We start from the raw sequence: 72,089 nt of genomic DNA on the forward strand, positions 1-72,089 counted from the left end.
GTCAAGTCCTGATTGTCTTGCCCCCAGATAGGAGAGATGCAAAGCTGTCCCACTTCCAGCTCTCCATGGGGTTGGCTGAAAACTTCCTTGGAATTGCCTCACTGCTCTATTCTTCCTCTTGCCCAGTCCTGCTTCCCACCTTTCCCATCCATATTCCCTAAAGCACTCTTTTGTAAATGTCCTCCACACTCACCCTATCTCAGTCGGCTTCTCATGGGATGCCATATGCAAGAAGGGGTTTGGGAAATTTGGTCATCTTAGCAACCTCTCAGAAATAGATGGGCATCCACTTGACTTATGCCAATGATGCTGCTACACTTCTCACTCAGCACTTCTCATTGCCTCCTTCAGTCTCTACTTCGCACTCCACTCTAAGCATTTTCCAGCTGTCCTCTCTTATTAATTTCTAGTATAATTTCATCATTGACTAACTTTCCTCCATAGGAAATGGTTACCATCACCACCTCAGCTGCTCTCAAGATTATGTTCTTTGACCTAGGTTTTCTACAGTTGGAATATGATATGCTTACATGTGACTTTCTTTAATAGTTATACTTTTGGGTGTTCCTTAAGCTTCTAGGATCTTTGGTTTGGTTTCTGTAATTATTTTGTTCAGCCATTAATAGTTCAAAGATTTTTTGGTTTCCATCCTCTGTGTATTCTCCTTGTGGTATTTCAATAAGATTATGTTATATCTTTTGATATTTTCTCACAGTTCTTGATCGCCTGGGTTGTTCTTTTTTTCTTTGCTTACAGTTTGTGATATTTCTATTAACGCATCTTCAAGGTCAGTAATCCTTTTTTTAACCATTGTCCACCCTACTAATGAGCCAATTAAAGGTATTCTTCATCTATTTTATAGTCATTTTTTATTTGTATCATTTCCTTTGATACTTTTTAGAGTTTCTGTCATTCTGCTTATGAAAGGGGGCAGAAATAGAATGTTGGGGAACCAGCTAGTATTGTAAGAAACACTAATCATGCTCTATAAATATTTCTCTCTTTTCCGCATCCAGTGCTGCTGCTAGAGAGTGGTCTGGTTCCTAAGTAGGGGCAGCTGGGAATTGAGAAAATGAAAGAAAGAGACAGACATATAGATAGAAGGAAAAAGCTGGGGCCGATACAGCACATTTGTTTTATACAGCAAAATACTAGGAAGTTTTACCAAAGCCCAAGACAAAGGAGATTATGTGCATTCTTATGACTTCTTTGTAATCATCACTTCGGGGTGGGCCCAGATAATTATATTTGTTCCTGGTGCTTGATTGGATTTAGATAATGAAACCCACCCCCTGGAGCCTGAGCTGAAGGTCAGGCTGACAACACACAGGGCTCTGGCAAGGAAAGTTTCCAGGGCGTGACTCTGCCTGGCATGGCTGGATTCAGATGACAATCAGTTCAGGGGCCTTTCCCAGGTGCTCTCTACAATGCTCCAATAACTGTGATTGTTCATTCTGATGAAATAATGCACATTCTACCCTGCCTGCTGCTGACCTGGAGATGCAGCCATTGCTCCTCATTTGGAGCTGCGTACCATGTTTCCCCGAAAATAAGACATCCTCCGAAAATAAGACCTACTTACAGGTTTTCTTCTAAGGGAAATATAAGGCATCCCCCCCAAAATAAGCCCTCTCCCCCTCCAGGCTAAACATGAGAGATTTGGTCCACTGATTCTGAAAGAAATGGAGTCACAAGAAATTCACCAGGAAATTCAGGAATTGGATTGTTATGATGATGTTCCAGAAGATGATGACATGATTGTCATTGAATAAATGAGTAAATTCTTGATACTGTAGAATTCACAGTTTGTCTGGTTTGTGTTGACAACTACCGTACTACCATACCGTATACAGGTAATAAATTTCCTTTATTTTCATTTAACAATAAATGTGTACCGTATTCTTCTTCATGGAAAAATAAGACATCCTCTGAAAATAAGACCTAGCGCATCTTTGGGAGCAAAAATTAATAAAAGACACTGTTTAATTTTCGGGGAAACGGGGTATTATCATGGAAAGATTAACAACAATTTGCTGCAGAAACCAGAATCGCCAGCCCTTTGAAGATCCCCCAGTCCTTTTTCCATACTTGCAAGCCTTGCAAACGTCCAGCCTGCTTACCTGCTCTGGCCAGAGCGAAGGCAGTGGCGGCAGCCAGGGGAAGGAAGGCCCATTCTTACATGAATCTTCATGTATTGGGCCTCTAGTTATTTTATATTCCCTGTTTCTAAACATCTGTGTCTGGTTCTGATGCTTGTTTTGTCCCTTTAGACTATATTTTAAGTTGTCTTTTGTCATGTCTTGCAATTTGTTATTGTTGCTGCTGAAAATTATACATGTTGCATTGAATAATAGGACCTGAGTTAAACAGGACTCCAGTGTGAGGCTTTATGGTAATCTGGCTAGGCGTTGTGCTGTGTTTAATGTTTACTATGCCTGCAGGTGCTAGAGTCTTCAAATTCCTCTAATATCCTTGTTTTTGTCTCCTCTCTTGACTTTGATAAGTCCTTCTCCTTGGGGATAGTCTGTGTCTTTCAGCTCTTTTAGTGATTATCGCTGTTGTTGTTATGCTGGAACACTGTTGGTGTGGAGATACTCTGCTAATTTGCTGATTAAATAGCAGTCTTGTTGAGAGTGTGTCCTAGAGCTCTGGCCAGCCCGGTGTTTCTCCAGAGGTGCAGCTATTCCCTGCCCCAACTCTCTTCTCCAGCGACCCTGTTCCTGGCTATTTCCTGAATCCCTAACTAACTCCTGGTGACTGTGTGTGTGTGTGTGTGTGTGTGTGTGTGTGTGTGTGTGTGTGAGTGTTTTTCTTTTTTCCTCTCCTCAGTGAAGAAGGACAGCTAAAAGTAGATAAAATGAGAAGAATCCCCTTCCCTGAGTTAGGATAAATCTCTGACAATCATTTTCCCTAAAGAGTGGATGTTTGTCACGAAGAAGGCTCAGAGTACATTTCACAAAAAGTATTCTTTCTTAACTCCTGCCAAAGCTAAAGGGTCTCTTTTTCTATCAATCATGAACCTGGTGTGGTTCTAAAAGAAGAATCAGAGAGGATTTTGAAATAAATTTGCCATTTAAAAGGCTATGAAAATGTGATATAGGGGAAGTTAGATTATGGTAAGGTAGTAGCTATGGTTCAGTTTTCTTTAAATACCCAATTGCATCCTAACTCACAAAACTTAATGCCATATTATTCTGTGATATATATATATATATATATATATATATATATATATATATATATATATTTAAAGGAATTTTGGGTTTTACTTTTTTTTAGAAATCTTGGAGAGTGTATCTTATTTATAATAAAACATTACCTATCTTATTTATAATAAAACGTTACCACCTGGTGGCATTAATTTCAAACTGCAGGCAAAAGTTCCTTTGGGTCTTACATTAAACAGCCATTTCCTCTACAACTTCTGCTTTCTCTCCTACAGACACTGTGCAAAGAACCATTAGACTGCTGTAAAAATAAAAGTCTCTTATACTGAGTAATTTACACTCTAAAAATGAGACCTATGAAACCATTATGGCAGAAAAAATCATTCTGATATACTTAATAAAGAGAAAATAGGAGATAAATGCTATCATAGAAGTTGGTAATATAACCTACTCATTCATGGTTCCATTGATATTTGTTAACACATGCTATGTACTAGTCACTGTTGTAGAAATTGGAAACACATCATTTAATTAGTGAAGCAAAAGCCCTGTCTTCAGGAAATGTATGTTCCAGTGTAGAGAAGGTACAAAATGAATAAATGATAGCATAGTGTGTCATGTGGTAATAAGTGGTCTAGAGAAAAATGAATCAGGAAAAAAGGATAGAGAGTGCTAGAAATAAAAGTGAAAAGGTTAACTAGACTAATCAGGGAAAGGATATGTTGATATAATAGCTTGGCTGACATCTGAGCAAGCACCTGAAGGACATGAGAAAGTGAGCACTGTAGCTCCCTGGAAGAAGGCAGAGGGAAGAGAAAGTGCAAAGGCCTCTAAGGAGGATTTTCTCTTGCATGCTTGAGGAATTAGAGGCCCACTTGGCTGTAATGGAGTGAGCAAGGCGGAAAGAGAAAGAAGTTCAGGAGAACACAGAATCTATAAAGCCACAAAGACCATTTAAAGCCTAGAATTCAAGTGAGATGTGAAGCCCTGGTGAGCATTAATATGACCTCTCTTGAGTTTTTTAAATGACTGCTTTGGCCATGTGATAATAAAATACAAGATATAAAAGGCCATAAACAGAAAGACTTTTAGGATGTTGATACTCAAAATGTCAGTTCACAACTAGATATGAAATTTGAGCCAACATATAAGTAAATGCACTTATTACATTAAAAAGGTCTTACCAAGAAAAAAAATGCTAGCTGAATTGCATATAAAGTAATATAATTTATTTATATTATGACATAAGCCCTTTATTTTCTTGTGGACCAATGGGCCATTCAAAGGACCATACTTTAGGAAACCCTGCTTTAGGACATTATTGCAATAAGCCAAGTAAGAGATGATGGTGTTTTAGACCATGGTAGTGGAATGGGTAAAGAGAAATGGCCCATTTACATATAGATAGAGATATATATATCAATATGCCAACACCCTTATAGGATTTGCTGATAGATTATCTAAGAAAAAAAGTCAAAGAGAAGACCAATTACGGATCATGAGAAGCTAGAACTCTGTATTTACAGAAATGGGGAGTATAGAAGGTGGGGCCTGTTAAGTATGACTATCCAAATGGAGATAACAAGTAGGAAGTTAAATATGTAATTCTAGCTAAGCATATACCTATTTTATACCAGCAGCATTTATAAGGTATTTAAAGCCTTAAGATAAGGTGAGATCTCAAAGTGAATGAGTGATCTGTATCCTATTTATATAGATGGCAGACTTGATCCAAGGACTGAGCTCTATGACTTCAAAATAGAAAGGTCTAGAACAGGGGTGGTAAACCATGGCCAGTGGGTCAAATCTGCCTGCAGCTTATTTTCATACAGCCCACAAGCTAAGAATGGTTTTTAAATACTTCAAGGGTTAAAAAAGAAAAGAAACAGAATATGCAACAGAGAACAGATATGGCCACAAAGCCTAATCTATTTCCTATGAGACCATTTTCAGAAGCACAGTTGTCTGACCACTTGTCTAGAAGATATAAGGTGTGGTCAGCGAGAGAAAACCAGGGAAGGGTAGGATTGAGTGGAGGCAGTATTATATATAATAGACGAGGGAAAACCACCTGTGCCAAATGCTGATGGTAGGTCAAGAAAGAGGGAAACTCAGAATTGTCTATTGGGTTTTGCAACATCTATATTGGATATTGGAGACCTTAACAAGAGTAGTGTTTTAGGAATCATGTGAATCACATCCTGACTAAGATGTGAGGGGTTGGAACAGCAAATAGAGATCAACTTTCCAAAGAGTTTTTCAGTAAACGAACGTGGCAAATAAGGCAGTGACTAGAGGGGTAAGTGGGTTTAATATATATTATTATATGTTATGTTATATATTATATATTAAAATATATATCTATTTTTAAGATGGAAGCAATGACAACTTTTTTTTATGCCTATAAGAACACAAAATCAATGGAAGTTTTGACACGGTGGAAAAGGGACGTTATTGTAGAGATAATGTGATATAGTGATAAAGAGAGACATTAGATAAGAGCATGGGCAGTCCCACCACAGTAACAGGAAGAAAGGGAGAGAACTATCTATGGGCAAGCATGCTGCCAAGTGAGAAAAGGTTGTGGCAGAAGTTTGCAAAAATTATATTCTGATGGATTCTATTTTCTTAGCAAAAGGAAGAAGGATCAGCAGCAGGAAATAAAATTGTTAGACATTTTAAAGACAGATGAAAATATTTGTTCTCAAGACTAAGAAAGTGAATGACTAGAAAATATAATATAATATATTTGCCTTCCAGTATAGCTCAGTGGTGAATCAATGATCCATGAACCAAGAGGTCATGGGTTCAATTCCCAGTCAGGGCACATGCCTGATTGCAGGCTTGAATCCCAGTAGGGAGCATGGAGGAGGCAGCAGATCCATGACGTTTCTCTCTCAAATGCAATAATGAATAAATGAATATTTAATCTGATAAACTGTAGAGAAATTTTAAAAAATAAAGTAGCTGGTCACAAATTGAAAGTAAGATAGTCACGGTGGTTTACTGCACAGGAGGAAGAACTGAATTGCAGAGAGCTTAATTTAACCAGGGTTTGAGTTCTGTGAATTGCATAGAATAAATCAAGAGGGCACACATTAGTTAAATGGGTTGAAGGAGAGTGATTGCAATAATGGACCATGGAATCTAAGCTGAGTAAAAAAGAACCATAGGCATGGGTGGAATACATAAAAATTCATTGAGTTGTACAAATGATTTATGCATTTTCTCTATATATGTTATACTTCAGTAGAAAGGTTACCTAAATCTTAAAAAGAAAAGAAAAGGAAGAGGACTTAAATAGAATAAAATATTACTACAAATGAGAAAACATGGAATGTAGCATGCTAGCTGAGAGATTATTAAAACAGACCAAGTGAGTACATGGGGCAATATGAATGAGGAATAGGTTCTAAGGAAGAATCTTAAAACATAAGACTAGAAGATAAGTTTCAGAAAGAGATTTAATAAAGAATGACTCCATTGATTATAGAAATTTTATATATAATATGGTCACCAAAGGTGTTCTATTCATATTACAATTCACTTCAATGACTAAACTAATGTAATGGAAACCAATCATACTTTTTAAGTTCGCAGAAAATAATGCAAAGAATAAGAGTTCAAAATAATCATAGTAAGATAGTGGCAAATAAAAAAAAAAAACACTCAATAAATTCAACTTATTACCATTGGGAAGAAAATCCAAAATGGTCCTTAGGCCTAAAGCAGATGAAAGTTGAGTCTTACCTCATATGTGAAATGTCCCTGCACCAAGTAGCATATACATTTAGAAATGCTCATATAAAATCCAGAGAAAATTTATATCAACTAATTTAGTGCTGTCTCATGATCAATATGTGGTGGTAAAATTGGAAGGAATGGGTAAGCCATATTTGCCATGCACACAGAGTGTACAGACCATGATAAGGATACAGGCCTTTTTTTAAAAAAAAAATAAATACATATTTTATTGATTTTTTTACAGAGAGGAAGGGAGAGGGAGAGAGAGTTAGAAACATCGATGAGAAAGAAACATCGATCAGCTGCCTCTTGCACACCCACTACTGGGGATGTGCCCACAACCAACATTATGTGTGCATACCCTTGACCGGAATCCAACCCAGAACCCTTCAGTCCGCAGGCCGACGCTCTATCCACTGAGCCAAACCGGTTTTGGCATTGGACCACACCAAACGATATGGAGGGAACATTTATAACCAAAATCGGCCTCATGACTATAAGATAGGGGTCATGGGCAAAAATGAAAGAAGCTGATTTATTCTTCTAGGAGATAAAAAAGTAAGTATTACTGAATATTGGTTATTAAATACAGGACAGGATGTTTTTAGCCTGCCTAGATGTGATTATGTTTGCCACTTCTAAAGATAGGAGAAGAAGTGAATTTGAGCTTCAGTTTGCAGAATTCATTATGAATGTCAGGATAGGAAAGGAGACAAAGAGCAGCAGCATCCTGGTGGAACAAGAGCTGCCTCGCCCTTCTTTCTCTCTACTCCAACTCCTAACAGGTATCGTTTCCTGTGCCTAGAAATGAAAATGGAGAGCACATTGTGCCACCAGCAAGCCGGAAAGCAATTGCACCCACACTAGTCCGGTTCACAGTCTGTTCCAGAGGCAATGGCTGCAGCTGCTATCTACAGTTTTAGTGTGTGGGGCCTCATTTCCTTGCCTTCTAGGCAATGCTGAGCTTCTCCTGCTGCTATTTCTCCGCTGTGAGTATTATCATAGTTTTACATCCTGCTTTCTCATGGATTTGCAGCTTCTCTTCTTCCTGTTCCCTATGGCTTGCTGGGCCTTCACACATATCATTGGACACTCAGGCCACAAGCAACACCACAGACCAGAGCGTGATGAATCTGTCTAGAGAAGATCTACAGTCTGGCACCTGCGATGTGCAACACTTCACCCTGAGGAGCACTGAGAAGTAAACCATGAGTTCATAAATCTTTGCTAGGATTAATCAAATAAAATTTGAAGAAGATGCAATAACTCATCTTGAAAACCAGAAAAACAGCAATCTGAATTTCATGAAGGTAAAGATGTCACCTGGACTCATGCTAGACTGAAGTTGGAAATCAAGTTAAACAGGCAATTGTCTCACTTCCACTTGCTTTTCTCCTAGTTTGAGTCATTCTGCACAATAGGTTCACTGGAGTACTCAGAGCTGGTCAATATCCCTTCTCCTGTAAGCATATCTTTGTGACAGAGGCTAAAGGGAAACCCGTGGGACATTATGATCTTTGTATTCCTGTATGTTATTCCGAAAGGTCAAAGATTCTCCTTTGCAATACACTCTGATTAAGCACCAATCTATATAAAATCTAACTCCCAAATAGTTCCAGAAGGGAATATCTATTCTGACTCACCAATAGTTTCCTAAGTTTTCATCACTCTCCATCCCTGCAACCATCTCCCTAGTCAATCCCCTGGCTTTTTACAGTATATACGTCCAAACTGACAAAATATATATTTGTTGAATACATGTGGTTTGTCAGATTCCATGATAGCAATTCCCTGTACATTATTTTATTTTATCCTTAAAATAAACCTATAAAAAAGAACACATTCTTCTAATAACCCCATTTTCAGATGAAAAAAATATGAGCCCTTCAGAATGAATAAGTGATTTTTCAAAGGACCCACAAGTACCAAAACCTGAGTCATTTCATCAAGACACTCCTCTCAGCTGTACATTTATCTGAAAAACTTTATCGATATATTTAAAAATTCTGCATGCATGCTGTGTTTTTTGTTCCTTTTTATATTAAAAAAAATCCCTTTGTTTATATCTTGCCACATTTAAGAATCTATTGGGTTTTTGTGAGTTTTTTAGATTTTTTAATTGAATTTTAGAGAGAGAAGAAATGCAGGGGAGAGAGAGAGAGAGAAACATCCACCCGAGAGTAAAACATCGATTGGCTGTCTCCCACACACCCCACACCAGGGAATCAACCTGGGAACCTGTCCTAATAGGAAACGAACCAGCAATTCTCCATGCACGGGGACATGTCTGACCAACTGAGCCACACCGGCCAGGGCAAGAATCTACTGTTTTAGCAAAATTTTCATTTAAACTGTGCCATTGTTTATAATGTCATCGAAGTCACAAGTGCCACTAACCACAATCTTCAATTGCTAGGAGATACCAATCTTTTGGCCTCCTAAGGTCAAAGCCAAATAAGCAAAATAACTCTTTCAAAGAATACAGTACAAAGAACTGAGCACACTACTCAATAAGAGGAAAATATTTTATAATGATTTTAAAAACAAGGGCTAGTCAATTCAAAGAGGACTATATAGTAAATTTAATTTGAATTATATTTACCTTTGGCCTGTATGATTTCTAAAAATTTTAAAGGAGTACTTTGAGAATTAAAGGTCCAATGGGATAATGTATTATCTCCATATTATAAATAAACTAATTTAAAGGTCTAAAAGTAATAAACAAAATCATGTGTGTGTTTTTTTTTAAAAAAAGAATGTGCCATTTATTTAACTTCTCCAATTAGAAATGGATAAACTATTTCTTAACAATATGCAGTGGGCTCTAACTATTACTAAAAAAGATCCCTTCATTTCTTAAAATAGTCTAAATATAGCCAAAACTAAAAAATGGGCTATTCAATCTAAAGTAGAATCATGTTTAGCAAGTGAAAACTATTCTCTGAAGCAAATATATTTATTATAGTTAAAAATAACTTTCCAATGAAAAAATTATGAAATGTAACCTTTTACATGTAGAGAGCCTTCATTGCCCTAGACAGTGTTGCAAAGTGATTAGAGCCTTGGTTCACAAACTGAAGGGTTGCTGGTTCAATTCCTAGGGCACATACCTGGGTTGCAGGTTCAATCCCAAGTCCCAGTCAGGGTGCATGTAGGAGGAAAGCAATACCTGTGTCTCTCTCACATTGATATTTTTTTTTCTCTCTCTCTCTCCCTCTCCCTCCTGTTTACTCTCTCTAAAAATCAATGGGAAAAATATCCTCCGATGAAGATTAACAAAAAAACATTTCACTAATCTGTCTAGATACTCCAACAGAATTCTAGTATCCCTACCACTTTGCCAACAATTGGTATTACCGGTACTTTTAATTTCAGCCATGCTGGAAAGTATATAGAGGTATCTCATTGTGGTTTTAATTTCATTTGGTAGGAGACTAAAGAGATTGAGCAACTTTTTAGATATTTATTGAAATTTAAACTAACCCTCACAAAAAAGGTTAATTGAATTAAAAATAGTCCATGAAAATAAAATAAAAATTGAAAATAATATTCATAAAACATGACAAAAAACTAAGAAAATGATAAAAATAAATAAAGCTCGTCATCAGCTACACTTCAAAAGGAAAAAAAAGATTTCATTCTATGACAAGAACTTTGCAAAAAAAATCAAATCATCAAGAAGATTATCTGAAATAGTGATTTACTTACTATATTGTAATGATGACCCTACTTTTAGGGTATGGTGTGTCATTAGATATTAATTAATTCTTACTGCATAAATTAAATCATATGGGACTCAGTTGGGTTTTTTGCCTTTACTATTAGAGGTAACATTTAAAGAGTTAGAGATCTTTGCATTCTGGTCCTGTTGAACGCTGTAGGAAATAGATGGAGCTACCTCTGTTAACAGACTTCTTTGATGCTGATCAGAATGCTGTCTGGTTCCACCTTTGACTATTTCTTGCTTCCAGGCTCCTTGGTGTAATGCTTGGTGTAATCCCTTGACAACCTCCCCTTCTTTTTTACTTTTAAAAAATACTATATCTTATTGATTTTTTACAGAGAAGAAGGGAGAGGGATAGAGAGTTAGAAACATTGATCAGCTGCCTCTTGCACACCTCCCACTGGGGATGTGAACACAACCAAGGTACATGTCCTTGACTAGAATTGAACCTGGGACCTTTCAATCCGCAGGCCAACGCTCTATCCACTGAGACAAACCGGTTAGGGCCAACCTTCCCTTCTTGTTAGACTCTGCCACATCTGTTAAGGCTACCAATCCCTTCTAGACCTCTAGTGTTTGCACTGCCCTGGTATCACTGAAAGTCAACCCCAAACTTGCCTAGGACTTTGCCCCCACCATCTACATCTCTCACACGGACATGACAAATTTCCCAGGTTGCTGTTCTCTAGTCTAGCTTAACTAAATTCCTCAAGCTCCTGTTCCAACAGCCTATACTTTAGTTGATTCGTACAAAACATAGTGGAAATAGCTTATTGACTGACAGATGATAAAGAACATGCCCATTTAAAATGTCTAGCTTTTTAATTTAACTTCAACTAAAATACTTATAAAACATGCTTCAAGGTTAATATTGATTTTTTTTTTTTAGACGACTGAATTTGAAATTAGCATTGGTCAGCAGTGGGGATATTCTTTGCATTTTCATGGGAAAGCACAGCAATAAAATAGAGTATAAATACACTCATCTAGATCTGTGAATAATGTAGTAATTTTCCTGTTTTATGCGATACGCCAACTAGATGCATTTAATTTGCAACTTTGATTCACAATCATGGAAAACTTTTCTCCAACATTATTCTTTTCCTCAAGTAGTTCTGGTTGTATTAGGGGAAAACTATGATGAATTTTAAATAACTCACTCCTAAAATTTTAAGGAATATACATTCAGATCTTTCTGAAATGTGTCTTTAGAAAATCTTGCTGAAGTCTTTTTTTCTTTATAAATAAGAGATGAATGAGAGATTTTTTTTCTTTTATGAATTTCAAAAATATGCTGCAATTCACTAAATACATTTATAATATCTTCTTACAGGCACTAAAAAGCTGAGATGTGCAGAGCTTAACTCCCTCCCTAGTCCATTATCCACAAATGACAGGATTGTTGAATTATGTTCCCTTTTTTGGCATAAACTCTTAGTTTTCAATTTGGGCACAATTAGGAGTGTTATAAAAAAAAAAATTTTATGATCTTTTCCTCCAGTCTCAGAGCCAATTACTGTGCTCTTAGTATAGGCAGCAAATTATTCACGTATTAGTCACTTTCCTTGTTTTTTTGCTTCTTGCTTAAATTGTATTACAATAAATTGTGGTTGCATTAGCAGTTAGAGTATTTAAATTCATTTTCCAAAATGCAACTATAAGTAGTCAAGCTAAATTGCTTAATTGGTGGCAGTATAAGGGTGGAGTATTATTCCTGAGAGAGGAGGGGTTCTTTTGACATCTTTTTTATGTCAAAAGTAATCATAGTCAGGCCTGAATGTGGCAAAACATTGCTTTGGAGCAAGAACAGAAGACACAAAGAGTAAGTTGTGAAATTAGATTTTTGACAATCTTAAATTCCAAAGACATAAATACCAAAGGGCTTAGGGTTACTAAAGTTGTCCCATAGTTGCAGACTAGGGGGTAGGTGAGCATGTGCAATGTAGGAAGGCCGAGTCCAATTCTGAATCTCTTTCAATTTTCTGGGTTTAAAATATAAGTACCTAGATTTGGGTACCAGGAGTTCAAATAGAAAGGAATAGATGTGAGAAATGTATTTTTAAAAATTGTAACTTAAATTTATTAGAAACAATGGTGACATGTGGCTCCCAGTTTTGGCGGTAGGGCCTGAAAAGGTATGACATTGTAAAATAAATGTCAGAGGGATTTAGTAGGGTGGGGGATGGTAAATCTGCTTTCAAAGGTATTATTTACAGTGTCAATGAGATTTGCAAGTAGGGATATCAAACGGGCACTACGGGAGGTGGATAGGACAAAGAAATATTAATAGCTGAGACAATTTTCTTTTCCATTTTAATATTCAGTATAAAAAGAACAAAACTATAAAGTAGGAATATGTGCTTGCACACAGTTCAATTCTTTCTTCAATGCCTGAAATAGAGGCCCAACATTCTCTAATTTCATTCACTCTTCAATTAAAGAAGCTTTTATTCATCTCATATTATATACCAGGAAAGGAATAGTAAAGAAGAAACATATTTAAGAAATATTTCAGAGGTAAAATCAATAGAATTTTGTTCTAAAACTAGATTGTAGGAAAACGTTTTCAGATTAAAATGTTTCTGAGATTAAAAACCTCAGGCATCCTAATGTATAGATAAAAATAACTCTAGCCCTGGCCCATCTCACTCATTGGCCCAGGCACTAAAAAGTAGAGTGTTATTCCAGTCAAGGGAGCATAACTGGGTTGCAGATTCAATCCCAAGCCCTACTCAGGATTTGTGTGGGAGGCAACTAATCCATATGTCTCTTCCCCCTTTCCTCCTCCCTCTCTTCCTTCCACTCTCTCTAAAAATCAGTGGGAAAATATCCTCGGGTAAGGATTAACAAACAAAATAAATCAATTAATTTTCATAGGTGACAGGCAAAATACATAGAGAAATTAGCATTCAAGTTCTTGGGGACAAACTGCCCAGAGTTATTGTGCCATCACTATGATACCCTGAGCAGGGCTGTTATCTATGATAGTCCCGTGCTTACTCTGGAGACTAGGGAATTTCATCAGGTCAAAATAAAAGGACTCCACTCCAGGTCATTCACTCACTTATCCATTTATCCAAATATTTATTTCATGACCACTTGTGCCAGGTAATGTGCTAGGTGCTATGTGTTGATTGGTAGATCAGCAGATGGGGTCTCTCCTCAGTAGTGTCTACAATTTTGTATATCCACCTGTAACAGAGAAAACTCTCTTCTCTCTCAAGAGTACTTCCACTTTGGCTCAATGGATAGAGTGTCAGCCTGGGGACTGAAAGGTCACAGGTTCGATTCCGGTCAAGAGCTTTTACCTTGGTTGTGTTCACTGGGGGTGAGCAGGAGGCAACTGGTGGACGTTTCCTTCTCATCAATGTTTCCAGCTCTCTATCCCTCACCCTTCCTATCTAAAAAATCAATAAAAATATATGTAAAAAAAAGAAAGAGTACTTCCAAACACAGCTAGTCACTGCACACTGCCTGTTACTCTTTCTGACTCCCTGTTTTCATCACATTACCATAACAATTATTTAGATATTTATAGATATATCAACATCCTATTATTTGATAATGTTTAAGTTCTCCTAGGGCTGGGAATTCAAAATACCCACTTAAAGTACTGGATATGGACTAATATACTCTGCTGGAGTTTCTTAGAAATGGAAAAACACTGTTTTATATTGCTTATTTTTTTTCTCAATAGTCCATTAGACACAGTTGCTATGACCTGAAAATTTTTTGATTAAAGCAGATATAATCTCTAACATTTAAAAGTATTAAGAAGGTAAAGATATTGCAAAACATGCAATTTCATAGAAGGGAGCTTTGCTGCCTACCAACATTGCTCAGGATGTGTATTCAAACTTCAAAATAAAACTATCTTAGAAGGGGGCTTTTTCCTTCCAGAAAACTTATGTATCGGTACAATTTGAAGGCACATGACCACTGGCATTTTGGACAATAACTCTTCTGCTTTGAGACTAGACTTAAAAATAACCAAAGACCCCTAGCTGATTTTGCTCAGTGGATAGAGTGTTGGCCTACATACTGCAGGGTCAAGGGTCTGATTCCAGTAAAGGGCACATGGCAGGGTTGTGGACTCAATCCCCAGTGGTGGGCCTGCAAGAGGCAGCCAATCAATGATTCTCTCTCATCATTGATGTTTCTATCTCTCTCTCCCTCTCCCTTCCTCTCTGAAATCAATAAAAATATGTTTAAAAAAAAGATAGAAAGGAAGGAAAAGAGGGAGGGAAGGAGGGAGGGAGGGAAGAAGAAAGGAAGATAATAAAATAATTTTCGCATGCCTATAGGAAAAAGATCTTTCTGTTCAAAGAAAAGCAACACTGAGTAAGTCTTTATCTTTTAATTGATTAAAATCCCAGCTGTTTTGATATGGTGCACCCTTTATAAAAGTTAGAACCTCCATCTGCCTACCCTTTCATTTGAGACATAAGGAAGTCTCAGCTGCAGATGTGGCAGGCCCAGGGCAAAAGGAAGGCAAGCTAAAGTTCTTCCTTTCCAGTCAAAGAAGGTAGAATTTTCTTTACAAAAGCATTTTTCCCCCAGCCATTCTCTCTCACAAGCAGCTCCCTGGTTCCATAAATAAAGACCAGCACCCTCTATGGACTGGTCTTTCCCGTAGGTGACCTTGTAAAAAGCCCTCACAACAACCCATCCTGTGATTTGTGTATCTCTTAGGACCAATGACGAACCCTTCTCTTTCCCTTCAGTTTCTGTTTTAACAAAATTTAAAAATGAAGAAATAATTCCTAGATGACATCTGGATCATATCCATGAAATATGTCTCTATTACTTCATTCTCTAACTTTAGAAACTGAGGAAGTTAATCCCAAGTCTGAAATTACAGAAAGCATAACTTCTAAATTCCAACGGGAGAGAAATGCATGACTAAGTCGAGTTGTGGCATGACTAAACCAGACCAGGTGGCTCACAAATCTAGTTTAGATTTCCTCTTTGCTGATCCTGATCTCAGGGTTGATCCTGAGAAAAAACTAATCATCATTTTAAATTTAGGAAGAAAATATATAAATGATTTCTATTAAAAACTTATAAGGATGATAGTAATAGGAACTGCAGTAGTTGTGGCATAATAAATATTAGTGAAACAGCACAAGAAACAGGAGGGAAAGGAATTATAATTTATCTTGTAATCTGGTGGAAATAATGGACACCACCAGCTAAAGGACCATAGGTAATTGTGTAACAATCTCATCATTGATGTTTCTATCTCTCTCCTCCTCTACTTTTCTCTCTGAAATCAATTAAAATATATATTTTAATTTTTTATTGTTTAAAGTATTACAAATAGTAGTACATATGTCTCCTTTTCCCCCTCTCCCACCTTGCACATGCTCTCATCCCTGCAGTGTCTGTGTCCATTAGTTATGCGAATATGCATGCATACAAGTCCTTCAGTGGATCTCTTACCATCTTCAAACCTCCCCTGCCTTCCTGCTGTAGTTTGAAGTTTGTTCCATGCTTCTCTATCTCTGTATCTATTTTTGTTCATCAGTTTATGATGTTCATATTCCACAAATGAGTGAGATCATGTGATATTTATCTTTCTCTGAGTGGCTTATTTTGCTTAGCATAATGCTCTCCAGTTCTATCCGTGCTGCTGCAAATGGTAAGAATTCCTTATTTTTTACAGCAGAGTAGTATTCCATTTTGTAGATGTACCACAGTTTTCTGATCCACTCATCTGCTGATGGGCACTTGGGCTGTTTTCAAATCTCAGCTATTGTAAATTGTGCTGCTATGAACATAGGGGTGCATATAGCTTTTCTGACTGGTGTTCCTTTTTTCTTGGGATACATTCCTAGAAGTAGTATTACTGGGCCAAATGGAAATTGCATTTTTAATTTTTTGAGGAAATGTCATACTGTTTTTCACAGTGGCTGCACCAGTCTGCATTCCCACCAGCAGCACAAGAGGGTTCCTTTCTCTCCGCATCCTCTCCAGCACTTGTCATTTGTTGATTTGTTCATTTGTTGACTGTAGTCACTTAGGTATGAGATGGTATCTCATTGTTGTTTTGATTTGCATCTCTCAGATGATTAGTGACTTTGAACATGTTTTCATAAAGAGAAACTATCCTTGGTAAGACCCAAGATCACTAGTATTCTAACAATATGGATACATGTGATACTCCTGTTATAATGAGTACAGTTTCAATAAAAAATAATACACTTTCTATTGTTTAGATTAGTAGTTGAAATTCTTTCCTTTGTTTTCACAAATTTTTAATAGGACAAATAACCCTACAGAGACTGGGAGGATCTCTGAAATATGTTGGAAATAAAAGACACCACCAGCTAAAGGACCATAGCTGGTAGTGTCTTTAAGGAGTATTAATACTCCTTAAGGAGTATTAATACTCCTTAAGGAGTATTAATGTCAGGGTTTTTGCCCCAGCCTTACAAAGTGTTCAGCATTCTGGAGAAAGGGGCTGTGCATAGATGATTCAAGAGTCCAAGGACAAAATATATTTTTTGAAAGGCATTGGGGGTCAGAGGACCTTCTGCTAAAAGGAACTGAAGACTCTTCCTTGACCAAGGACCCATGCTTTTATTCACAGGATTTATTCTAAGGCAAGGTGGACATATATACTTCAAAGGGTAAGTATCAAAGGGTACAGAAGCATTATCAGTTTGGGAAATAGCCTACAGCTGTTCAGGTGTTTGGCCAACAGGAGGCAATAAAATGCCCTGAGCTGCCTGGCAGCTAACAATCCTATTCAGGTTTGGGGGAAGTGCCAGTTAGCTGTTTCCAACAGGTAAACTATATGTGACTCAATCCTGTTGAGCTCCCCAAGCTTCCTCAACCTTTTGGTGAAACTCTTGTAATTATTACATGCTGGAAATGGTTCTCGGCAAGAATCTAAATGTAATATCTTAGTATTCTGGTAGACGTTAGAATTAGAAAAGAAGTGCATTTGAATAAAAGCCACAGAGAAGTAAATGATATCTTCATCCAACAGTCTTTATCGTCTCATTAAACTGATAATGATGGTTTGAGAAAAATAGAAAATTTGGAGGAATTATATCAGATTCAATTTATTTGGAATCTAAATGGATAAAATATTTCTGGACATTAGTGGACCAGATGAAGTTAAATAGCATGAATATGTAGACATTCATTAAGAAAAATGTGACTCTTTCAAAGATATAGCTAAGAAATACAGGCTAAAAGAATGATGAGAGTAGGAGTTGGGGGATTTCTAGGCACAGAGGAGTGCAAGGCAGTCCGTGTTACTTGTGATCAAGCACATTAAGCGGATGGCTTACAAAAGAGAGTGAGGCAGTTGAATCCAAAAGGAGTAATAAATTAAAACAATGATTAAAAAAAAGTGTTGTGAATGTAGAATATGGCTATTCGTTTATAGGGAATAAGTGGGAGACAGGAAAGGCATAAAAAGAATAACACATCTTAAAGGTTAAGTGATTCTAAGATCTGAAGAGTGTGTATACACACATTGTTAGTGTCAAAATTTACTAAGCAATTACACAACATGCCAAGCTTTATGCTATGCTTTTAGCAGATAATTGCTCACTTGGTTCTAGAAACAACTACACTACAAAGATACTCTAAATAAATCTTACATATAAATAAGGTTTACAGGGGACAAGTTCCCTTAGACCACTTTCTAATTTACTAAGTTGACCTAACTTCAATGTCCATACTCTTTGTCACTAAGCTTTGTTCCATTCTCTATGGCAATGATAATAAGTTGCCAGATGAGAAGTAGTGGAGAGTACTATTATCACTTTTAGGAATTTTGTACAACTGTGAGTCTAAAGAAGTTTAAGGATCATCCACGTGAATGCAGGGGAAAGAAAAGATTAAAAAAAAATGTAAAAAGGGAAAGAGGAAAGAGACAAGCAGTGATTCCTCTCCACCTAAAAAATATAAATAAATAAATAAATAAATAAATAAAATGACATACCCTTTGAATGTCATTCCTAGGCAAAGGAATGACATTCAAAGGGTACCAGTTAAGCAGTCTGGCTCAACAGTGACCAGAATTAGAGATAAAGCAAAATTATCATATGGGCTCTAGAAGGTGTGGGACAAGTGATCTTTCCTGAAGAGAAACAAAGTAACATAGAAAGAGAGAACTTATGGATTTCAAAGATTCTGTTCACCGGCAAAGGGGGCATCCACAGATCCAAGAAAGAAGCAATGGTATGCTGAGAAAATTAATGTTGAGTGGGTTGACAGTGAAATTGTGAGCTCAGAACTCAGAGAGACCCATGGTGTCTCGCCCTTCTACTTACCAGCTCACAGTAAATTGATAATCAACAACAGTACAATCTAACTGACTGTGACCTCAGAACTCTCCTTATTCTATAACCACCACATTCTGAGAAAGACGGAACGAGGTAATATCAGAATCCATACCCTGAGCCTTTGGATTGCTTCAGGTCCCTATTCAAATGACAGTCCCCTTGCATCCTGTTTCAGCAGGAGGATGGCACGTCAAGTTTATTATGCTATCGTCTCCATATACATATGAACGTTCCCAAAATAAAAGGTTTAAAAATATAGAATCCCCTAGCATCCCATAAATCAGCAACATCCTCTAGAAAAAGCTGCTGGCACAGATTTCTTCCCTCTCAGAGAGACAAAACCTAGTTTTTCTTTGTGTGTGTGTGTGTGTGTTTTTTATCTTATGGTTTTCCAGGAAAGGTGGTTTTATAGATGCCCTAGTTAATGTGTTTGCTCTCAGTAGATCCCTCTGTATGAATTATAGTGAAAGAAAAATGCTGGGCGTGCCAAAAACCTGAAACCAACTGTCCACAGCTGAGATGCTACGTAGGCAGGATTGCTATTCATTGTGCTGCCTTTGTCTTTCTAGAGGTCACCATTATAGGACACTGTGAAAGAGGTGATACCCACCAGTGAGTACGTAGTGATTATTCAGCGTCATAGCGTGAAGGATCACATACACCATGTGAACATGAGCCAAAGGTGCTGATTATAGTGCGGTGTAAAAATAAAATAGGTCAGAGCCAGAAATATCTCAGCAGCCTAAAGAATAAGACCATGCTTTACTTTCACGGTCTGTTCTCTTAGTTCTTTCAAAAAAAAAAAAAAAAGTTCTTTTATTCATTCATTCACTGAGTCAGTTCAATAATCACTATCGGAGTGCCTTGACATTGTTCTGAGTGCTAGAAATAGTCTACTGAATTGCACTGGCATAGTGACCGATATTGAAGGAAAATTTAGTTTTTAGACATAAAGACAGATATTAAACAATGTGGTACTGTGATCTGAAGGGGCTTAATCTATAATAATAAAAGCATAATATGCTAATTACATTGGACAAACGACCTTTCAGATGTCATTCCAGACATTCTTCTGGATGAAGCCGTCATGGCAGGGGCAGATGCAGAGGCAGTTAGGGACAAGAAGGCAGGCAGGCTAGCAGTTAGGAGCCAGCAGTCCTGGATTGTGAGAGGGATATCCAACTGCCGGTTTAGGCCGAATCCCACAGGGATTCCTGTGGGATTGGCCCTAAACTGGCAGTCAAATTGCAAGAAGGTACAGGCAGGGCTGAGGGACCCCTCCACTCCGTGCATGAATTTCATGCACCAGGCCTCTAGTTAGTAACAATGCTTTTCCCAGCCCTTGTTCAGAAATAGTAGAGAAGTAGATAATGAATAAGGCAGATAAAGGTCAAGATATCAACTCTATTTCTGATATCCCTGATGCAAGGAAACAGATGATTTTTTAATACGGTTTCCCAGACATAGATATATCGGGTCTAGTAATAATTAATGTCGTTTTTAACATTCGTTTAAAATCTTGCTTGGCGTTGACTTGTATTGACATAACCTTCAAACACGTGGTATCTACAGAACGTGTGAAGTGCAATTAACAAGTTTTGCTTGAAAAAGTTTGTGTTTGGTTTGGTTTTTGTTGCAAAACTAGGGCTAAGAAGATGGCGGATGAAGAGCATATTCGGCACTGCATGCTTTACGAGTTCCAATTAGGAAGAAAAGCAAGTGAGGCTGCAAAAAACATCTGTACTGCTCTTGGTCAAGATGCAGTTAGCGCCAGAAAATGCCAGCGTTGGTTTGAGAAATTTCGCGAGGGAAATTTTTTGTTAGATGACAAGAGTGGTCGAGGCCGTGTGTCCAATTTTGATCAAGAAGCTCTACAAGCTCTTTTGGTGCAAAATCCTCAAATTACCCAACAAGAGTTTGCGACAACTTTAAATTGTTCACAAAAAACAATTTCCAATCAATTGCGTGCACTTGGCAAAGTCCAAAAGTTTGGAAAATGGGTTCCTCATGAGTTGACCGACAACAACCGTAATCAAAGAGTCACAATTTGCAGTTTGCTCCTCTCTCGTCAAAACCCTTTGCCGTTTTTAGAGCAAATTTTTACGGGAGATGAAGAATGGGTGCTGTATGTTAATTTGAAAAGGCAGCCTCAATGGTTGGACAAAAATGAGGCTCTGCAGCCCACGCCAAAACCTGACTTGCATGCAAAAAAAGTGATATTGTGTGTTTGGTGGAATTTTAAAGGAATTCTTCATTATGAACTTTTACTATCTAACCAAACCATTACAAGTGCAGTGTATAGTGCCCAATTGGAAAGGTTAGCCCAAGCTTTAAGAGAAAAAGAACCCGCGCTGATTAATCGGAAGGGCGTAATTCTTCACCACGATAACGCACGACCGCATACTGCAAGAATCACTGCTGAAAAACTGCGCCAGTTGGAATGGGAAGTTCTCCCTCAACCTGCATATTCTCCTGATATTGCCCCTTCCGATTACCATTTGTTTCGTTCTTTGCAAAACTTTCTTCTTGGAAAAAAATTTAATAATGAAGAATGCCTCAAAAATGCATTGACCGAATTTTTTGCATCAAAATCACAAGAATTTTACAACAGAGGGATTAAAATGCTTCCTGAGTGTTGGGCACAAGTAGTAGAAAACAACGGCAACTATATTGTTGATTAAATTTTGTTGTATTGTTTAAATAAATTCGATTTTAAAAAAAGTATTAGAAAACGACATTAATTATTACTATACCTAATAACAGGGAACAATCACAGGCTTCCCTGGCTATCCTCCCTAGTTGCCTACCCCTGAAAAATGCGTGGCATGGAGCAACAGAACAGAGTCCTGGAGTTTACTATGTAATGCGAAATTAATTGCCAAGGTTAATTGTCAAGGTCCCACTTGTATTACTGCCATCAGGGCAAGAGCTCCCACTACATACAATTCATTCTCTCCAACAGTCCATGTAGCACACTGGTGCAGTCAGCACCTCTCCTGGCACTCATTTCTTTTCAATGTAATTTGGAACTCCACTTACCCAGAGTCTATGTCTCTGTTTCATGAATCTAGGCTGGACAGGAGATTTACCTTAGCCGAAGAAATGTGGCAGAAGTGACAGGGTGCCATTTCCAGGGCTAGACTTTTAGACTATCGGATTCTGCTTTCCCTTTTAGAAACCCAGATATGAGAAGAAGCCCAACCCAGCCTCCTCAGGATGAGAGATGATGCAGAACAGACTGGAATTTGACCTGGTGACATCATCCCCTCCATCCAGCCTCAGCCCACTGACAAATCTAAGAGAAACTGCTCAGCTTGGGACAGGTATGCAGAACAGCTAAGCCAATCTGACAAAACCAGTATTAAGTTGCTAACATTTTAAAGTGTTCATTATACAGAAATAGTTCATTGATACCTTGTTATTATGCTTATTTTCTTTGATTCATTAAGTGCAGTAGCTCAGAAATGGCAAGCACACATGTTTTCCGGGAGACATAATTAGGAATATTTGTACTATAATTGTTTTAAAATATCAAAAAAATAAATAAAAGAATCTAAATGTTAAAAACAAATTGGGGATTAAAAAGTTGTATATTGACACATTTGGGATAGTTTTATGATTAAAATGAATAACTGCAGGTATAGATATGAATAAATTTCCAAGTAAATATTGAGTAAGGATGAAAGTCACAAAAAAATAAAAAAATTGGACCGCTTTTCAAAACAGATGAAACATAAAGATTATTTTTAAAGATCATATATGTGTGCCGAAACAATTTTTTTTTAAAAAAAAAAGGAAAGGGGATGATTAAAATAAAATTCAGAATAGTAGTTACTTGTGGTGAAGGAAGGGAGAATACATAGGGTGGGACATGCCAAGGTATTCAAAGATCCTGAACGTTTTCTATGGTGTTATGGGGCTTATTGTATGGTTTTCATTAATATTATATCCTGGGGATAGATAATTTGTATGCATATTTTATAATTTTTTTATTTATTTTTTTATTTTTTAAAATATATTTTATTGATTTTTTACAGAGAGGAGGAGAGAGGGATAGAGAGCTAGAAACGTGGATGAGAAAGAAATATCAACCAGCTGCCTCCTGCACACTCCCCACCGGGGATGTGCCCACAACCAATGTACATGCCCTTGACCGGAATCGAACCTGGGACCTTTCAGTCCGCAGGCCGACGCTCTACCACTGAGCCAAACCGGTTTCAGCCATATTTTATAATTAATAGTGTTTGAAGGTTTGGGGTGGAGAGGGAAAGTGGAGGGAAAAAGGAGATATCTGTAATATTTTCAACAATAAAGATAATTTTAAAAAAATATATTTTATTGATTTTCCACAGAGAAGATGGAAGAGGGATAGAGAGCTAGAAACGTCGATGAGAGAAACATCGACCAGCTGCCTCCTGCACAACTTCTATTGGGGATGTGCCCGCAACCAATGTACATGCCCTTGACCGGAATCGAACCTGGGACCCTTCAGTCCACAAACCGATGCTCTATCCACTGAGCCAAACCGGTTTCGGCCAATAAAGATAATTTTTAAAGGTGCATTTAAAGGGGCAAAAATGAAAATGAGGGAACCAGGCTCTCATGAGATATCAGCATTGTATATTAACGGTAGAAATGGGAAAGTGTGGATAAAGATATGCAGCTCTACCACTTACTAACTAGTTGTGTGACTTTGGACAAGCTTCTAAACCTTTTTACATTTCACTTTGTTAAAAATCTTTCAGGGTACCGAAACCGGTTTGGCTCAGCGGTGGCGCGTCAGTCTGCGGACTGAAAGATCCCAGGTTTGATTCCGGTCAAGGGCATGTACCTTGGTTGCGGGCATATCCGCAGTGGGGGGTGTGCAAGAGGCAGCTGGTTGGTGTTTCTCCCTCATCGACGTTTCTAGCTCTCTATCTCTCTCCCTTCCTCTCTGTAAAAAATCAATAAAATATATTTAAAAAAACAATCTTTCAGGGAATTTTAATAATGGCTTAGTAGATGTAGGGCTCTCAGAATAGTGCTGAGTACACTCGAAGCCTATTAATAAAGTTACCTATTGCTGTTAAATAGTGAGTCATTTGGCACAGGCTCAAACACCACATTTTAAGAATATCGAGAAGATGGAACATGGACAAATAATGAACAGTATCTCTACAGACCATCCATGTCATTTGAGACAGAGTTGAGCAATTGGACTTATCTGTTTTAAATTTCTGAAAGTTCAGAAATAAATGACAATTTTCGTGTGATCCTAAGTGTTAGAACCATGAGCCAGAATTTGATTCCAATGCAGAACTTTCAAACAAGAAGAGCTACAAATAACTAACAGTTAATGGAGTGATTGCCTTATGAAATAATGAGCTTTTTGATACTGAAAGGATTCACAATAAAAGTAAATAAAAATTCAATACTATAGAAGGAAGAAGGGATATCTGTCCACATCCAGTAGAGTCCAAGGCAGTGTTCCAGAGGTAGAACATGAAACTCAGGCTTAGAGAGATTCATAAGAAAAAGAGCCAGGGGCCTGGGCCTCCATCAGTGACCTAGAGCATAGAACTAGTCAATTAGGAAATGTAGTAAGAGGAAATGCAATGGATCAAAACTAAGGACTGAGAACCAAAAGAGAAGCTCCAACCCAATAATGGAAATAACATTTGAAAAAGGGAAAGAAGATACCAAGGAATAAGTTTCTACAGACTGTAGTGGTACTCACGGTTTTGAAGACAGTGTCTTGAATCTGGTTTTTGGAGAAGGAAATATCTGTAGTCATCACAGGGTCCAGGAAATCTATTTAATCCCAAATGCCTTGCCTGGGATAAATCAAAGAGGAACATAAATACTGGCTTTTAAATATGAATTATATCTACTCCAATTTATATAATAGATCAAAGTGGGGGAAATGCCCAATTTCATGGCAAAGAAATACATACTTCAGTTATCAGTAGCCACTGACTAGAAGCATATTTTTGGCTTAAGCCTCTCTGTAATCATTTACATAATTTTATGGTACCCTGCTTTTGCGATATCCAAAGTTCAAATCATCGAGTATGAATGATCACCAAGCAACTTATTGTGTCACTCAATAAACAGAACAAAACAAAAGAATGCTCAGGAATAGATTTTTTAGAATAAAATTTGTATTTCAATTTATTTGCTCATCCTATATAATAAAGACATAATATGCAAATTGACCATCATGCCCTCACAAGATGGCTGCCTATAACCAGGTTGGCAGTGGGGGTTAGTGAGGGACGACCAAACAACTGAACAAGCAGACTGCGTGAGGTGACCAGACTGGCAGGGGTTTAGTGAGGGATGACCAGGACAGCTGGGGGGCAGTTGAGGGTGACCAGGCTGGCAGGGGGCATAGTTAGGAGTGACCAGGCCAGCAGAGGGGGAAAGTTGGGGGCAACCAGACAGGCAGGGGTCAGTGCGGGGCAACCAGGCCAGCAGGGGGGGGGGCAGTCAGAGGTCACCAGGCCAGGGGGGGCAATTAGGGGTGACAGCAAGGGGGGCAGTTGGGGGCAACCAGACCAGCACGGGGGGGGGGGGGACAGTTGAGGGTGATTAGGCTGGCAGGGTGTCAGTGAGGGGTGACAAGGCCAGTAGAGGGGGGCAGTTAGGGGTGACCAGGCCAGCAGGGGGGGGCAAATAGGGGCAACTAGGCCGGCAGATGGGGGAAGTTGGGGATGATCAGGCTAGCACTCAGAGGCAGAGAGGGGTGATCAGGCTGGCGGAGGAGGCAGTTAGGGGTGACCAGTCAGGCAAGCAGGTGAGCAATTAGGAGCCAGTGGTCCAGGATTGTGAGAGGGTGCAGGCTGGGCTGAGGGAACCTACCCATGCACAAATTTCATGCACTGGGCCTCTAGTTTAAAATAAAATTATTTGTTTCTTAAAATAAAGAATTGTGGTATAATTTTACAAAGTAATAAGTCCCTAAAATCTTTACATAACTAGTCTACTCTATGCCTGAAGAATAGGCAGCCTCTATGAATCTTTGATACAGAACCCCATGAGTTTGGGGTTTGCATTTACCCTATGAGTAAAAAGTGTATTTTGCTAAGATTATATAATGTTTTCTAATATTTTCAATATGTGCTTGTAAATCTATTGTTTGTATCAGGTATAAATTAATTTTCTAGGATTTTGAAATGTAAATTTTTTAATTTTTTATTTTTATCTAGTTATATTAAATAAAAAATGTATTGATTGCCAATTTTGCATCAAACACTGTATTAGGCATTAGGGATTGAGCAATAAATAACAGAAATGTAATCCCTGCCCTAATGCTTATAGTCTGATGAATAATACAAAACACACACATACACACACACAAAAAAAAACAACAACAACCTAATAATCTAAATGTGACATGAATATAATGAAGTCATGCTATTGAAATATATTACAAAGGATTCTAATTGGGGCTGCTTAGAGGAGTTACCACTTTCTATAACTAAGTGATGAAACAGGCATTGTGTATTCAGTACCATATTATAAACTAAGCTATTTAATCAATATTCATGTTAATTATACACAATGTAGAAAATGCAGGGGTACAAAATCTCATATTAGTCTTTTAATTTTGTAATTTTAAAACTATATTATGTTTCTTTTTTAATTGCTTAATAAAGACTCATGATACAACAACTATTCTTTTTCATGGTTTGAAATGGTGTACAACAAAATATCCCCCTTCGTCGAAACCGGTTTGGCTCAGTGGATAGAGCATCAGCTTGCAGACTGAAGGGTCCCAAGTTCAATTCCGATCAAGGACTTGTACCTTGGTTGTGGGCACATCCCCAGTAGGGGATCAATGTTTCTATCTCATCGATGTTTCTAACTCTCTATCCCTCTCTCTTCCTCTCTGTAAAAAAATCAATAAAATCTATTTTTAAAAAATTAAAAAAAAAATATCCCCCTTCCCTCTCCTTTAGTCACCCGTCCCTGCCCAGAGGCACTTGCTGTACACATTTTCTTAAATATCCTTCCAAAAATATTCCATGCATGCTAAAATATCACTTCATACATATTTATTTTTATAAACATGGGTAGTAAAAATACTCTACCCAGTACTCCACACTAAGTCTTTTCATTTAATAAAATATATATAAAATGGCAACATATCAGTAAATATTAGATACATACATTATTTCAAATAATTCTGCATCATCCCCATTTTCCATCTATCTAACACTCCCAAATACCTAGATGAAAACTGTTCAAAAAATATATAATGATTGGCATATTTGTTGACCTTGTGCATTTTTTAGTAGTAAATTCTTATCTGTTGAATCTCTGTGCATGAAGGTATAATAGTAGGAATAGCAGAAAGCTCTGAAATAAGACTGACTAGATTCTAAATCCTAGTTCTCTTACTTCTTAGATATCATATCATTTTATCAATTAAAAAATTCACTTTTTGTTTACATTTTGGTATCTCTGAAATGGATTTGCTTCTTGAAGTCAATGATATGAGTTATAATTTAAATGCAGTATTGCTTTTTCTTGTAGTGTTAACATAACATAATGATGCATCTTATAAGGAATGCTACAATAGTCAATAAAATGTGTTGACCTTGGGTATGCTATTTAATTTCCATTGCCTGTAAAATATAATTAATACAATAGTCACATATAGACTTATGGTTAAAAATATCTAATGTCTTCTTAAATATAAAGACCTTTATAACTGGGCAGGCATTTGATAAAGTTCTCAATAATGTTACATGTTTTTTGTTGATTGAAGATGAAAGGTCATGTGTACAAAGTGCCTCGTCCTGTATTTGAGCTACCCTATTAAATGCCAAGCAAGAAGGAGCCAGATAATTTTCTATATTTTTTAAAATAAAAAATTTAACAATTTTTCTGTTTCTCAATTTTTGAATTTTTATTATTATTATTGTTATTATTATTGCTTTAAATATATTTTTTATTGATTTAAAAGAGGAAGGGAGAGGGAGACAGAGATAGAAATATCAATGACAAGAGAGGACCATCAATTGGCCCACAACCCAAGCATATGCCCCTGAACGGGAATCGAACCCGGGACCCTTCAGTCCCCGGGCCTACACTCTATTCACTGAATCAAACTAGCGAGGGCAATTTTCTATATTTTTTTTAAGTTTAACAAACACACCAACATCATAAGACATATTGTTATCCCCACATAATAAGTCAGAAAAGGTAAATATATAGAAAACCACTTTCTGAAAATCAAATAATGAATGTAGCAAAAGAATGATTCAATTGCTCTTTGTTTTTTGTTTTTTTCTGATTCTAACAGTTAGGCCCTTTCACATCTTAAAAATATTGCTTAAAATATATTATGACTATAATAAAGAAATAAAATTAATCAATATGTCTCATAATTACATTCAAACTAATGAGAACAACAAACAATTAAAGTCCTAGATAATGTACTAGTTTCATCCCTTCTTGCTCTAATACCATATTCCTAGCTGGAAGATTACTTCATTGGAGATAACCTATGACAAATTCCACTTAAATCCAAATGATTTCATTTTCTAAAATTTCACAACCTCAAAAAAAGTTTTAAAATCATAAACGTATTTCAAAATATAAATATGTATGTGTGTGTATCATCTACGTACTAGTACATAACTGAATAACAAACTGCAGGCAACACAAATGTAAATGTTAAGGGCAATTTCCTTTGATTTGGGCATAATCATTTTGGCCAGTTACAAAGTACATCATAGAAGAATGTCTACAGACTGCCTTTAACATATAAATCTTGATAAAGAATGGTATCCCATTGAATACATCAAGTTTACCTAAAATGCATTTGTCTGCTGACACGTTGTGAGTTATACTGCTGGGATCAATAACAATAAGAACTGCTGAGAGGCTGAGTTCCTGAAGTCTCTGAAATATTCATCATCATTTTTTTAAAACCTAATATCCAATAATCAAGCTTTTACATTGTGATGGCCAGACTGAATATGTAATTCATGGGAGAATGAAATGTCAAGGGAAAACTCAGCCAATGACTTGCTTATTTAAATATTTTCATTAAAAAGTGACTCTTGTTTATAAAATTCTAATGACTGTCCTAATTGTCTGTCAACATCTTAATAGCCTTCTATTTGTTATAAAAAATTTAGCTGCTTCTAATAAATCAATCTTCAAGGGCCCTAGCATCTAATTACATATTTGAACTTACTTAGTATGTCAACTTATAATGAAGGTGAAGCCCATTAAAGCAAGCAGTTCATTACAAGCTCAAACACTTAGCAATCATAATTCATTAGTTTAGCAAGCAGAACTGGTGCTCATAAAGGGGCGAAAAGCAATGCCAATTCATGCCAATTCATGACGTCTTAATGACCACTTTGAACTTTCCCATTCAAGCACCATATACTGAGCCAAAGATTCAGTCTTTTTTTAATTTCTGCTTTTATCCCCCTTCTGCCAATAGGAGTTCATTATCGACCCACTAAGTACAAATAAATAATTGCACAAAATAAACAGGGAGATAATTAATTCATATAATGAATGTGATTGCTGTAACACACTCAAATAGCAAGGGGCCATTCTGTCCCTTTATTTATAATTGAAAATTTCTTCCTAAAGACAGGAGAGAAATGTATTTGCAGTAACCTGAGCACAAACGGGCATGTCTGTATGATGAAATTGGACTCACTCCTGAGATTCATGACCCACACCTCTCAGTGGTATTTTGCTTCTGTTATTACTTTTCATTCCTACGTAAACTCATGAAAAGACTCCTCACTTGGAAAGAGAAATACTCTAGACATAGAAATGAATTTGGAAATTTTCTGGCATTTTACTCTAATCATCCCCCTAATCCTTTGGTAGGCAAACCACGGCTTGTGAGCTACTTGCGGCTCTTTGGCCCCTTGAGTGTGGCTCTTCCACAAAATACCACGACCTGGGTGAGTCTATTTTGAAGAAGTGGCGTTAGAAGAAGTTTAAGTTTAAGTTTAAAAAATTTGGCTCTCAAAAGCTCTGTTGACTAATGAGTTTGCTGACCACTACCCTAACCCAAGGTTTCACTGTCATTTTCTGTTGAGGTGATTGGAAATTAAAATTGTCAAGCCCCCTTCAATGCTTAAAAAAAAAAAAAAATACAGTTTAAAATTTTAGTCTAGGTTCGGGAGAAATAAGTGGTTGTAATAAAATGATCCAAAGGGAGAGGATATCAGAGATTAAATTTGGGTGATAAATCCTTACTGCAACAAGGGAAAGAGTTCCAACCTGAGGTTGTAACATTTTCAAGAAAGCTAAAAAGTAAAAGGCATTTTAGATGACTCAAGAAGTATTCCCTTCAAAACCAAATGTTGCTGAGTGTGCCTGGGAAAAGGAAAGTCTCACACTGAGTCAGTGCTAATTTCATATTCTAGACAGCAACATAACTCATAGCTGTGTCAAAATCACCTCTAGCTCTTAGGAGTAGGTTATCTCTTATTCCTTAATAGTTTACTTAAATAACCTATAGAACGAGAGAGAAATATTTAATTTTGGTTTACCATTAATGTTTATAACATCTTTCAAAGACTTTTACAATCATATTAACTCAATGGTAAATATTTTCTCCACAAGAAACAGAGATAAGGAAAGAATTTGGCTACAGTGAGTATTACCTATATAAAGTCCAGGCTACAATTAAGGAAAGCCACCAAATTTCAATGAGGATATAGGAAAATTATTTAACTATAATAGTTAACATGGCATGTGCACAAAGATTCGTAAAAAGGGTACAATGTAATTGACAGCTTTAATAAACAATCAGGAGCGCTATGGGTTTGAAAACCTCTTTCTTTGTTTTATGGAATTGTCTACAGAACGTTTCAGGGATGACAAGAATGACTTGTATCAGGAATAACTTCTCCCTTCTCTACTCTTGAGACTGTCTGGTCTCAAAATTATTTGATAAAAGGTAATCTTGTATCTGTGGCAGTATAAGGACAAATACTGAACATCAAAATTGAGAATGTGACAAATATTATGACACAATTGTACAATCACAGTGACATACACAATAAAGCAGTAGAAATAAAGAAAACCACTCTGACAAGGATGTCAAGTACAGACAATTTCATATCAAAAAAGACAACCAAATACAATTACAGTATTGGAAGAACATTTTTTTTTTTAAGAAGAGAGAACAGAAAGGCCTCAGAATAAAATGCCAAGATTTCAAAGTGAGTTTAACAAAAAGCAAGACTGAAGTGCTTTTAGCTGCAATGATGGCAGTGATGTAATTGATACGCTCTTGGGACAAGAAAAATAATCGGTTTGATCCAGCAGAGGAGGTTTTAAATTAAGTCATATAGGAAGCAGCAACAGCCATCGTGGTAGATGCCCAGCCACGGAAAAAGAGGAAGGGCCTGCTCTAGACCCTTCTGTGAGAAGGCAAGCATGTCATCAGGTGTTTCTTGGAGCAAAGGACATACAAGAAACCCAAAAAGCTATATCACCTAACAGGTTTCAGCTGAGAAACAGTTTGCTTATGTTGCTTTTATTCATGTTGATTCAGATTACTAGGAATTAAGTATCAAGTTAGTTCTTAGTTGAAGCCCATGTCTAGATAGCAACAATAATGCTTACATTTTGGCTAAGTAGCTGTGTGTGACCTAACTATAGCAATCTATAACAAATTCATTTTTAGGAAAAAAGGACAGTTATTAGCAGTTGACAAATTGGAGGCAATATATTCAGGCATTGAATTCATTAGTCTAAATTATGTAAAACCTACTTACATTATAATCTGGTGCTGCTCTGACATACTTTATAGTCCCTCACTATAAAAAAAAATTGTCCAGCTATGGTTTGCATAGTGTCTGTATATTAGTTTAGGAAGGTAGGAGTAAAGGGGCTAAGGTTAAGGCATATCACTGAACATTTTGTTTTGTTTTGTTTTGTTACTTTTCACCCAAGGATATTTTTCCATTGATTTTTAGAGAGGGAGGGAGAGAGACACAGAGAGAAATATTGATGTGAGAAAGACACATCAATTGGTTGCCTTCCCCACATGCCCCAACCAAGGCTGGGGATAGAGCTTGCAGCTGAGGTTTATGCCCTTGACTGGAATCAAATATGAGACCCTTTAGTCCACAGGCCAATGCTCTAGCCACTGAGCCCAACTGGCTAGGGCTCATTGAACATTTTAATTATATTTGACTAATAATTTTACAGATGATGGATCATCTCAACATTAAAATAAGCACAACTGGTTATTAGAGAATCATTGAAAACGCATTTTGTGCTAGAAAATAATGTGTCTTGCACTTTGTTACCTTCCTTAGTAAAATAAAAACGTTGATTCCCAACTCTATTATGGCTAAACTAGTTTGAGCCAGAGGGTTCTAAAGTGGAGAAAATTATAAACACAGTGACCTAGCAACGTTTTAATGGGATATTTGAAGGGATAAAATTGAAAATATTTTAAATCACTGGAAACTCAAGCACAAAAATACTTTAATTTACAAGATAATCATGATCATTATCAGAAAAGCAGCTGAAATCCATGGGAACCGAGTTTCTCTTTACCTCTGTTCTATTTACATTCCAATCATAAATGCTGTGGCTCCCTCTCCTCTACGCTATATGTATCCTGCCCTTTTGCTTGTGAGTAAATGGAAAACCTTATTGTATCATCGGAAAGAATTCCACCTTCCTTGGAGCTAAGCAGGAAAGCCTGAAGTTGAGAGGAAGATAAAGATGTTTCTTTATTCTACCCCTCAGGTCCCCTCTCTGGCCAGGACCAGCTGCATCTTGCAGTTGCCCCTCTGCTCCCTGGCAGACCCATGATAGCCTGGTCCTCACATTCCTTAAAGAGATTACGTCTGTGGCAAACAGGCTTCTCTCCTGCTATTAATAATCACTGAGCATGAAATCCCCTTTGCTATCTCCTCACACTATAAAGGACATGGAGTAAGATTCAGAAGAGACAAAGGAGTGAAAAGACATACAACTTCATGTTTACTCTCCCTACTTCCCACTGAGGGAGGCAGTGCTATGACTAAGGTAAAGGGGGTCACATATATATGGTGAGAGAAGGACACTAGTCTTCAGGTGGTGGGCAAAGCTGTCCACCTGAAATTTATACAATGTCACTGATCAGTATTATCCCAATATATTTAATAAACAAGCAAACAAACATTTTTTTATAAAAGACTATGTTCTCTGAAAGCAGACTTCCCGGGCTTAAATCTAGGCTCCACTTTATGTTATTTGTGTGACTATTTATTTTTCATTATTTAACATTTATCAACCTCAGTTTCCTCATCTGTAAAATGGAGATGGCTCCAACTTCAGTGGAGTTATTGTCAGAATTCATGAGAAATTACATTCAAAATGCCCAGTGCTGTGCCCAGCACATAAAGAGTCAAATTAAAATTAGTGTGATAGTGTTATCCATGATTTTTTCATGTACAACATAAACTGAGGTTTAGAAGGCTGAAAACATTGTCCTAGGTCCTCATGTCCTAAAATGAGTTACTAGATCTTCACAGAGCTGGATTGTGGCACTGGCTCTGCATGTGTTAACAGCCCATTGCCAACCCCCAGGCTACATAAGTGAAGACAGAGGAGATTTCAAAAGTTAAAGTGAACTGCACCTAGGATGTCTGTAGAGAGAGAGTTTGTGGAGGGCTGTGGTAGGAAAGAAGATGCTCATCGACACTGAGCCTCATAAGGAGACCTTCAAAGAAATATTTAGAGAGCTCAAAAATATTTTTGTTTCACATGTTTACTCTACTCTACCCCGGGTGTCATGGGAATCCATTTGTACACAAGTTGTGTCTGACTTATGACTAAACAAGCCTAAAAGGTAAGAGATTGCCTGGAGCTGGCAGGAAAAAGAGTGGGGGTCATGGAAAAACAAAGTACCCATCAACTGATTGCAGAGCCTAAAGTGTCACATGTGGACCCCACAGAATGGACATGACAATGATCCATCTAGGACAGTGGTTGGTAAACTCATTAGTCAACAGAGTCAAATATCAACAGTACAACAATTGAAATTTCTTTTGAGAGCCGAAAAACCGACTTCTACGCATGGGACACAAAGTTTTAATCACACTGTACATGCGTGCCTGCATGTGGTATTTTGTGGAAGAGCCACACTCAAGGGACCAAAGAGCAGCATGTGGCTCACAAGCTGCAGTTTGCCGACCACTGATCTAGAATAATGCACCTAGCCAAGAGAGTGCTCCACCTGGGATGAAGTGAGGTCCACAGAAGGAGGCTGGAGGTGAAGCTGAGAATGTGGATTCTGAGGCAAAGGCCATGACCAAGTGCCAGAGGAGGCACCACCTGCGCCACCAACTCCAGCAAGAGCTCCCTGGGGTCAGGGGGAGATGCTCGTCTGAGAGGTCCTCAAGGATGTTCCATGTAAAAAACAACCCCAGCAGGTGTGCATCTACCAAACTCAAGGCTCTAGTCCCAGTTGCAATTGTACCCACTGAGTGAGACCTTTTCTGCTCTTTACCTCTAACTCCCACTCCTTTCCCCTCCAACACACACACACACACACACACACACACACACACACACACACACACACCTACTATTCCTGAGCCTGGAATAAGCCAACCGTATACCCTGTCCTGGTATACCAGGGCCAGTCCCCCTATATGCCTGTGATGCAGGTAAAATTGCCAACAATGCCCCTTTCCTCACACGAATGTGCCAGTATAGATTATATGCGATGCCATCACTTTTCTTTGAAGGAGACAGAAAACATTCTGAGGGAGATGAGAAATAGTGAAGAGCAAAGAGTAAGGTAGGAGAAGATGAATATCATATTGAATGACCTCATTATATTTGTGGAATATAAAGAACAACATAAACTGATGAACAAAAAATATTTGTGGAAGATAATGAACAACATAAACTGATGAACAAAAACAGATCCAGAGACAGAGAAGCATCAATCAGACCGTCAAACCTCAGAGAAACAGTAGGGGAGGATGGAGGTAAGAGGAAGAGATCAACCAAAGGACTTGTGTGCATGCATATAAGCCTAACCAATGGACTCAGACACCAGGAAGGTGAGGGCATAAGCGGAGGTGGGGGTGGGGAGGCAAGGGAGAGATAAGGACACATATGTAATACCTTAATCAATAAAGACAAAAATTTTAAAAGTTACTAGAACTAAAAAACAAAAAACAAAAAACAAAAAAAAGAAAGAAAGAAAGAAAGAAAGAAAGAAAGAAAGAAAGAAAGAAAGAAAGAAAGAAAGAAAGAAAGAAAGAAAAAAACAAGAACAACAATGACGACAAAAAGAGTAAGGTAGAAAAATTGAGCACTCTACCAAGCCTCTCCTTCTGCCCTGTCCTATGGTAATCTCTAAGGATGAATTACACCCACTAGGGCAGGAGAGATTTTTCCATTAGATGAGGGTATAGAGTTTTAATATAAAATTAGCCTGAGGTTTTTAGTTCATGAAGGTAGAAGAGAAAGCTATTGAACCTAATGGAGATTTAATCTGGTGTGAGGAAGGGGGGATGAGGGGGAGACTGATGGGGGAGGGGAGAGGGAGAAAGTGAAAGTAATTCATATCACTGTTTCCAGGGCCTTCAATAAACAATTTCATATTATATATATTATTCTGTATTTAACAAACATTTAGAGAGAAACCACTGCATGACATTGAGAATACAGGTATACACCAGAGAGACAAGGTCCCTGCTCTCACAGAGCATACATTAATTGGTAGGAGATAAACAGTAAACAAAAAACAATATACCCTATATAATAAAGAGGTAATAAGCAAATTAACCCTCATGCTGTCACAAGATGGCTGTGCCCACAGTGGATGCGGGATTCCCGTAATGAGTGACCAGCAGAGACCTGAGGCTGCACCCCTCAGCACCTGGCTGGGGGACCTGAGGCTGTGCCCCTTACCCGGGTGGGGTGGGGGGGCTTGATGGAGGTGGGGCCAGCTGGGTCTGGGTCTCACGTGTTTTTGAGGCACACACGAGTGGGCGGGGACTTGACTCTGGGTTCTGTGGCATGCCCCAGACTTTGAAAAGAGGAAGATTTTCATATATATATTTTACAACATATATAATTTTCTTTCATCTCTGACACTTCTATTATAAAAAAAAGATAAATAATAATATTAAAATATTTCCTCTAATTAATTCACTTTTATTGTGCACAAATTTCATGCACCAGGCCACTAGTTTACAAATAAATAGATATAAACAGAAAAATACTAGATAGTGATCATGGCTTTATACATAAGTAAAATAAGTGGATATGATAAAGAATTAGTAGGTTGGTACTTTATTTGCAACAGCAGGGAAGGCCTATTTAAGACTGTAATTAGCTGAGTTTAAAAGGGAGTTAGTTATATGAAACTCCAGAAAACAATACCAGCAAAAGGATAGTTATTCCTGGGGAGAAACAAGCTTGGCATTTTTAGGGATCTCAAAGCAGGGAAGAGGGAGGGACAGTGTACATTTTTGTAATCTCAGGTTCATGGCTGCACTGACCACCAGGGAGCAGATGCACTCCCACAGGGATAAGGCCACTCAGCTGGAAACCAGGCTTGCCAGGCAACACTAAGGATGTCCAAATGCCAGCTTAGTCTCATACCTCATAGGGAGCAAGCCTAAGCCATCAGTCAGATATCCCCTGAGGGCTTCTGGACTAGGAGAAGGCCAGGCCGGGCTGAGAGACCCTCCCTGAGTGCATAAATTTTATGCATGGGCCTTTAGCTGTTAATGTTAAGGTTCCCATGCAACAGCCAAAGGTTTGTATCCCATAGTTAGAAGACATAGGCCTCTCTCTCTAATTAAGACAGACATCTAAGTAGCTGGGGAAAGTCTCTAACTGAAAAATCTGAAAAAAAATAAATTAATTAAATTTGGTATAAAAGTAATCTGTTAATAGAAAATAAAACATTAAAAATAAAATCACAATAAATGTCCCCAGATAATTAAAACATGGCATCATGAACCAAAAACGGAATGCTAACACACACACACACACACACACACACACACACACACAAAGTATTGGATAAGATATGGTCCCCAACATGAAAAATTAAAAAAAAAAAAAAAGAGTTGGATGAGAGATATAAGAAAATTTTCTAGAAAGTTAAACAAAAAGACAAAGGTTAAAAACATAGAAGACAGGAGATAAGAAACTTAGAGATCCTGCTCAGAAATAATAGGACTTCCAGACAGAATGAAGAAAAGAGGAGAAAATCTTCCAAACATATCATTCAAGGGAATTTTGCCTAAGTGAATTTAAAAAGCTAAGATTTATTAAGAGCTCAGTATATGCCAGTCATTGCTCTAAATGCTTACCTACGAGTAATTTATTAAATCCTCACAGTTAAATTTTGTGTGATAAGCTGCTATCTTCGCCATCCTCACTCTATACAAAGGATCAGGTTTCCAGATATAATACTTAAGGAGAAAAATCTATAAAAAGGCAAAAGGAAGAGTATTTCTAATACAGACTTCTACATAATTAATATAAGAACAGAATAAAAGTATTTTGGTCGGGCATGATCTTGAAAATTTTAACTTCTATCACCTCCTTCTTCACAGCTGCTAGAGGTTGTGCTCCAACAAATGAGAAAAAGAAAGTCAGGGGAAGGAATAAATGGAAGATTAGAAACAGGGGCCTTACCAGAACAAGGGTGAGAAGAGGCCCTGCAATTCCGGTAAAAGGAGTTATCAGAATAATTACCCTGCACCTTGTGTCATGGCAAAGAGAAGATTGAAAAGCTTGGAAATTTTGAGACTGACGAACTTTTAAATAGTGGAGAGATTTAGAGAATGCTAGAGGATTTCAGGTAGAATTAATGATAAGTAATTAGAAATTATTTTATATGAAACCACTATCAACTTATAAGGGGGGGGGAAAGATGGGTAGTGCAGAAAAAATAGTCCTGGAAAACACCATGGCTCAGCTATGACTAGTGCTTATTTAGTCAAATTACCATAAACATGGAGTTAATCTGACTGGGATGGCAACATGACATTGTGACAACAGGAAAGGAAAGGATTCTTTTGTGGGTAGCAGGGGCTGGTGTTGAGTGTGGAAAAAAGAGAAAGACTATATTCTCATCTTCTATAGTAGACAATAAAAATTGAACATAATTGAAAAATCAATATGTTCATATAAGCATATTATTTAGGGGTAAATATTTGTAAATATTTTAAATAAACTTAAGGACCAAACTTAAACCAAAATAAGTGAATGTTTTTGCCATGAGAGGGAGAAGTAGGGTAAGTGGGGGAGTGGAAGAGCAAGAGATTGAAGATTTTATAATAAGCCTTGTAAAATTAGTTGACAATTTAAAGAGTTTGTTTGTATAACTTCAGTGAAAACAGAAACCAGAAAGGATAGGAAGGATGAAAAGAATAAAAGAAGGCAGGGAGGGAGAGAAAGAGAGACAGCAGGAGAGTCAAGAAGCTGGCTATTTGTGCTGTTAATTTTTCCAGAACACAATTTAGTACATTATAAAATCAATACATTAATATATGATTTAAAATTTAAAAAGATAAAATACCCTGAATTACCCTCAAAAGCCAAAATGCATTATTTCATTTTCCCCTATTTTCCTGGTGCTATTAAACATCATTACCTATCAGCAAACATCTCTGACACTTCTATAACAGTTAATTGAAGTTAATTCTTGAAAGTTAAATCTCCTTGTTCATTGTTTCTCTACCCATCTGCTACAGGTCAATTCAAGTTCATAGGACTTGCACAACTAAAATCACCCTCAGAAAATTCTTTCAGTAGGTGTTACTTGTAAAGTGCATGGCTTTCCCTCTAATGTCATTGAATCTGCCTCTCCCTCAAACTATGTGCCTCATAAGAGATTCCGTCACTCAAATCCAAGAGGTCCCTGAACTGAACAGCAAAAGAGCATTAACTAATGAAGATGCAGCACCTATATCCCAAGCTGAAGGCAAACACTAGCAAAAGTAGAAAATGAAGTTGTGTGGGAGCTGCAGACCCCCCAAATAAGTATTTTAAAATCTAATGAATGAATGAAAAATATCTACTCTGGCTGTGGGGCACACATCCCATGGAAGAGCAAAGAACACAAAGAACAAGCAAGAAAGCCAATGAATGCATGATCTTCTCCAGGCAGGCAATACATATCCTAATTATTGCTCTTAAAGCTTCTATTTTCTAAGTCATTCATCTTGTGAGCTATACAGAAAAAGCTACAATCCTCAAGTTCACTTTTTGATGGGTTCAAATTCCAGGTGCGCTGGTATAAAAATCACAAAGACAGCAGAGATGAAAGTGGAAACCAATCTATTACAAGAATTCTGCCCTGTCTTTAGGGTATTTGAATCAAAAAGGAGACATGCACAGACTGTACACCATTTGTTTGCAACACAAATACCATCAATGTGGTTCAGTCACATCTACAGCATTCCATCTGCCAGCTGTGAGGAGGAAAAGGAAAGTAATGAACCATATTATTAATCAAGGCTTGAAGTGACAGGTTCAAGCACCACATGATATATGATATACAAAAAAAGATTTAGATAATGTGTGTGTGTGTGTGTGTGTGTGTGTGTGTGTGTGTGTGTGTTTTAAGTGAAAAACAAGCAAGAAAAATTTAGTACTTTTTTAAACTTCCTATTTATTTATGGGGGGAAAATGGCTGTCCACTTGATTGAAGTATTACATGTGAAATGTATTAAACTCTGCCTCACACACACACACACAATTAATACATCTCCAACCATCTCCTTTACATCCTTTACATGCCACCACCTGAATTCTTCCCCTCACCCACTCACCCACCAACCCTATCACCCTCACAATGATGAGCAACTAGATGAAGCACCAAAGAACAAGGACTAAAGAAAAAAAATTATTTTCTTCTTATAATTACCAAGCCTAGACTGGTAAGTAGATGACTACCTACTGGTATGATGTCAATATTGCTACCTCTAAAATATTTACTCTTCTGCTCACATACCTAAATGGACAACAATTATAGCTTAATTTGTTTGGCCGAAATAAAATATAGGGTCTGCTTCCTATTATAATACAACTAGAGGCCCCGTGCATGACATTCATGCACTGGGGGGAGGGGGTAGCTCCCTCAATCCAGCCTGCGCCCTCTCTCAGTCCAGGACCCTTCAGGGGATGTCTGACTGGGCCTAAGCTGGCAGTCGGACATCCCCCTGAGGGGTCCTTAGTGCTGCCATGGAGGTGAGAAATACTCCTGCCACAGCCACTGCACTTGCTAGCCATGAGCCCAGCTTCTGGCTGAGTGGCACTCCCCCTGTGGGTGTGCACTGACCACCAGGAGGCAGCTCCTGCATTGAGCATCTGCCCCCTGGTGATCAGTCCACGTCAAGCGACCAGTTGTTCTGCCTTTTGGTTGATTTGCATATTAGCCTTTTATGATATAGGATGGGCAATATTATATTTTACTCAATCATTAGTGAAAAGATTGTTTTATTTCACAAGAGCTGATGTTGAGAGAAAACAGAGATAGAGGATGTAGAAACATTGAGGATTGATGGAGAGTTACTATGGAAGAAAGACAGGACACAAAACAAAAATTATGTGCTAAACACACATCTCCAGAAGGCCCTGCATTTTCTGGCCCCTTCCTTCATCTCTAGTATTATCCCACTCTATATTCCTGCTTACTCACAATCCAGACATTTGGACTTTCTTTCCAACTCCTCAAAGTTTCCAACTCCTAAACCTTTGTGGACTAGTTAATTTGTTATCATGTTATTGAAAGTGCTACTCCTCAACTGTGAATCTCTTTCCTGGCCAACTCCCAATGGTCCTGAGTCCAAGCCTTAAATGTTGTCTTCTCAAGGAACACTTTTCAAATTTTCCCAAATTAAGTTAACTCCCTTATTTTGCAATCTCATAATTCTGTGTCTGTCACCTCCAAACACGATGAAAACTGTAATTAAAATTATAGTAAGTATATTTTCATATTACTTAATTACAATAAAATGAGTAATTTCCTACTTTTGGTTTAATATCCATCTCCTCCAATGGAATAGCCATTTCCATCAAATGGGGATGATTTTATTGCCTACTTATTCCCAGTGACTGGCCCAATGTTCAACATGTAGTGTTTACTCAATAGATAAAATATCTTCAGAATTTTGTAGTTTTTTACTTTCTTAAACTTAAGAGAAAACTACCTGAACAACTACATGCCTAATCTAATTATTTCCTATGCAAAAAACCTGCTGGAAATATTACCCAGTGGGTTAGGTAGCAAAGCTTTTTTGAAATTCTACTCTATGGACAGCATTTTTCTAGATATGTGGCTGACCTGTAGAGTTTCTGACCGCTTGGTTCTGCCAGTCAGAGTTGTGAATTGATCAAATGTAACTAAAACATAAAACCTCCAACAGAGGATTTGACTCTGTGACTCATTTGACTCTCTGTGACTCATTTTCATTACCAGTAAAATGACCATAAGTAAAGTACCTCTATTATTGCTAAAATTTATTGAGTGCTTCTCATACATATGAATGTATTTCTTAGCTCTAATAGAACTTGATCTAAAACATTAAGGAAATGATAGAGTGAATGGATTTACTGGAACATAGAGAAATCAATCAGAAAAGGTGTATGAGAAGGTGAATTTGATGAAAAATTGTGAATATGAATGGTGACACAATTTAGTAAGAAGAGTGTATTTTTAAAAGGAAAAAAAGAAGCCTGAAACCTAGGTGTATTTAGATTAAAAAGAAGGCTTATACTATGTGAATATATGCACCATGGCCAGTAAAATGAGCAACTGGAGTTGAAGGCCCTGAGGCAGATGCTAGAGTTTGATTCAAGAGCTAATTAAGAGCTACAATGGTTTCCTGTGCAGAGAGCAATCTGATTAAAATAATTTAGGGAAATGATAATTGTTGCTTTAATTTGGATGGATTAGAAAGGAAGAGACATTGTCCAACTGTGATTTGATCAGCAGCAGGACTCAGAAAGAAGAATGAAAATTGAGAAGGTATATTTCTGGGAAGAGATACGACAGAATTGCATTATAGATTGCTAATGCATAACAACAGAAAGGATAGAATTTATGCTTTTATGCTTATTTGTAGTATAAATATGTACGTCATCAATATTTAATGCAGTTTATAATTCAATGCTCTGATATTTTTGTTGAGAAAAGAAAAATCTCCTCAGACCAGTGTTACTCGGTAACAGGACACTCCCCCGCCTCCCATCCTGTTTTTAGCCATATTGCTAGAATAGCCCACAATAACTGGTGACAAATTAGACCTATCAGACAAATCCGCTACTTTGAAGACAGGAGCCATTAGGAGCTCAGCTGACTCACTGAATTCATTTTACATAGCTTACCAAACAGCTGTCAGACTTCAATTTATGTTCTGTTACTTGAAAACCAAGAATTTAGAAGTTAAAAGAACCATATCACAAGGTTGACACCTCAATCTTACTTACAACTAGTTCTGTGACTGACATTATTAAGAGATTAATGAGCACTTGTTCAATGATATTTTTACGCCTTATGAACACTGTGTTCACTATCAATTCTACTTTGTCATCTGTACATTTGGTCATTTTCAATCATCAAGTGACCTATATTCATAAAATACTGCATGCGTTGAATATCTTATCTATAAGACAGACAAGCTCCTATTCTTTTAGTAGTAAATTATATCTAGAACCTCTCAGGAGGAAATAAGGAATAAAGTAACTTGCAATGAGTACAAAGTGTTAAGTTTCAAAATCTATAAAAGTTGCTTCACATCTTATTTTGTCTAATCCTTTATTAAATTCTATGAGGTTAAAAACAACTATTCTCTCTTTTTTTTTTTTTTCAGGTGAAAACACAGAGGCTCAGAAAGGCTGAGGAATACATTCAAGGTCCCATGGCTAATAAATGCCGGAATTAAAGCATGGAGTCCACTTTGCAAGCCTTGGATGCTTTTACATCACATTGCATCTCTCCTCTTCCCTACATTCCGCTTCCAACAGTCCCAGTCCTCAGAGTATGGTCCACTGAATACCATATTCACTACCCAACTTCAACCAGTTAGACAAGACAATCAGCCAAATGGTCAACTAGGAAACAATATACCGTTTAGTAAGTAGCCAGTGAGGCAGAGATGGATTGGCCTCTTGCTCTGGAGAGAAAGAGAACTTGCTCTTTCCATAGGCTGTGTGACATTGTTACTATTCTCAACACCTTGACCCAGGGCTTGTCTGATGTCCATAGTCCAGGATCCTAAAAAGCTTACAATTTAGTGCATGAGACATACTGCTAAATAGTAGATCCACACAATAAATGAGAAAACTTCCATTCTGGAGAGTAGAAAAGCTTTCTATATGAGGTACTTTGATGGAAGAAGATTTCATTAAAATAGCAATAGAGGTAAGGGCTTACTTAATAAGTACAGAAAACAGTAGAAAGAACAGAGGTAGAAAATGACGACATGTTTGCAAAGAATGAACAAGTCAATCCAGACGTAGTGGAAAGTGTGTGTGTGTGTGTGTGTGTGTGTGTGTGTGTGTGTGTGTGTGTGTTTGTGATATAAACTGGAAGTAATAAATTCCATGACCCTGAACCCACGCTATTGAATTTTAGCTTTCTTGCATGAGCAGAATGAAGTCATTAAAAATTTTTATACTAGGTAGTGACACAATAAGGACTATATTACTATGATTACTATTACCCATCATAGTCATAGTAATAAATAATGATAACTTTTGTTAAATGCTTATGAAGCACCAGGCTTTTATGCATTTTTTCATTGATTTCTTACACTGCTCTTATAAATAAGGAATAATTTTATTTCTGTTCGATGGTGATGAAAACCAAGCCTCAGCGAGATTACCACTTGCAAGGGTTTTCACTGATAGCAAGAAGCAGCACCCACAATCCGTCTTTCTCTAGGAATCTATGCTTGACTCCTTGGCTCTTTGGTGTCTGCATTCCATGTGAAAAATGAGGCAGGTAGTGGGGTGAGCTAGATCTCAGTGAGAGCTGTCAGAAAGACTGGTTGCTCACCAATTGGTATTAGGTATTTTCATTTCCATCCTGTCTTCATGAAAATGATTACAAAACCAATCTGAGCCCTTTCCTTCTTTTTCTGTAGTTTGCTATTCATTCCCTTGGTTTTCTATGTACTGCAGCACTGAGAAATACACTCCGCGGAGAAGAGAGAGGAAAATTGAGATTTTTGATATTTTGTTTTCCGCTAGCATCTAAGTCTCTCAAAGCAATTTGCCACCATTACCTCATTCATTCTTACCTCATCTCTGTTAGTGACACGAGGAGCAATTTCGCTGAGTAAAGGACGCTGTTCCTAACCACAGCATTTCAGCAGCTGGAAGAAGACATACACCGAGATTCTCTAAGGTATCAAGAAAATCGGAAGCCCTGCTGACTTTAAAACCCAGGGCTACAAATTACAAGTCAGAGCTTTTAACCGGTTTGATAATACATAGGGGGGAAAATCTCTTGGTTGAAAAAGAACAACAGTGAAATCACATTCTGGGCAATTCCCACAGGACACAGTTTTATTTTTTACAAGCTTTCACTTTGGTCCACATTTTTTTCTTGACACATGATACTCAAGACAGTGGCAGGAAACCAGTTTGGCTCAGTGGTAGAGCATCGGTCTGCGGACTGAAAGGTCCCAGGTTCGATTCCGGTCAGGGGCATGTACATTGGTTGCGGACACATCCCCGGTAGGGGGTGTGCAAGAGGCAGCTGGTAGGTGTTTCTCTCTCATTGACGTTTCTATCTCTCTATATCTCTCCCTTCCTCTCTGTAAAAAATCAAGATCACATAGCCAAGAAGTAGCAGATCTGTGGCTAAAATCTGAGGCTTTTATTCCTCTACTCTTAAGACCATCACCACTGTCCACATGGCCACTTCCATTTCCATCCTGCCACTGTCTTTTTTATTTTATTATATATATATATATATATATATATATATATATATATATATATATATATATATATATATATATATATATATATATTGCCTTTACTGGTGTATTTTCTTCCTAGTCCCTTCTGCTAGATTTGACACTGGTGATCTCTCCCCCCTTCTTAAAACCTATCACCTTTACTGTCCTACTCTGACTTCTAGTTTTCTCCTTCTTTCTGACCAACCCTTAAGTCACTTCCCTTTGGTTCTTATTTTAGTCCACTAACTTTTCTCTATATGCTCTTCATACAGGTCTCAAACACTCTTATGTGGATAACAACTATGCCTACATTCAAACCCTGAAATCTTTTTGAAAGATGTCTAAAGATCTGCTAAATATCAACATTAGTGTTTTATAGGCACCTTAATTCCAATATCCAAAACTATACTTGTTATCTCATCTGTATTAATTACAATCTATTCAACTCAGCTCCAAATCTATCCTTCTTTTCCTTGCTTTATGATACTTCACTGAACTCTAAACATCTCCCCTTTGCCAGCTATGCTTTTAAGTTGCTAGATGGAATGCCACTAGATTCATGAATCACTTAATAAAGCCAATTAGCTCTTCAAATTTACTCGACTGAATTTTGTTTACATACATAATCATAGAGTTCAGATTGCCATTGCACATGATTCCCTCACCTAGATTGTTATCCTTGTGTCCTCATACACCAAGATGCTTCTTTCAAACTCATTCTATTCATTCTTTAAAGTGAAATGTATCTGTCATCTTGATATATAAGAAAACTAAGCTGGGATCCTTCCTCTTTGCCCACTATTACAACTGCACTTGCAATATTGTATTAAAATCATCTGCCTATCTGTTAATCTACTTATTTACACTCTAAACTTTTGGGGGGTAGAACCACATATCACTCATATAAATTCAATTACATATCTCTAGCACCTACCATCATGTCTGTCATATGATTAATACTAAAAAAACACACAAAAAAACACGACTCTTTGAAGTAATAAATTACATAACCAAGCACTGTATTAGGTGCTTCCATACATTTAAACCTGAGTGTGATGATAAGATCCTATTTTTAAATTCTGAATCCAAGGCTCTTAGCATCAAAGGCTGTACCTGAAATCAGGCCCTCCTTATTTTTTTCTTTATTTTTTTCAATTACAGTTTACTTTCAAGATTATTTTGGATTAGTTTCAGGTGTTAGATAATCATATACTTTACAAAGTGTCCCTCCTGGTATTTCCAGTATCTAAACTATAACTCCTGGAGGGGGGTCAGATGGCCTCCCAGGGGACAATGATTTCTTGGAGGAGGGGAGGAACCTTACTGATTGCAATGACTCCCTTCCTGGCAAAATCTCATTCCTCATTCCGTCATTGAGTTGACTTGGGTGTCACGTGAGTATAAATGACACTGAGTTCATGTAACCTGCACAAAATGTATATACTATTAGTGCTACAAAACACTGATGACAAGATGGCTGTGACTAGAGGACTTGCTCTAGATTGATTTTTACATGATCTTCATGTCATATCATTAGGGCATGGACCTGTCTATTGGCTGTTATTGGCTGCTTTGAGGATGTTATTTGATATTCAGTGCTTTTGTGTGATTTGGGTTTTGAAAATGAAATCAGAGTATGGATTTTATTTTTTAATCTTACAAAAGTTATTCAACCAAACATTATTTTTCCTTTAACTAAAAAGAAAAATGTTAACAATAATGGAATAAATATCTAGCGGCTAGTTAAAAGTTATTTTCTCATATTAAGCAAAGTTAAAACTTATGTTCACTAAAATATTTCTAGAAATTATTTTACTTTTGTTAGAAAAGTAACTGGTTTGAGTCATTTTCTAAAATTTGATTACATTGCTATTATTATTATTTACATAAATGGTTAATTTACTCCTATAATTTGAGACAATATAATTTATATAAGTAAATAAATTACATTAAGTTTCTAAACAAATTTAGTAATTAAGATCACTGTTAATAGCTTTTTAATTTTTAATTTTTTAACTTAAAATTTTTATTTAGCCATTCTTTATTCTGCATTGAATAAAGAAAGAGTAAGCTCTTCTTATGTATAAAGCACAGTGTACATACATACATACATACAGCATATAAACACATACAGTATTTCTGACATTATTAAATTTCATGGAGCAGCAATTAGAAAAAAAGGATTCTTAGTGCAATAATGAAGAGCGAAGTTGAGAACCATTGTTTTAAATCACACAGGAAGTACAGAAGCCAGAATTCTATTCTGTTTTGTAGCTGCAGATTTTTTTGTAATCCCAGCTGGCTCCAGGCAATGAGAAATCTGATGGAAAAGTCATTCTACCAAAAGAGCATGTTGATTTTCTTACCTCTGCCTGGGGCCCCCAGTGCCCTCTTAATGGCCCATGATTCTGTGCTCAGCACCAAAACGTTTTCTCCCAGACATCATGGGAAATATTCTTCTGAAGACCAAATACATTGCAAATCACGACAGACCTAGAGCTTGACTTGATTTTTGTAATGTGCTCTCCTGCCATTTATGCCAAACGGAAGCTGGTTAAAAGGCAGTTTAAAGTGAGTTCATATTAAGAGGAGGATCACTGACAGGTGGACCAATTTACTCTCCTAATGTGTATTTAAGCCTAGAAGGCTGTCCACTGGACAGGCACCACAAGATATTCACCAGCAATGAAGGTGAACATGGTTGAATCCCCCCTCACAAAATCAGTCAAAAACCTTTATGCCTTATGTAGAGGTCAGTGATGCCTTTCTATTTATCTTCCCCATTGCAAAACAAAACAAAAAAAAAAAAAAAAAAAAACAACAAAATAATAAAAAACTTTTAGTGTATAGATATTCCTAATAGATGTTCAGAGAGAAGCCAACAAGCCTTTAGACCCCATTCAGCCACTATACCATGACTTATACAATATCACACAAATTTCCCCTTTGCAAACTTGAGTTACTAAAAATTACTAAACAATGATGTATTATCTAGTTAACACAATGTGAAAGACTCACACAATAGAAAATTGTACTCTTTGACCATTCCAGAAAGCTAAAACTAAAACCAAGAGTAAAAAACAAGTGACTCTAGGCCAAGGGCTGGTATAGAGTATTTGGTCAATCTGGTCAGACATTACAGACTCACCATCATCTTCTGTTTGCAATTACACTGGCAAGTAGAGAATTGCAGTGACTGGTGAAGACACAGTGTTTTATTTATTTTAAAATTGTTATCTTTATTTATTTTTTTAAATTTATCTTTATTACAGATGTCCCCTTTCCCCCCCTTAACTCCTTCCATCCCACATCCACCCCTCAGGTCTACCATGGGTTATTCATATATGTATATAAATTGCTTGATCTCTTACAGTCCCCCTCCTCTTCCCTTTGAGATTAGTCATTCTGTTTCATGCTTCCATGTCTCTGAATCTATTTTGTCCGTCAGATTATTGGTACATTAAATTCCACAAATAAGTGAGATCATGTGATACCTGTCTCTCTCTGACTGGCTTATAATTTGTATATCTTGATTTCATGGAAAACGTAAGGAAATAGACTTTGAAAAAGATAATTAAGAGTTGAGGATATGCAACCTCCACTTACTAGGACTAATTAGGAAAACTGCACTACAAAGTGATTTTCTTTACAAGAATATTGGAAGAGATAGAAATTTAAATGTTTTAAGACAGTTCACAGCATCCTTTGGTTGGTTTTACTCTTCATACAAATTAAATGGAAACTTTGACTTTTGGGCATTCTGGGCACAGAGGCTAGAAAGAGCCTTACACATAAACAAACACTTTCAAGTTCTTCAAAACTCATAGCTAAGTGGGATATAGAGTCATAAAAGTTAATAAATACAATAAAGTAAGTCTATAAAAAGAGGTATATGCAGAGCATTTTCAGAACAAAGAGCAGTTAGAAACAACATGTAGGGAAGTTGCAGAAAGTGTCATAGAGGAAGTCACATTTGAACTTCAACCTTAAAATGAATAAATGAGTGTTTCCATATCAAAAAGACAAAGAATATTTTCTGGCAGAAGTTTGCTATTATAAAATAATGTATGTGTGTGGAACAATTAGAAAACAGTCCATTCTGTCCGTACCAATGGCTATGTCTTTGGGTAACAGAAGAAACTGGAGAGGAAATTTAGGTCAGTTAGAGTTCAAAAAACAGAAATGAACCAAATATAGGTACATAAGACCACACTTAAAATCTAATTTGATCCATAATAATTTAAATAAATGGGGAAGAAGAAACAAATCTCCTATGCAGAATTACAAAAACATTATATAAATATTCAACTCTCAAGAAGATGTGGTTTCACCCAGCACCCCCCCCCCCAAAAAAAAAAAAAAAGTTGCATGCAGGTTTGATTCCGGGTCAGGGCACATATAGGAGATATAGGAGGCAACTGATTGATGTTTCAATATTTCTTTCTCACTCACACTGATGTCTCTCTCTCTCTCTCTCTCTCTCTCTCTCTCTCTCTCTCTCTCTTTCTCATAAAGATTAAAAAAATAAGATATAATTTCACTCCCACTCCTTAAATTTGATAGACATACAGTGACTCCTTCCAAGAGCATAGTATGGAAAGGGTGAAAAGATAGTAACTTTAGGGAAGAAATCGCACAATTCTACCTCAGCCAGGTGATTAATGTAAACATCGACAGTGATAAGTTTGAGAAATTTTCACACCCAAGAAGAAGCCTTAAGGAGACATGACCCTCTAAATATAATTTAGTAATACAAAGGGGATTCTAAAACATAGAAAAACCATTAGGTAAAAACAAGCAAACAACAAATTATGGACTTTAGTTAATTTTTAGGTGTCAACATTTATTCATTAATTGCAACAAGTATACCATACTGGTGATGTAAGATCTTAATGACAGGGGAAAATGAGGGCATAGTTTATGATAACTCTGTACTATCTTTATATTTTTTTTAAAAAAAATCTAAAAAATAAAGCTTACTTTTAAAGTGTGAATTGAACAGTCTTTCACATATAACAACCAGGTTGTTGGTTTAAAAAAAAAAAAGATTAATTCCATAAAAACGGTTTGATCAGTCAGTTTCAGAGTCCTCTGAAACAGCACCCAGGGAAATTAGATGTTCCGATCTAGTCTCACATTAAGTAAAAGAAGGACTTCATTATCTTCTGTGTCACATTTTTCAGTTTCATTTTAAAAGTACAAATCCAGTCTCTGGGGCTCCCTAAAGGCTTTGGTAATGATGTGTAGATTTAGTCATATTTCATAGCATCTTTTTTATTAGTGTAATTTCTAAGACAAGGCCAATTAAAATCGAGAAGCTAGCAAACTACATTATAGCATCACACAGGTAAAAATCTAGAAATGTAAAATTCTGAAGTCAGATTTTTTTTGACAGTGGCTCTATAAATTCATGAGAGAGCGGGTGACTCATAATTGTGGCCATTTCCATATAGATTGGCCTACATAGCATCAAAAAGTGAGTAGTTGCAGTCAGAGAAAGATGCCATTCATCCTTCATATGGATAACAAACATGCCCTAGGTTTTGGGAGATGCCGTATTTTTCGGACCATAAGATGCACCGGACCATAAGACGCACCAGTTTTTAGAGAAGGGAAATGAAGAAAAAAAGATTCTGAAACAAATAGTGTCCTAAAATATTTTATGTGCATTAAAACCCAACATCACAGTCATAAACACATGTAATCAACCCTGTAAAGTAAACAGCAGCATTTAGAACCATTTTAGAGCCGGGCAAGCACACAGAGACCACACAGAGCCGGGCAAGTAAAAAATCTTTTTTTTTAAAGTATATGTGTAGGCTATATTTGGACCATAAGACGCAGGGACTTTTCCCCCCCACTTCTGGGGGGGAAAAAAGTGCGTCTTATGGTCCAAAAAATACGGTACTTGGTGCTAACAAGATAATTAATTTTGTTGATCTGGAAAACAAGAATATAACACAGAAAATGCTTTGGCTTGCCATTTTAATAGAGAAGGGAGCTCTTTTAGATAACTTTCTCACTGTCATACTAGCTATTTATCTTTCTAATTTTTCTCTATTTTCTTCAGTTAATTTTGATAATTTATAGTTTCTTGGGATCATGTATACAGCATAAAGAACAGGTGAGTTGATGGTGGTTAACAATATTGTAAGAGAAGAATAAGAGCAAGTAAGTCCTCAGGAGACAATACAGAGAAGAATGTGAAGTGATAAGTTAATAAATAGGGATAAAGACTTTTTATCACCAGGAAACACAGTATCATAATAGCCAATACTTTTAAATACTTAGAGCTACCTTTATGTGCCAGGTACTATTTTAAGTAGGGTTGCTGCTTATGGTTGTTCAGGCATAAGCCTACACCATTCTATGATCACCATTTACACTGCAGTCAGCATGAATGATGCTCCTAGAAATGCTCATTTGGACCCTGAGGGCCAAACACAGCAGCCTTCTATTAAGCACTTTATATTATAACACTAGAGGCACAGTGCATGAAATTTGTGCACTTGAGGGACCCCCATTGGTGCACAATCAGGACCAGGGAGAGATGCGGGAGGTTACTCAACCTGGAAGAGACCGCAGGAGGGCTCCAGGGCATGTCTGGCCCATCTCCCTAAGTCCCGATCAACTGGACCCTAGCAGCAAGCCAACCTACTAGTTGGAGCGTCTGCTGCCTGGTGGTCAGTGCATGTCATAGTGACTGGTTGACCTGTCAACTGTCTGCCCCATGGTGGTCAGTGTTTATCATAGCAAGTAGTTGACTAGCCTTAGCATATCATTAGCATATTATGCTTTGATTGGTTGAATGGCTGACTGGACACTTAAGCATATTAGGCTTTTATTATATAGGGTGTGTAATAACCCCAAGAACAACCCTTAGAAGTAAGTGCTACTCTTATCTCATTTTATAGACAAGGAAAAAGAAGCAGAGAGAGTTCTTTGCCCAGGATCCCATAGCTAAAAGCGATAGAGCCGGGCTTTTTATCCAGCTCTAGACACTACTACACAGAAAATGAATTTCTATTGAATTAAAGTAATCTGTATAGCCCTAACTGGTTTGGCTCAGTGGACAGAGCATCAGCCTGTGGACTGAAAGGTCCCAGGTTCGATTCCAATCAAGGGCATCTACCTTGGTTGCAGGCACATCCCCAGAAGGAGTTGTGCAGGAGGCAGCTGATTGATGTTTCTCTCTCACCATTGTTTCTAACTATCTCTTTCCCTTCCTTTCTGTAAAAAAAAATAAAAATCAATAAAAAATATTTTTAAAAAATGAATAAAAAATAACCTGTATAGAATTATAACACATTTTTCTGTAGGCAAAGAGGAAAGGAAGACCTCAGTTCAGAGCAGAGTGGCAGGAATGAATCATTGAAAGAGATAATATTAAACCGTCTTGAAAGAACGAGTGGAATTAGATGAAGAGGCAGGGGATGGGCTCTCCAGCAGGCTCTAGTAACTCATCACCAAAAGTGAAAGCTCAACCCTTATCAATGACCCAGCACAAAGGCACGCCCTTGCCTCTGCGCACTCAAACTAACCTTCATTGCTCAATCCATAGCCATCATTCTCTGGTTTTTCTTTTTATGAATTTTATTCTATTAACAGGTATTTCAAAATATGTATGTATGGGTATGTATGTATTCAACTGTTTTTCTTGCTTTAACCGTATTAACCATAATTCATTCCTAAAGTATGTATTGGTGTCTGTAAAATATATTATGATTTATTTAATCTTTGGGTATTTATTGTTTCACTTAATATATTGCCATGATCCATTTTGCTGTTGTATCACTTTTTGTCTATTTTTTTTGTCTGTTCCATAATATCCTATTGTCTAATGATATACTAGAATTTATTTACCAAAATTTCTATTAAGGGATAACTGGATTGTTTACAGATACTGTTAATGCAAACAGAGTTACTTTGAAAGTCCTTGTACATAACTCTTGTACTCTTAAATTTGGCTCTGTATAAATTACCAAGAGTGGATTTCATGGGTCACAGGTTTCTGAATGGTTAAATTTAGAAGGTAGTGCCAAACTGATTTTCAAAATGATTGCTTCAATTTACACTTCACTTAGTAATGGATTAGAAAGTCTTTGCATTGGCATCCTCATCAATGCTTGGTATTATCGTATTTTTAGATATTTTGTTATTTGGATGGGTACAAACTAGATGGAGTTGTATTGTAGTCTTTATTTGTATTTCCCTGATCACCAAAAGAATATATTTTTCTGGCTACTGTATGAAGATTACTTTATATTGTATTGCATTTTTATTTCAATCAAAGAGCATTTTATGCCACTAGACCAGAGCATGTATTTGACATAGAAGAGTAAAATTTAAAAGCAAAAGGAATTTATACTTTTCTATCTAAGAGTATTTAAAACATCAGTCATGGCATCACTGGATTTCATTTTTATATATGAATATGCCATAATAAGTGTTAGCTCTATGATGTACATGAAAACTTAAGTTTAGAATTAATTTTCTACTTCATGAATTAAAATAATCAGTTATATGACTGATAAATCCATATATATCTTAATCACATAGCTTTACATGCCTCAAAGATTCCACTGAAACTTAAAACCCAAGTTATTTTTGAGATGGTCACATTTCAAGTTGGTGAAAACCTGTAAAGTAGTAAAATAACATCAGTTATAAAATTAAGGTACATCTATACATGTATATATTTATTATATTAAGTATATGGACTTAAATATTACACACTTAAATGCTATTGAAATTTATTTCATTATCTTGTGGAACTCCTTGCTGCAGAGATTGTTATCTAACCACAGACAGCTAAGTGAAAAAATAAAATAAACTATATAAAATAGAATGACATCAAAATGCAATAGGTCTTAAAAAAAAGGAAAATTGCAGTGTTGAAGACCACAGGGAGAACAGTCCTAATTCTTGGTGAATGTGAAACCATAACTTACAATAGCTCTCCCTTGCCTAAAAGGTAAAGTATAATTTCCATAGTCTTGACCACAAACATATCTCCAGCTATGTCCTCCATCAGACCTCTCACTCCAGTTTCTATTTCACTCAATATTCAGTGAATGCCTTTGTGGTTTCAGGTCTTCTTGGCTCTGCTCATTTTCACTGAATTAAAGATGAGATCCATATAAGAATGATGTGTAAAGTCAGACCACAATTTTTCCAGCAGATACTTGGTTCCATTTCTCTGCTATTCTGAATAATTCTACTTTGAACATATGTGTACAAGCTTTTGTGTGCACATATGTTTCATTTCTCTTGGGTATATATTTAGATGTTGAATCTAAACTTAAGTTTTCATGTACATTATCTTCTGAAGCAGAAGTACTTTTCTATATTCTCACCAGCAATATACCACAGTTTCTATTTTTCTACATCCTATCCAACACTAACTATCCATCTTTTTATTTAATTTATTTTATTGACTTTTTAGAGAGGAAGGGAGAGGGATAGAGAGCCAGAAACATCAATGAGAGAGAAACATCGATCAGCTGCTTCTTGTACACACCCCACTGGGTATGTGCCCGCAACCAAGGTACATGCCCTTGACCGGAATCAAACCTGGAACCCTTGAGTCCACTGGCCAATGCTCTATCCACCAAGCCAAACTGGTTTTGGCCTAACTATCCATCATTTGATTATAGCCATCCCAGTGGGTATGAAGTGATATTAATGTTGTTTTAATTTGTGGACCAGGTGGGGAAGAGGAGTAACATTCTTGAGCAAAGGAGGTTTTCTAAGCAGCATATGAACATTCATACACTCATACACACATGCTAATACACACACACACACACACACACACACACACACACACGACTTGGAAACATCATTAGTAGTCTTTTTAAGGTTTGAACCAGCTATTGACTAAACACCTCCAGGTAAGAAACTCACTGTATCTTAAGGTAATACTTTCTTGTAAAAATTATTAGCAGTTTCTAAACAGTTGTATTAAGCTGAAATATGCTCTTATGCAGTGGCTACAATTAATACTATTTCTATACCATGGATCCCATTGTAATGAGATCATTCTTTCCTCCATTTTGCTTCACCAGTAATTTAAAGAGAACAGTTAAGCTTTAAGAATTGGCAACCATTTTTTTTTAAAAAATATATCAAAGAACATCAAATTATTTCTCAAAAAAAGTATACATAGTAAATTTTGGGATATGTATCAGTCAGCATTTGGTCAAAGACATAGAAGAAAAAGATATTGTTTAAGGTCCAATTCTGCTAATCAAAACACACACACACATTATGCATTTATGAGTTGTGTGTGTGTGTGTGTGTGTGTGTGTGTGTGTGTGTGTTAGCAGGATTGGACCTTATACAATTCTATAAGAAGTCTCTGTGAAGCTTTTGCACCTGTGTCTAATGGTGGGGACTGAAGTCTACAGATAAGATATTAAGGAAGAAAAGATGTGAGGTAAGGAAAGCAAGAACAAACTGAATACCTGAGTATGTCCTGGAATCCACAAAGATGGAATGGAATTTCCAATGGTCTCACAACCTCAAAGCGCCAGCATCCATGATGGGTTCGTCTTCAGGGGAAAAAGATACCTGTGCCATGGTGTTGCCAAAGATCTGAACTAAGAATAGAGGAATTGAAAGAGGATGCCCAGCAGGAATTGAAAGAGCTGTGGTCCTGCTGCTACCCAGGTCAACAAGGTGAGCTCTCACAAGCTGGCGCTTCACTTCCGCCTGCCAAACCTCTCTCATAATATCTCTTGTGACCCATGCTAGCCAGGAGCTCCGCGGGGAAGGCAATTGTGGAAATATAGTTCCAGCTGAGCAGGACATAATACAAATCTGCTGTAGTATTGATCCATTTTTATTATTAAATAAAAATATATACTCTTCATTCTGAAATAGTGATGCATGCACATCTTTCCAATTTTTCACAAAATGGCTATAAAGTATTTCATGAATGTTGAATGCTACACATTCCACAAACAGTCCCTGTGTGAAGTATCAGTGTCCGCAAGACATAGACAACTAGAGGAACACATAGCCCTTGAAGTGGCCATGCAGATCATGTATTCCATTCTTCTATTGCTATTTCACAGACCCAGCAAGGTTAAGTGAGTTGAGTACAGATACATAGTCTTTCTTAGTCAAGAGTCAGAACTAGAAGCCATATCTCATTTCTATCAGTCTAGTGTGCTTATTTTTTTTAAAATATGTTCCTATTGACTTCAGAAAGGAAGATAGTGGGAGAGATAGAAAAAAACATCAATAATGAGAGAGAATCTCCACTTAGCTGACTCCTGCACCACTACCGCCCCCCCACCCCCACCCCCCTCTGGGGATCGAGCCCGCAACTCAAGTGTGTGCCCTTGACCAGGAATAGAAGTCTTAACCTTCTGGTTCATGGGTCCATGCTCAACCACTGAGCCACACCACTATTTTTATATGTACCTCATAGTTTTTGCAATTTATAAACTTGAAGTACAAAAATATAATATCATTACTTAGTATGGTTATTACTTACACTGCCATTTTTGTTCTCCCCTCTCTTGGAAAAAAGCAGGGGTTGGATTTTATTATCGTGTCTACATAATCTTTCCAAATCTACTATAATTTTTAAAATTTCCTCTGTAATAACTTATTTCTGAAGGTTTCATAACTTTTTTATGTGTTTAACTCGTATAGCTATTTAAATTGATCAACCAAATAGATTCCTGTGTTTCTGTTTTGAAGTCTATGTTAAGAATAAATCAGTATCAGAGAAAAAAAAAAAAGAAAGATTCATGGACACAGATAACAGCATGCTGGTTGCCAGGAGAGAAGGGGAGGTGGGGAGAGGTGGAAGGGTAGAATGGTGATGGAAGGAGACTTGACTTGGGATGATAAACACACTAGATAATATACAGGTGTTGTATTGTAGAATCGTATGCCTGACAACTATATAATTTTATCAACCCATGTTACACCCAATAAATTCAATAAAAAACATACTGAGTTATTTAAAAAAGAAAATTAGGATCAACAAAAGCAGTGTGCTTTCTTGTTTATCTGTAGAACGTCTGCCTTCTGTTTGGGAAAGGAGTTCGGCTTGCATTGCTTTAGGAACAAAATTACATTGGAAAGGGAAGCACACCTTAATTAAATCTGATCTAAAGCCATTGCCCTGAACAAACTATTCCAGCGCTAACTGTTTTCTGCTGTATAAGCTGCATCACCATCCTGGTTCAATGCAGTCTTGACTGAAGTACCACCGAAGCATGGCAATTAGTGCAGAAAGACATAAAGGTGTGAGCAAATAAGATAACATTCAGGGGAGAAAAAACAAGTCCAATTTATGAGACAAAATATAACCAACATGCTCTAACTGTAATATAAGAACATTCTTATTCATGCTTCTGATTTGTGTTCAAATCTATTCTGTTTTTTTGTCTACCGATATTTAAAAATAAGTTGATGTTGTGCTGTGATTGCGAGGTGAAATGAATAGATGAGGAGTTGCACAGCTGTTTATGGTTTTGGTTTATAGCTCTGGGACATCCCATTCTGGAGACATTTCATTCCAGTTCATTTTAACAGTAATTAGAAGTACCCCCATAACCAGGAGCTTGCTGTTGCAACAACTTCATTAGTTTGGGTGATTTTATTGGTTTCCTTTAGAGTGAGGAACTAGAACTAATAGTTGTAATTTAATAGGAAAATTACTGAAGCAAGAAAGATTCCAGTGAATCTTAAATGAGGCATTAGACAGAAGGTTCCCTTCCAAATAATGAAATATAAGAGAATCGTGTATACCTAGAAAAATTATTATACAAATGCATATAGAGTAGCATGAAAGAGCCATTACTGTTAAATGTGTAAATATTGCTTAAATAAAACATGAAGCACCATATTGAAAAACACAGGTAAATTGGCATAAATTTATCTATTTAAGGCATTTTTTTTTCACACTTCATTTAAAGTGAGGTAAAGTCAACACAGTTGGCCTTTGAAATATTTGTCTTCCTTTAGATATAGTGGCTTATTCATTTTTCTAAGCTTGTTTTTCCTCTCATTTCCATTCTATTATTATCTTATCTTTTGTTCCTCACACATCAGCTCCCTAAGTAGCAACATTTTCTTTGTCACTAAAAAGGATGAACGGGTCAGTATTGTATCACCTCTGGTACAAACATGATTTCCTATCTGCAGAATACTTCATAATCATTTAGGAGTTTTCCTCCCACTTCCAACGCAATGTGGCCCAGGATTACTCTCAGTATTCTAGAAATGACAAAACAGATCCAGAGTGAAACTTACCCAAGGCTTCAAAGCAAATCAGTATGTGAGCTGTAACCATCTGCACTTTTTCTTAGGGTCTACATCAAGACACTGCCATCCTTTGGAAATGATGCCCATTATAATAAAGGGAATGTGTTAAAATTTCTAAATGTGTAAAGTTCATTATGCCTGGGTCCTAAAAAAAAAAAACGAAGCCAATATAGGAGAAAGGTAACATCCTGGGTTTCAGCTCCAGGTACAAAACGATATTCTTCCATGACAGGTGGGCCTCAAAATCTATGAGTTGGAACTATGTCAAAATCCATGAAGCGGGAACTATGTCTGTCATGCTGATATTTATAATCTATGTGCCTGACAATGGGTAATTTATCATAAATATTGGTGGAATAAATATTGGACAACCAAACGAATTAATAAAACAAGTATGATCAATCCCACTAGGCTTCAGACCCTAGAGTTGTTCCCTCCTTGTGTGTAAGAGTAGTGTTTCCTAAGGAAGTGGGTGAAGTCATGCAAAAAAACTAAGAAAGAGAGGAATAGAAAGAAGAAATTGGGAACCACCCAGGAGAAGATATATTTTGTGAAGAGACCAGCTGCTTAGATGTTTTCCTTTTGCGGAATTGGGCAAAAGGTTATGTTTTCCAAATACTTAACTCTTCTGATGCCATGTTGTAACACCTTTTGAAATTATCACAGGTCTTCGGTAAAGAATTTTAAAGAGGCGTACACAGCCTTTTACTCTATTCCCGGCATGCCCAAAAGGAGACTCCCTCCGCACTCCCATCTTCACACTGGTGCCAGAGGAGAAAAAACATCATTCTCAAAGCTAATTGAAGAAACCAGCACATGGGAAATGACAGTCCTAAACAGACTGAACTTCCTCCAGTGTGTTCAACTTAAAAGAACCAATATGACAGGAAATGGCAGTTACCTCTTAAAATAAATCATTACATCCCTAGGCCTATGAAAATGGTGGCACTATGGGGACCACATGAAAAAAGGAAATATGAAGTCTGAAGACAAAAGAGCAAGAAAAATTTACTCATAGCTGAATGTCCATCCTGAATGTCAGCAAAATGGACGATTCTATGCGCAATGATAACAGTAATTACAAGCTCATATTGATTTGGAATTTCAGGTGGTCTAGTATAAACACAAAAATATAGGCAGGTAATTGTATGCAGTAAGTTCATATATCTATTATATAATAAAGAATTATACTCTTAATACCTGATCATTTAGGAACCAAGGTCATTATTATAAAAGAAATTCTAGAGCAACAATCTAAAAGAAGCTCCATACTAATGGAAACTGTTACATGATATGTCAAGGGGTGACATGGTAGGCCCCTGTATTTACTTGTATAAAAGTCTAAGTAGCTTAATAAGAAGAATACATTTACTAAAACATTTTATTCTCTCAAATATTCCCAATTAGTCTATATCTCCAAATACTTCTCCTGATTCTATAAATTTGACAGACCAGTCACATACTGCCACAATTAATCTGAATAACGAATTAACTTTAAAATATAGTGACAGCCTAAACCAGTTTTGCTCAGTGGATAGAGCGCCGGTCTGCAGACTAAAAGGCCCCAAGTTTGATTCCGGTCAAGGGCATATACATTGGTTGAGGGCACATCCCCAGTAGGGGGTTTGCAGGAGGCAGCTGGTCGATGTTTCTCTCTTATCGATTTCTAGCTCTGTCCCTCCACCTTCCTCTCTGTAAAAAATCAATAAAATATATTTTAAAAAAACAAAAAATAAAAACATAGTGACAATGACTGAACTAAGTGTTTCTCACTCCCAAGTCTTCAGGTCACCTGGGGTTGGTTTGGCTGTTCGAAACTGAGCTTCAAAAGCTTGACTCAACGCTGTGGGCTGGGACAACCACAGTTTCATGTGTCTGTCATTTTCCTTTGACCCATGATCACCTGAGTCATATTCTTCTCACAGTGAAGAACAAGGGCTCAGGAGGTCAAGCCCAATCATGCAAATCCTTTCAAGTTTCCATGTAAGTTGCCTCCTCTAACATACGTTATCCAAAGCAAGTCACATGACCATCCTCCAAGTCAACAAGGAAGAGCAGTATATGCATTCCCTGAAGTATTTCCTGAGCAATTAGTTAATATACCAGGGTGAGTAAAGAATTCACTAGTGAAAATATCTCTGTTGCAAACTTTGTAAGGAGGACACTTGAAATTGAAGGAAAAGAAGGATCTTTAAGAATAGTGGAGAACAATTGTCTTCAAAATAGGCATATATCCCTTTAGAAATATCCAAGAGCATTTAGAGTAAAGGTTATAGTAAGCAGTAAGTATGATAAAAGTTGCATTAACTCAGTACATAAGTAATAAGCACTCTGGTGTGTATCAAGCGCCGAGGAGGAAAGAAAGATAAAAAGCACAGGAGCTTCTCTATGAAATCCAGAGCATAAGGGAGTGGTGAACTGTGATTTCAGATCTGGGGCCTGAAATAACAAACAGCACAACTCAAAGAGCAGGTGAGGCACCTATGTTATTGCAGCCAGATTTACAGTAGCCAAAATTTGGGAGCAGCCCAAGCGTCCGTCAGAAGATGTGTGAATAAAAAAGCTATGGTACATTTGCATAATTGAATACTACACAGCTGTTAAAAAGGGAAGGACTTTTTACCCTTTGCAACAGCATGGATGGAGAACATTATGCTAAGTGAAATAAGACAGTAGGAGAAAGACAATCACCATATGATTTCACTCATATGTGGAATATAATGAACAAAATAAATTAATAAACAAAATAGAAACAGACTCATAGATAGCTGTCAGAGGGGAAGGGGCTTGAGGAACTAGGGGGGAAAAAGATGAAGGGATTAAGTAAAAAACACAAAACAATAACCTAATAGGCACAGACAGTAAAGTGATTACCAGAAGGAAAAGGGGGTGGGGGAAGTAGCCGATGGTATACTGGTGGAATAAGACTTGACTTGGGGTGGTGAGCACACAGTACAATATAAAGATGATATATTATAGAACTATACACCTGAAACTTACATAATTTTATTAACCAATGTCACCCCAATAAATTCAATAAACATAATGCTATTTTTTCTTTATTTTTAAAATATATTTTATTGATTTTTTACAGAGAGGAAGAGAGAGGGATAGAGAGTTAGAAACATAAATGAGAGAGAATCATCGATCAGCTGCCTCTTGCACACCTCCTACTGGGGATGTGCCCACAACCAAGGTACATGCCCTTGACTGGAATCGAACCTGGGACATTTCAGTCTGCAGGTCGACGCTCTATATCCACTGAGCCAAACCAGTTTTGGCATAATGCTATTTTTTTAAAAGTGGGTGAGAGCAAGTGGTAGTTCTACAAGGATTATCAAGGCGGGATCAGAAGTCAAAGATGCTCACCTTTGCCAATTGGAGGTGTGAGGTCATGGAGGGACATGGGAGATGTATATGTTACTCTAAGAGGTTCCTACACACAAGTCTTTGAGTCACTGAGAGGGATTTCAGAAGTCTGAAGTTCCAGGGGAGTGTTGTTGTAGGAGACCCTAGTTCACTTCCAGCGTGGAAACAATGAAAACAAGTGTTATGTTCATTAATATCCAGAAAATATAATATTTGCACTCATTGACTTCAAGGAAAAGTGCTGGGGCAGATTACACAACTGCTTTAATAGAATAAAACTAAAACAGTATAATTTTATTTTTTCATGGATAAATGGACAAGGGGTAACATGAATATGAAGCTATTTTCCTCGACATAGCATGAGTTTGCTGTGAACACAAAGGCTCCTTTCCTGGATCCCATGTAATCATATTTTTGTCATTATCATCATCATCATTACTGACATTTTTCAGGGTACCAAACACTGTATTAAGCGCCTGACCGGTATTCACCCATTGAACTCCTAAATAAGGATATGAATAGGTATTATTCATTCTATTTCCTAAAGAAACTGTGCTCAGAACAACTTGTCTAAAATTACACAATCAATAACCGAAAATGTCGGATTTTAAACTTAAATGCATTAGGTTTTAAAATGGGTTATACATTTTCAGACAAATATGATACAATTATTCCTTTGGAGTTATCAAAACATACCATGGCCAAGGTAACCACTCAAGCTTTGATTACATCTGTACCACACTTCAGTGAGGGGAGGGGAGAGTTCACCACTCTCCAAATGTAACATCTGACACTAACAGATCTAACAGGCATTTCTCAGACTATTGAATGGAAAATGAAGCTCACAGAATGACAGCTGTCTTTCATTGATCAAATAATATGTCATGATGATTTATACAGGTGTAATCACGTGCTTTAGTGCACAATAAAAGACAAGCTGATATTATACTGAACAGCTCACCCTGATGGCTAGCTCAATAATCTTCATTTCTCAGGCACTTCATTGCTAAGAGGTGCCAGAATAAATTGAAAGGGAACAAAAACCTTCATAGAATAAAAAGAAAATAGAGAAATTATGCCTAAACACGTGTAATAAGGATTCTGTAAGGCAGCATTTTTGTTACCTGAATAGTAAAGCAATAGAGATAAAAATTTCAGAAAAAAAATGGTGTTTGATCTTTGTTCAAAAGAAGGAGATGAAAGAAAAGTGTATGTTTCTTTTTGGCATATCCTTCACGTCTTGAAAATTCAATAATTCATGTTTGACATAGAAGGAGCCGGTTTCAGTAGTAAAACCTTAACTATTTGACTCCAGCAGTGAATGCTTAGCATATTTACTACAAAAATACAACAAATAGACTGCAATAAAGTAAAAATAAGTATCATTTTAACTCAAATGTTTAAGTTATTAAATGATTTCAGAAACAAAGTGCACTCATAATTCTGTTGGTTACCACTTGCTTTCTTTTCCTTTAACATTTCTTCACTAGCCAACCTTTTGCTACAAAGGCACAACTGCTATTTGAACTTCTGAGCCAGCTTGTCCCCTTTTGTGTCCAAATAAACATATTTTCTTAATTTAACCCTCATGTACACTCCTGATGCTTCCCTCAAATCTGATTGTTCCCTTTAGGACCATTCACCAACAACTAGAATTGTCACATCTCTCTCTCTCTCTCTCTCTCTCTCTCTCTCTCTCTCTCTCTCTCTCTTTCTCTCTCTCTCTCTCTCTCTCTCTCTCAGTTTACCTTTATTTTACCTTTATTACAGATGTCCCCTCTTCTTCCCCGAATGACACCTCCCACCCTTCTTCCGCCCCCTCTCCAGGCCTTCACCACACTATTGTATGTCCCGTGGATTATACGTATATGCATATAAGTTCTTTGGTTAATCTCTCCTGCTCCCTCTTCCCACAGTCTGTTGAATGTTTCAATGACTCTAGATCCATTTTGTTTATCAGTTTATTTTGTTCATTAGGTTCCACGTTTAAGTGAGATCATGTGATACTTGTCTTTCTCTGACTGGCTTGTTTCACTTAACATAATACTTTCCAGGTCCATCTATGCATAGTATTCTATTATGGACATGTACCACAACTATTTTATCTATTCATCTACTGATGGGCATTTGAGCTATGTCCGGATCTTAGCTATTGTAAATAGTTCTGCTATGAACATGGGGGTGCATATATTCTCTCTGATTTGTGTTTTGGGTCTCTTAAGATATATCTCTTGAAGTGGATCACTGGGCCAAATGACAGTTCCATTTTAATTTTTGAGTTTGTAAGATAATGAAACTTAAATGATCTCACATAAAAAAAGTAAATATGTGAAGTGATGGGTATATTAATTCAAGAGCAGGAATTCTGTCACAATGGATATGGATAGCAAATGTTGCACCATCATATATTCTAAATATATTATAATTTTTATTTATCAATTATACATCAATAATGCTAAAAAAAATAATGAAAAGGAAAAAATAAAAACAACTAATGTATGACAGTCCAAACTCTCATCAACTATCTCATCCAACATAAATTCCAGAATCATTTATGCTTATACTTTCTTTTTCTTTTGTGTTGGAATAAGTTGAGAGATAGACACAGAAGCCAAACAAATGAAAAATTAATATTATTACTGATCCAGAAGTAATTTCACAATGTAGTTGTGGCTCTGAGTCAAAGGACAGGCGTGCCATTCTTTCTCCCCTGAATTAAGGACCTTTTGATCTGCCCACACAGTCCCAAGAAGAGCCAGAGAACACCAGGCCTTCCCTGCCAGGTAAAGGACATAGTCTCTCAGCTTACCACATGGCTGAGCACAAACTAAAACAGTTGTCCTCCAAGATCTAAAAGATCCCACCAAGAAGAGGAAGGAAGAGGATGAGATGTGTATGCCCAGGGTTCTCAGCCAATCTCATTTAATTAGTTGATTCCTCTGCCCTGGGAGGAGTAATGATTAAGGAGTCAAAGGAAATTCAGGAGTATTTTCTTTCTAATGACAGTCTCTCCATATGAAAACACAGAAGTGGGAAATCATTTTCCCATCCCCAACAGTGAAGAATAAATGTTGTTCCTCTAAAAGCATCAACCTATTATTAAATGACATCTGGAAAGGAATAGTAAAGAAAAATCATAAGAGGATATATCAGTCAACAAAGGGTAGGTTTTTCTTAGGGAAATTATCTGAAAATCTCCATGGCTTAAAAATCTTTTGTTTTATTTATTGATCCCTCTGCATTTCCATCAGTGGTCAGCTGGCAGGTTGGCTCTGATCCTTGCTATTGCCATTAAGCAGGGGGTCCTAGCAATTATTTTAGGTGTTGAACGTTCATAGGCTCTTTTTTCCCCATTTAGAATTTCTTCATATTATAATTTTATTAAAAGCATTAAGTCTGCTAGACTATTCAATTTCTGGCAACATTAACTAATAAGCCATAAAACTTAGATGTTCCTAACATTAGCAAGAAGCCATGAGCTTCTTCCCATAATCCTAGACTTCAGACACTACTTCAATTTTGTCTATGCCTCCTGCAATGCTGCATTGAGGCCTAGCCAATTTTCTCCTTTGCTCCAAATTGCATCCCATGGAAGGTACTTTACCTTAAGAGGGATTATAAACTCTACAACACAATGAGTACACAGGGAAAGGTACTAGCAAAAGCCTGCACTATTCTTTCTTCCATTTCTTTAGCTCTTTCTCAGTCCCACTCTTGTTTCCTACCGTTATTTTCATCTTCCTCTATTTCATTGCATCAGCTTCAGAGTGAGAAAGAGATTTTGAATTTTGCAAATATTTAGCTCCTGATTATCTGATCCTCAGTAGTCTGAAGTTGCTGGGCACAGACAGAAAGAGCTTTTATTTACAAATCTAAATGCTTCTTTCTGCTTTCAAGTGGTTTAAAGTTTGTCTATTTCTTACTGACATTTACAAACCCTCAGAGTTTGTCAACACTTACTAGCATTTTCAGGTTTTTCAAACATAATTCAGAACTCTGGTCTCTATAAGTTTAATTTCCAAAGTATGAGAGGTGGTTCATTAATATAGTACTTAGTTACTATATAAGAAGCTTCCCTACCAGGCGCTCGCGCTCTCTCGCGCTCTCTCTCTCTCTCTCTCTCTCTCTCTCTCTCTCTCTCTCTCTCTCTCTCTCAACTTTGACAGTAGTCAAACTAAATGCACTCTCTCATAAACAGTGCACCACCCCTTTGCTGAGCCTCAGCCCTGGTGCACAATTTCCATAACAAAACCTAATGCTGTGGTACCCATGTAGCAGAAGCTCAGCAGACGCAGCAGATGAAGATAATGATGCTAATAATGATAAAATATAAAAAATGGTCATGTCTGCCACATTGCCATATCGTTCCTTAGCTACAGCTGCATTTCGGATTCTAAATAACATGAAGTCTTGCCTCATTGGAAAAATATACAGCCATGGATTTCCTTCCAGAGAACTTCAAAAGAATTATCATCACCAGTGCAGAACTTTTTTTATGTTGTCATAAAGCTAAGAGAAGTCAATTAGGTCTCGTACCTCATTAATGATTTCCACAAATCACATTTACAGCCAACTCCACATCCAGTGTGAAACGAAGAAATGTCATTTACAAAGACAAGTTTTGACACCCTTGTGTTACGGTATTGCAGAAACTGTGAGGGTAATTAATTTTTACTTGTACTGCAATGAATCCAAGCAAAACTCTAAAAGTCATTTGGCCAATTACCGACTCTTTAGGGCAATGAAGCTTTTGACGCTTGAGTTTATATTACTGTATGATCAAAGCTTTAATGAAATTGCTTCATGGCAGAAACTACTGGACTATTAAGAGAAAACTACAAAAATAAATGAGTGCCCCTCTCTGATTCTACACACACACACACACACAAAATGGGCGCCTTCTGGTTTTCTTTGATTGTCTATTAATTTCTCATGATAGAGCCCCATGTGGTACTCCTCTGACAAATTTCACTAAAGCATGCCTTCTCTTTTGCAAATTAGTAAAGCAAAGTCCTGCATGTGATCATCCTAATGGTGCTTTTTATCCCACTGTTCTTGATCATTATTTTAAGAGGAGTAGGTGTTTTCTCATTCTCCTGAGTAATGGCTGGGCTGGTTGGAGTTTGTTTATAGATATCACAGTATATCACCCAATAGGTGTCAGGAAGAATTCATGCTGTGCTGCAGGTCCACAAGTATCTATCCGCCACTAATCCTGGTGTTGTGCTGCTTTAAAACTCACAATGAAATCTAAATGGTACAGTAAACCAAGAATTTAGTGAGAGACTTAACTATCTATTCTCCCTGAATAAAACCATTGCTGGCTTGGTTTTATGTGATCAGAGAGAAGGTTTCTGAAATAATCCAGGTAAGTGATGATGGTAGCCTGATTATAGAATATCATATAACTCTTTAAAATATTCTAAACAGTTCATTAGGCCCAGCTCAATAAAGCACACCCTTTTCTATACTTCCTCTGAGAAATATAGTGTAAGTCCTGATTAAGAATGCAAAACCCAGTGAAAAAGAAATAAGTTCTAGGTTCCTGTAAGTTCTACTAGTACTTTCAAAACAGGTACTGGAATTCATCATTTCTCACTACTTGCGCACATACACCCCAAATGCAAACTATCATCACTTACCTGGATTATTTCAGCAACCTCCTCTCTGATCACATACTTCTGTCCTGCTTTCTACCTCCAATAGGCTATTCTCAACAAAGCAACCAGAGTGAGGCCATTAAAACAAATCAAATCATGTATCTCCTTGACCCAAAACTATGTAATTCTTGCACTGGAGGGGTGACTTCAGCCCAGCCTGCACACACTCGCAATGTGAAACTGTTGGCTCCTAATTGCTTTCCTGGCGCCTGCCTGATTGCCCCTAACAGCTCACCTGCCTTCCTGATTGCCCCTAACCACCTCTGCCTTGGCCCCTGCCATGGTGGCTTTGTCCAGAAGGACATCTGGAATGACGTCTGGAAGGTTGTTCAGCTGTCTGGTCTAATTAGCATATTATGCTTTTATTATTATAAACTAGAAGCCCAGTGCACAAAATCCATACACTGGGGGTTGGGGAGTCCCTCATCATGACCTGTGCCTTCTCACAGTGCGGAAGCCCCATGATCAATCACCCCAAAGCAGTAGGCCCTGCCCACCCATCCAGGGCTCTTCAATGAATTGCCCCAAAGAGGTAGGTCGGAGCCACAGGACGTGCCTCCACGCTGCACATGCAGTGTCAAACCCCTGCCCACCCTCGCATGCACTCGCAGCCCTACCCACCCGCACATGCACACTGAACATTCAGACTCCTGGTGATCACTCATTATGGCTCGAGGGTGTCAGGACCACATAGGCTTTTATTAATAAGATTACTTGAGAGTATAACATGGGCCATACAATGCTCCAGACACTAGAACAGTGTTTTTCAACCTTTCTTGGGCAAAGGCACACTTGTTTCATGAAAAAAATCACGAGGCACACCACCATTAGAAAATGTTAAAAAATTTAACTCTGTGCCTATATTGACTATATATAAAGTAATTCTCTTGAATAGGAATCAAATAAACACAAAGAAAGTATTTTATAATTACTTTATTTGAAATATTAAGTAAACAAAATAGTGAAAAATTATAAAATTCTTGTCTTGTCTGCACCTACGGCACACCAGGCAACATCTCACGGCACACTAGTGTGCCGCGGAACAGTGGTTGAAAAACGCTGCACTAGAATATGGCAGCAAGAAAAAATGTTTTTCTTTTTTGCTGAATGAAACTAACACTCTAGAAAGTTCAAAAAGTTTAACTATGTTGATCAAATTTGCACAATAAATAACAGAGTCTTATTCAAACCCAGGTATTTTTCACTCTGTAACTATTCTTCCCTCAATAGTATGATGCTTCTCTTATTCTGAGTGATATGGAGAAATAATATGAAAAATTGTGGCAAATACTTGCAAACATCGTGATAATATTTATTGTGTCCTGAAATGGAATTAGAGGCTTATTGAATAGTATATTAAAGTTGGTATTATGAAAAAAGAAAGCACAAAAAGAGCCTTAAGTGATGCCATCATTATGTAGATTTTCCATTTCAGCAAAAATTGTGTTTCACTATTTTTCTATATCCTCTGAGTCACTAAGAGGAGAACTATAGAATTAGAGTTGGATATGTGCTCTACCTTTCATAAAGAATGAATTATCCAACCACCTTTCATAAAGAATGAATTATCCAACCATCTTTTATAGGGACAGGCAAGTTTTACTTAGAGTTCAGAGATGTTTTTGCTTCTTCTACATCACTTTGTATATGATTTTTTTTTCTATTCAAGGTTTGATTTTAGTCATAGTCTTGACAGATGCTATAATTACTTATATAAATGAATGTTGTTGATTCATGAAAGAGAAAGCACTGGTTCAAATTCGTAAAATAAGTATAAAAAAACAAAAATAGAATTTGAATCTAATCTTTCAGCTCTGATAATAAATTTAAATTTTGTACAAATCAATCATTTATTCATTCATTTACCAACTGTTAACTGAATGTCTACCACGTGGCAGGCAATTCACTAAGCACTGGAGAGTTAGCCATTTACCACACAGACAAAAGTTGCTGCTCTAATGCAGATTTCATTCGAGTGGGAAAGACAGAAAGGAATAAATAATTAAGCTTCATTGTATACTGGAAGTTTTCACGGTTATGAAGAAAATTAAAGCAGAGAAGATGGACAGGGATTGCAGGGGAAACGGCTACAACTTTAAAGAAATCATTTTCAGAGAAAATGCAATCTTAGCAAAGATTAAAAGGAGAAGGACTAGTTATATGAATACATGACATACCCGATATTTCTGCCAGATATAGAGGGGAAAGCAAATGCAAAGGCCCACAGGCAAAATCATGCCTCACGGTTCAGAGGAACTCAAGGGAGTCAGCAGGAGCAGAAAGAACAAGGGGAGAACAGGAGATATGGGGAGGGTAATGGAGCAAGCTCATACAGGTTGTGTATCATAAGGACTTTGGCACATGAGCTGAGAGGGATAGGAGCAACTGGAGGCTTGGACTAAAGTTGTAACACTTGAGATGTGAAAAAGAAACAGGGTCTAGGTACATTTTGATGGTACAACTGAGAGATTTTGTTGAGAAATCATGCTAGAGGTATAAGATAAAAAGAAATCCTCAGAATTTCTTCTATGCATGTAGGGCTATATATATTGATAACTGTGAACCATTCTTCCTAATACTAATATTATATGTATGAGATTATTTAGTTACTCTGTAAAATTATTCAGCAGGAGTTCCCACGATGAGTGCAGATCCCTATGCTTCAGATACTTACTTGTCCGGGGTAGCACAGATATTTTATTTTTTATTTTTTTCCTTAGAGCATTTTTTAACTTTAATTTTTTTAAATCTTTATTTTTGAAAGTATTACAATTTTTCCTCGTTGACTCCTTCAAGCCAGCACCTGCTCCCTGCTCCAGGCATTTAACACGTTATTTTCTATGTCCATGAGTTATGCATATATGCATACAAGTTCTTTGATTGATCTCTTCCCACCCACTCCACCTTCCTTCTGAGATTCAAAAAGCCTGTTCCATGCTTCTATGTCTCTGGATTTACTTTGTTCATCAGTTTATCTTGTTCACTAGACTCCACATATGAGTGAGATCATGAGATACTTATGTGCTCTCACTGCCTTATTTAGCAAAATGCTCTCCAGGTCCCTCTATCCAGGGGTCCTCAAACTTTTTAAAGTGGGGGCCAGATCACGGTCCCTCAGAGAGCTGGAGGGCCGGACTATATGAACTACTAATTCCTACTGTAACACCTCGGCTGCACTCACTGCCCAAAAAACCTGGCGGGCCAGATCAGACTCCTCTGCGGGCCGCATGTGGCCCGGGGGCAGTAGTTTGAAGACCCCTGCATGCTGTCTCAATGGGTAAGAGATCCCTCTATTTTACAGCTGCATAGTATTACATAGTATAAATGGAACATTTGTTTTGTTTTGTTTTGTTTTATTTTGTTGCCAGTTTTTGTTTCACCTTGGTGCTACAGGGAATTCTCAATCCTTTTCTCAACCCCTTTCCAAAACCTCTGCTGATTATATGTTCACCACTAGTCACAATTCAGTTCTTTACTTCCAAAAATGGCTGGATTTACGAAGAACAATTTAGAACTCTGGTGGCCTCTGGGAATTTTCTAAACTTGTCCATCTTTAAGGTACTAAGCTTTGACATCTCTTCTCACCAATGATCAGCTTATTTTGTTTGGTACAAGGAGGCTAGAAAATGAGAAAATGTCTCTAAAATATCCCAGCCTATACAATTCCTTAAGGGATGTTTCTCTCACCACTAATCCATTCCTCTGGCTCCTATTTTACCCCCAACAAAACCTTACAACCTCTTACCTTACCCAGAATCCTCCATGTGCATCACTCCAGCCCTTCCCCCACCCACTACTTCTCCTTACACAGTGAATGTCCTTTTCCTTATCCCTCTCCAGTGCCCAAGCCTCCTCTTCATCCCTCCCTGTCTCCAGTGAACTGCCTTGCTTCCTGACTCCTCATCCTAACCAATGACTCTTTCCCACCTACAGCTGAAGGTCATTGACTTGCCCGTACAAGTACGCTAAGCTTTGGTCACAGTCAGGTTTCTATTTGTTAAAGACTTTCTGAACCTCCATAAGAATTGAGAAGCATTTATTAATCAATTAAAAGTCTACCTGACAGAGGACTCTTAGTCCCCATACCCAGGCCCTGTAATATCCCCATCCTCTAAGTAAAGAAGACCATTAACAAGGATGCCAGCTGGTCTAGACTTAAAAGCAATAAACAAGAGTCATTCCATGGTTTTCTGTTTCTAACCCTAATACCAATCTGGCTTTTCTATCCAACACAACATCATTCATTTATAGTCATTATTTTATGCACTTCTTTTTTTTATTTCTTTAAGTATACTTCTTCACCTTGAATCACAATATCTTTTTTTGGTGTCTATGGAAAAATCAATAGTATGTATTAGGATATGTGTTTACTGGGGATGTTAATTATTTGTTTGGGATCCTGAATGCAAACCTGATAAATGTAACCTTATTCTAAAACTAGTGACCTGGTGCATGGATTCCTGTGCATTGAAAGAAAATTAATTAGAAGGTGGCTGGAGGGGCTGGATTAGGCAAGACAAGCTGGACACACCTTGGAGCCAACCTCCTGCGGTCTCTCCCAAGTCGGCTACACTGAGTTGGTGCCGTGGCTCGAAAGGCGTTTGGAAAATAAGCAGGGTCCCTTTAGCAGGTGGGGTCCCTTCACCTGGTCTGAGGAGATCAGGCTGAAACCGGCTCTCTGACATCCCCCAAGGAGTCCCGGAGTGTGAGGGGGCACTCTGCAAAGTTGCTGTAGAACAGGGTGTGGAACTTTGTGCAATAAACCTGATTCAGGGCCAACAGTGCCCCAGCAACAACATAACTCACGGCCCAAGGTGGAATCACGTGGCCCATGAGGAACTGGGCTCCCTCCTCTCTGGTTTCAGGGTGTGTCACTCAAGAACTGCTGCTGCCAAGTCACTGCAGGTTGGCAG

This window comes from Pipistrellus hanaki, assembly GCF_964339955.1.
Source record: "Pipistrellus hanaki genome assembly, chromosome: 9".
Lineage (NCBI taxonomy): Eukaryota > Metazoa > Chordata > Mammalia > Chiroptera > Vespertilionidae > Pipistrellus > Pipistrellus hanaki.